At 49.5% G+C, this 65,682-nt stretch overlaps 2 protein-coding genes across 4 annotated transcripts; one reads left to right on the forward strand and one right to left on the reverse strand.

Annotated features, from left to right (window-relative positions):
- Nucleotides 1–1,141: 1,141 nt before the first annotated feature.
- Nucleotides 1,142–6,633, forward strand: LOC104568126 (tumor necrosis factor ligand superfamily member 10). 2 transcript variants are annotated; one of them, XM_088527658.1, is made up of 5 exons: nt 1,142–1,360; nt 4,500–4,646; nt 4,973–5,009; nt 5,557–5,664; nt 5,948–6,633. In XM_088527658.1, exons 1-5 carry the CDS (start codon nt 1,142–1,144, stop codon nt 6,388–6,390), a joined length of 954 nt encoding a protein of 317 aa, XP_088383784.1. In that variant the 3' UTR covers nt 6,391–6,633. The 2 variants fall into 2 exon arrangements, with proteins under 2 accessions (XP_088383784.1, XP_088383785.1); XM_088527659.1 differs by lacking the exon at nt 5,557–5,664 and having other exon boundaries at nt 1,180–1,360.
- Nucleotides 6,634–16,174: 9,541 nt separating this feature from the next.
- On the reverse strand, nt 16,175–41,467 carry LOC104568123 (Cl-/H+ antiporter 5). Of its 2 annotated transcripts, XM_010215010.2 has the most exons (12): nt 41,291–41,467; nt 31,227–31,378; nt 26,663–26,762; nt 25,126–25,310; nt 24,396–24,518; nt 23,820–24,026; nt 23,311–23,391; nt 21,889–22,431; nt 20,913–21,099; nt 19,402–19,800; nt 17,348–17,564; nt 16,175–16,657 (listed from the first exon to the last, which is right to left on the reverse strand). In XM_010215010.2, the coding sequence occupies exons 1-12, from the start codon at nt 41,457–41,459 to the stop codon at nt 16,567–16,569; spliced, it is 2,454 nt and encodes an 817-aa protein (XP_010213312.2). In that variant the 5' UTR covers nt 41,460–41,467; the 3' UTR covers nt 16,175–16,566. The 2 variants fall into 2 exon arrangements, with proteins under 2 accessions (XP_010213312.2, XP_088383729.1); XM_088527603.1 differs by lacking the exon at nt 19,402–19,800.
- Nucleotides 41,468–65,682: the final 24,215 nt, after the last annotated feature.

The raw sequence follows: 65,682 nt of genomic DNA on the forward strand, positions 1-65,682 counted from the left end.
TGAACTCCCGGGAGCTCTCTCTGGAGCTATTTGTGGATTTGGGCTGACGCCAGTCCACAGGTTTCCCACACCCTGCTCTTAGGGGAGAATGAGTGGTTCCAGCAGAGTGAAACATTTGCATGTAACAAGATCTCACTTTCTTTCAGAGCTAAAAACACTTACAGGCCAGGAAAAAAAATCACCTGAGCAGGGAGCAAATTGCAGCTGCCAGGTTTTCTTGCAGCCAGTTTTCTGCTTGCTTTCTAAATAACTCAACATTTCTATTTCAAAGCAACCAGAAAGGTTACTCATTAGAGGGGTGGAGCTTTTAGGGTCAGGAGCGGAACCTCCAAGTACTCCAAAACAACCTGCCTTGCTCCCAGCCCAGTGCTCTCCCCACTAGCACATGGCCCAGGGCAGGTTCTTGCTGGATGGCAGAGCAGACATGGGCCCACCAGGCACAGCCTTCTGGCCCCGGTCAGCAGAAAACCGTCCCTTTCTGCAAACTTTTGTCTCTTCAAGCCTTGGGGTAGCCAGGTGACCTCTTGCCCTGCAGGAATGTGCTGGTCCATCATCTAAATCTGGGTCATACAGTGTCCCCCTTGCCCTAGGACCTTCCCTTCCCAGCCCAGGCAGTCCAGGTTTCTCCCTGCCTACAGCAGCCCTGCATTGCTGGTGCTCACATTGCCCTCGGACGGAGGTGTGACAAGTCACACAGGCTGTCCCGGAGGGCCCATAACCCTATTCCAGTAGACCCTATGCAAATGCAGCTTGACTTCTTCTGCAGATCAGGGACCTGCGGGCCAAAACCTGTTTCCACACTGACTCCCCACCCTTTGGTCTCTGCGTCCTTTCTTGGACCCCATCCTGGTGACCTCCCTCAGTCCCTGTGGCCCTAGGGCAATCCTCGGTCCCTCCTTGTCCCGGGCTCACCCGCGGCTCCCAACCTCGGGGACGCGGCTCCCACCTCCATGCCCGCCCCCGCACGCCGTGTCCCGCGGACGCCCCCTGGCCCCAGCGCCGCGGCAGCGGGGCCGGGCCGGAGTGTGGGGCCGCCCCGTGCCGCCCCGCCGCGCCCCGCCCCGCGGCCGGTCCCTGTGGCCGCGTCTGCTGCGGAGCGCGGGGCAGCGCCGCGCCGGGCCGGGCCGGGCCGGGTCGGGCCATGGCGCCGGAGCAGCGCAGCGCCGGGCAGTACCTGCGCTCGCACAGCGGCGGCTCGGCCGCCCCCATGCTGCCGGCGGCCGGCGGCGGCGGCTCCGACGACCCGCGAGGGCGGCGCTGCGGCCCGCTCTGGGGCAGCGTGGCCGTCATGGCCATCGTGGCCCTGCAGATCGCCTCCACTACCGGCCTCTTCGTCTACTTCACCATGGCCATCTCCAAGGTGAGGCGCCGGGCGCGCTCGGCCCGCCGGAGCCGGTGGAGGGCGGCGGGCCGAGGGCTTTGTCCCGCCGAGCCTCCTTCCCGCCGCCGCCTCCTCCTCCTCCTCCTGCTGCTCCTCCTCCCGGCGCGGGGCGCGGGGCTCGGCGGCAGCCGCGGGGGCAGGGGCAGGGGCCCCGGGCCGGGAGCTGCCGCCCCTCGGGAGCCGCCGCCGGGCTCGCCCCGACCTGGCTGCCCGGGAGCGGCCGCTCCTCGCGCCCCCGGCTGGAGCGGGGAGCTCTTGGGAGGGTCGTTTGGACGCAGGGAAGCCCTGGCTGCAGCCGCTGCCTCGGGCTCTGCCTGGATCCAGCTACGCGGAGACAGAGGCCCTTGGGGGCAGGCTCCATCCGGAGCTCTGCGTCCAGATGCAGGGAGAGGGAGCCTCCCCTGTCTGCCAGCTGGAGCTGGTGAGAGGGACCTTCTGTGGGGAGCTCCATCTTGCCCTGGGCTCCATCCAGAGCCATGGATCCAGATGTGGAGATGAGGCTGCCCGGCCCTCCATCTGAAGCTGTGGATCCGGACATAGGAGAATAATGCCCCTGCTCTGGGCTCTGTCCAGAGATCCAGATCCAGCTCTGGGCTTTGTCCAGATGGCAGGGATGGAGCCACTGTCCCAAGCTCCATCTGGGGCTGCAGGTCCAGATGTGGAAGGAGGGACTGCCTACTCTGGCTCCATCCAGAGCTGCAGCTCCAGAGATGGAGGGTTAGAATCCATCTTAAGCTGTGGATTCAGATTTGATGTGAGGGACCTACATAGGGCTCCACCTGCAACCACAGATGTGTACTGGGCTCCATCTGGAGCTGCAGATCCAGATGCTGAGGGAGGGACCCCCTGCCCTGGACTCCAGACCACTTTTTCTCCTGATTCCTACCCCATCTCCTCCCTGCATGCTGCCTCAACCATTCTCAACCTGCTCATGCTGCAGATCTACTAATTTTTCCTCAACTGCTTTATAAGACTCTGGAAATAGCCTAGGTGGGGAAACCCCTCATCGCCCGGAATTCCCAGGTGCTGGTGTCAGCCTTAATCACAGCAAATAACCATTCCGGCATCCAGAGCCTTGCCCATCTGCTCTCCACATCACTAATGTCAAAAAGTTCCCAACCCTGGCGCCCTGTGGACCAAGTACTATGGCCCAACAGCCAACCTTTCCTGGTCTCAGCAGAGGACCTGCAGCACTACTGTCTCTTAAACACCACCAACCCTAAAACACTGTTCATGTCCTCCTCAGACTAGGCAATGTGGAGATACAGACATTGCTGCAAATACCTGATGCAGGACAGGCCTGAGCCTACTAACAGCTCCACTGATTTGGGTGCTACAGAGGGGAAAACAGCAAACTGGAGGCCTCACTGGTATGAGGAGAGAGAAATTAAGGATAGCCAAGCAGTTTTATGGGCTGTTCCACAAACGGTAGCAGTCCGTCCTGATGATGAAGGCTCCATCAAGAAAAAAGTCCGTGGAGTACCAAGCATTGCGCAAAACCACGCACACACGCACAAAACAAAAACAGAAAACAAAACCCAAAAAAACAAAAGCCCTGCCTGGGAGATCAGAGCTGGCCATACATGTGGGAGGAACAGCCTGCGGCTGCCACCTCTCTGGGCATCTGTCTGAGCAAACTCCAGCCCTTGCTTTGGGGTTCATGTTGATCCCAAGACCCTGTGTAGCGCCCACCATAGGGACTTTGCATGGAAGAAACCACAGAGAGGAGAGGAATGGTTGCAGATGTGCCATAGGGAAGCATGCTGAGAGTATGTTGGCTTCATTACCTGGACCAGTTGGCCAAGGGCAGCTCAGGTTATGCAGGCACATGCCATAGTTGGCACTTGTGGCAGCATAGAGCAGTTGTGTGCTCTGGCTCTACTCAAATACACAAACGTGTCGCCAAGTTGCATGTGAGCGGTCCTCTGATTTAGGAATCCAAGTAGAGCTACAACCTGGTGGGCTGCAGCAAAGCACTCTCAGAGCCACCCTTTCCAGTCTCCCTGTCATCCAGCTGTGGGAGTTGCCATACCCAGGTGTGTGAGCCACTGCTGATACAGCAGCCTAATGTACGGAGATCCTGTAGCCAGATGCATGCCTTGGGGCTGCAGCCAGGTCAGGGCAGAGCCAGGTCTGCCCAGGGACACACTGGGAAGGGGTAGCTCACCACGCAGCAGGCCACATCACGTGAAGGAAGGCTTCACGTCCCAAACCACAAGCTGATACAGACTAGTATGGCCTCGAGGTCTGCCTGGGCTGATGCAGCACTGCGGGCACTAGGGATTTGTTTGCTGGTCAGCGTCACTCAGCAGCTGGGGGAGAAGAACTGGATGAGATTGCATTGAGCTGGATGAAATTGCATTTTGCAATTACAGCTTAGCTCAGCAGTGATAATTAAAGCACCAAGAACATGGGCCAGGCTTCCTGAGAATTTCCAGCCTCAAGTTGCAGCTGTTCCTCTATGCAATTACAGACAGCCCCAGTCCAAGCATTGCAGGGCAACTGCTTCCACAGGCACTGTCAATATCTGGTTCAAAGCTAAGGATGACTGTGCTGATTGAGAAGCCCAAACCCTTCAGGACAGGAACAAAAGAGGTGGAAGGAGATGGGGAAAGGGAAATTTTCATCCTTCTCCTTTGCTTTGTGGCTTTGCAGGAGTCCCTGTCTCACCTCTTCCTCATGCTCAGCACTAGGACTCCACAAAAGAGGTTGCTGCATTTCCCCAGGAGCTAGAACAAACAAGACCTGTTTCTGCCAACTCTTGGGGACTGTGAGAGAATGAGATAAGATTTAACTGTCCCAATCACAAAGTGGATCTGGGATAGTGCTCAGACTCCACCCCAGCCTCCTTCCAGCTAACCCCTTCCCAGTAGCACCAATACAGTCTGTGTCCATTTGGACTGCACCAACCCATTCCACCACCAGCTCTGTGGTCACAGAAGTTCAGGGTTAGTCTCCATTCTGTGGTGCAGCCATGAGAGCTCTTACGCAGGAGGAGCCATGGCAAAGGGGGCTGCTAGGCACAAGTATCCCCACTGCTGCCCCCTCCAGCTAAGCCACACACCCTGCCTTCATCCCCCCCATTTAACGCATATACATGTGGGTATTCCCGTTCCAGCTCAAAGCCCAGTCACAGGGGAGCTCAGAGGAGCTGAGGTGTTTGCAGCTTATCAACCAGCAGCAGGAGGGTTCGGACCTGGAGGAGCTGATCAGCAACCAGTCCTGTCTCAAGCTGGCCAAAACCATCAAAGCCTACGTGACCACGGTGAGCCTAGACCTGCTGGCTGAGGGGAAAAGGGAGAATGGGGCACTCAAAGGGAGAGCTCCCACCTGCTTCATTTGCCTCATCCACCTCACCAGAGGGTGACAGAGGGCAGTGGCAATGCAAACTGCAATGCAAAGAGAGCAGAGAGGCCTGATTTAAGAGGGGCTGCATGCCAGGTCATCTGTGGATCTGCACATCCAAAGGGTCAGTGGAGACCAGAGACAACGTGAAGGTCAAGGGAATGATGAGAAGGGTAGGGGAGCAAGGAATGTTCTTTACATCTTTAAACAATGGGACTGTTTTTCTTCTCTAACGGTTTGGTTTAGGTGACAGAGAAGATCGTCCACAGGAGCACAGTGAAGGGTGAGTACTTTCCAGCCGGCATCTGAAGGTAGGAACTGGGACTCCAGTCCAATTGGAGCTGAAAAGCACTGAGGACTTGTTTGCCTGGGTCCAGGTCACTGTGACAAAGCCCTTCTCTCACGGTGAGATGGTTGGAGCCACAGTTCATGTGTGTAGAGCTCTGTATGCAACTAGGGATGCCAGTGGGCTGCAAGGGGGATGACCCGGGCAGTCCTGGGGCAAGCTCCATCAGGCGCAGTGGCCACCAGCTGGGGCAGGAGGGGAGCAAGGCCTGTCGTGCTGGGCAGGTGAAGGGCATGCATCCCCAGGCATAGCTTGGAGGGACAGCCGTGTATGTCTGGTTGGTGTCTAGGGAATCAGAGAATGTCCAGCAGGGCTCGGTGCTGAAGTGTTAGATAATCATTGATCAGACCAGACCAAGGAACCTCCCTCTTTGGAGGGTCAGTGGGCACTTCCTGCTTGCTTGATAAAGATGTGCTCTGCTGGCACAGAGCTGGGGGTCCCCAAGTGTGCTGACCATGACAGCCATTTCTCCCTTTCCTCACAGAAGCACAGAGGAGCTACTTCAACACCTCGGAGGGACAGGTTCTTCCCAAAACACCCAGCAAGCCCTCTGCACATCTAACCCTCCGTCCTCAGAGCCTGGCCCAGGATGGTGAGTCTGGGTGAGCCCCAGCTGAGCACCAGAGGGTTTCTGAAATGGGAACAGGGAAAAGACCCCTGCTCAGGGGTGGGTGACCAGCATGGGAGAAAGGATTTGGTGACAGTTAGGAACATGTTCCTCCTTTCCACTCTGAGAACACCTCTTCCACACCTCCAAGTTGGGAACCTGAGTCACTGTGGGAAGCAGCTAGAGCCACATCCTCCCTCACCCCCACCCTGATGCCTACTCTCTGGAGGAGCTGCCTCCCTTCCATGATCCTTCTGCCTCTCCCCAGGAAGCTCCAAGCGCTTTGGTAACCTTTCCCAGTCCTGCCGCCATGCCATCGCACGCTGGGAAGACAGCACAATCCACTCGCACCTGCAGAACATCACCTACCGGGATGGCCGGCTGCGGGTCAACCAGGCAGGCAAATACTACGTCTACTCGCAGATCTACTTCCGCTACCCCAGCGATGGGGCCAGTGCCCGCGTCTCTGTCCCTCAGCTTGTGCAGTGCATCAACTGGAAGACTTCCTACAGTCAACCCATCCTCCTGCTCAAAGGAGTTGGCACCAAGTGCTGGGCCCCTGAGGCAAACTATGGCCTCCATGCTCTCTACCAGGGTGGACTGTTTGAGCTCAAAGTTGGCGATGAGCTCTTTGTATCAGTCTCCTCCCTGGCCATTGACTACAATGATGCAGCAGCCAGCTATTTTGGAGCTTTCCGGCTCGACCTGTGACATCTTCCTCATGCTCATGTCCATTCTCTGGCCAAACCTGTTTCTTCCGTAGTGACTCTCCTCTGTGGCCCACGAACAGTCCTCACAGTCCCGTTGCCTTCACCTGTGCAGAATGGCAGCCAAATATCTGGAGTCCAAGCCAGGGGGATGCAGTGCAGTTTAAAGCCCATATTGTCCCTTGGGGCAAGGGACAGAGCCAGGGAAGGGCTCAGAATGGGGCTTAATGGACAAGGAGGGACCAAGTCTTGCCCCAGGGACAACTGCCAGAGCTGGAGTAAGGTTACATGGGGAACACAGTGCAGGACAGGCCTTTGGCAAGAGCCACGCCACCAAGATGCCTTCAAGCATGCAACACACACGCACTTGTCTCCCATCGCCAGCAAGGCTCAAGGGTCACATCCACAGCTGCAATAGAAATCTCTCCGCTGCAGGACAACCCTGTGAAAGCCCTAACACATAACTGGCATTGCTGGACATGGCAAACCAGGCTGCAAGCTGCCAAGGAGTCCAGAGTGGAAGGTACCAAGCCAGAAATGGGGTTTAGCAGAGAGCAGCAGATGGTGAGTGTGGCCACCAGGCTGGACTTCCTCCCCTCTCTCCTGCAGGTATTTGGGAGATCCAGCACTCATGCCAGTTATCAGAAGGGTATGAAGGATTTTCTGTTCAGGGTAGTTAGAGCTTGGAGTGACACCAGCAATCCTTGACTTTGGAGGGTCAAAGAGCAGAGCCCCAAAGCTGGATTACTTACCAGCAGAAGCGGCTGCATCTAAGCATGTGATGGAGACGCACCTTTTTCCTGAGCCAATTTAGCCAGCAAGGCAACATGTGAGCCACAGATATCCCCAGCAACCCTGCCCCAACAGAGGCCAATGCATTGTGCCTCTGCATCAGCATCTCCTTCCTGGCCCCATGCAAACCTGGATGTGTCGTCCTGATGAGGCGGTGCAGTGCTACTACCTTGGGGAGGCTGGTCACAACAGGAAGCCAGGGCAAGCTGGAGACCTGCAAGCTTGAGGCACTCCCAGCCTGGCCATCAGCCCAGGCCCAGAAAGCAGGAGCACCTGCAGATCTCCGAGTGCTTCTTCGTGGTACCTACAAGTCCCTGAAAGCAAGAATGAGTCATTGAACTGCCTGTCCTTCCAACCTCCGGATGCTGGGAGGGAGCCGGTGCATCCCAGTGGGGCAGAGGGCAGCTCAGAGCCACAGGACCACAGAGCCATGGAGCTTCTGACCAAGCCCTGCTGTTCTCTGGGTTTTGTCCCCTGGGGCCACCACCACCACGGCCTGGTTCTCATTGTGTTAACCTTAGGATTTCGGCTCAGGGCCACACAAGTGCCCAAGCAGCTGTGTTTCCCCTAACATACCCCAGCATTGCTGCCACAGTGACACTGGGGCTGCAGGAGCCCAAGCGGTGCCAGCACAACCCCTGGGATGAGGGCAAAGCCCCACGGTCAAGCCACAGGGATACCTCAGGCGCTGAAGATTGGTTCTGCAGGGCAGAACATGCCTAAGTTGGCTTGGTCTGTGGATGCTGCGGTGGACACAGTCCCCTTTTGTAATTACTTGTATATTCTCTCTATTGTACAAAGATTGTCCACGTGTCCAGACTCACGACAGCAGCACTGGCTCCCGCGAAGGATACAAGTAGCCCTCACACTGGCGGGGCTATGGGAGAGCTCAGTGCTGGTTTAATAAACCTTGTACTCTAGTGCTGGCCTCACACCTTTTTGCGTCAGGCGCCCCATGAGACTAGTTGCAGCCCCAGTGAGGTGGGCTGGATGAGCAGTAACGTGAACGTAGTGTCTGGGCTAGCTCAGGTGGGCTCTGCTGTAATACTGTGGAGTGCTTGGGCCCAGTTCAGCGCCATTTGCTGCATAATGGCCTTCACCTGCCCACACCCCGTCTGTCCCTACCCCTAGTCCCAGCAGATAACCCAGCACAGAGATCATGAGCAAGAACTACGAAGGGTCAAAGCAGAGTATCTGTTTGCCCCCTGGTACCTGCAGATCCACCCTAATCCCCGGAAATATCCACACCTGGCAAAAACAAGGTGTCGCCTTCCATTCCCACTGCCTATGCTGGCCCTGCTGCACGCTCAGCTGCATGGACGCAGCGTGCTGGTGGTGCTGGGATGCTGATGGCACCTGCAGAGCAGCTCGGGTACCTTAACCAGAGCTGCCGAGTGCTGGGGTTGCCTCGAGGAACAGCCTTGTGCAGGTTCCCAGGAGTTCCTTCTCCAATGAAGGCTGTGGGTAACAACTGGATCTTGTCTCATCTTGCATCTTCGGTACCTCTAGCAGATCATCAGCCAGGCTGCCTCGCCCAGGGCCCTGCCAAGGCAACTGCCAGCTCTGCTCAACACTCCTGCAAATGTCCAAGGCATTCCCAGGAAGGGGCACTTCCCAGGATGGGGTGCTTCTTGGTCCTGCTTTGGAGTTGCTGCCAGAGCAACCAAGCTATCAAGAGGCTGCTGAGATGGGCGGGTTGCCTTTCACGCTGCAACAGGGGTTGTTTCTTGCTGCTGCTCTCTCCGCTGCAGCTTTCTGGGAGTGTTTGCAGCCTTGGCTAGGGCTAGGAGCCAGTATCAGGCTGAACCAGGTCGCTCCCACAGCTTCCCATACCAGGAATGTGATTTTAACTCCAACTCTAGGAGACATTGCCCCTTTGCCATTCATCAGCCTTCATCTCCTTGATGTGCCAAGTCCAGGATAGAAAGCAGCAGCCTCTCATCACTGCCCTTGATCTATCAAGGCAGAAATGAGAGGGTGCCCAGGGCCATGTTGACCCTGCTCAGCTCCATTGCCTACAGCATCACGCAGAGAAGGGGGAAGCGGCTGCGTTGTCCCTTCCTGCTCTCAGCCAAAGGAGCAAAACAGCTGCTCTGGGAAGGGCTGTGGGCTGCAAAGAGACTGCAGAGTTTTGCTTCACCCCAGACTGTCCCATTCCTTGGCCAAAATCCCATGACCTTGGAGAAGGAGGCGAGTGTTTGTCTCGGACCGTCATGTGTTCCAGTCTCAGCCGACAAACAAACCCCTAAAGTCTGCGGTACAGCTGGCTTACGCATCACATTGCACACATCAAAGACACCCTAACACACCAATCCTGGCTGGGTGCTCAGCCCAGCTCGTGGCTGGTGCTCATAGGGAAACCCTTCCTTGCAGAGGTACCTTTCAGATGGGCCCTTCCTCCTCCACCACCCATTCTTACTCCTGCTTTCTGGGCTCCCCCAGCCCTCAAAACCCATAGCAAGCTGCACTGCAGAGAACCCTCACCTTCAGGAGAGTGCAGGACTTCTCAGGGCTCCCAAGTCCTCAGCTGGAAGGAGGAGACAGCATCCCTCACATCCCTGGTGAGCTACCCAGTTGCGTGATGTGGGAGAATCAGATGCAGTGCCAAGAACACTGAGGGGCTGCTCCAGTTCCCTGGAAGAGAGAAGTTGTGGGTGGATGTAGAAAAGCAACTGCAAGAGCATCAGGCCAAATCGCAGCCTCCCTGATCTGGCAAGAGCCAAGCAGTGCTGGGCAATAAGAGACATGACAGGCTGGAAAATGGAACTAGTTGAAGCAGAGGGATATAGCCTGGCTGAGGTGTGGGAGAAGAGTGCCAAAGTCCCAGCTCTGCAATATCTCTGACAGAGGTGCAGAGTGCTTGGACTCAGTTGTCCCCGCTTGGTTTTGCCCCCGCACCCCGGCGGCTCTGGAGCATCCCTGCTCCTCTGCAGCAAGCTCGGAGAGGCTGGCGGTGCCATCAGAAGAGTAGGGAGCATTTTAAGGGCACTCCATCTGCCCTTCCAAGCACCATAATAATGCAAAATAGAGGCCCAGCAGCAGCAAGAACCCTCAGCCTTGAGAAAGGAGGTTTGTGTCGGCCTGAATCCTGCCTCAGGATTTCATGGGCTGCAGAGACAAGAAGAGCAGAGCTGGCTCCATGAGCAACACAGGAAACACAGCAGGCTCCAGCCAAATCTCCATTAGAGGGATAAACAAAACAGGAAAAAATACATATATGCACACACATATGTATATATAAAAGAGGAAGGACAAAAGCTTGCAAGTGCCAAAGACAGCAGTCCTAGGGAAAGGAGCGGTGCAGGCACCGCTGGCTCCTAGCTAAGCTGGCTGGGCACACGCCAACAGGAGAGCCCCAGCCAGCCAGCTGGCTGCCACCAGGGGTTTCTGAGTGCTCGGCTGTGCCCTTCTCCCATTTCCATGTGAAAACTGAAGCTGGGGGTGGAACAGGGAAAGGGCCCTCCCCAAAGCAGCTGCAGGTGCAACTGGAAGGAGTTTTCAGGATCCCTGTCCAGATTCCTGCAGGGGAGCCCAAGAACTATCATCACCGAGTCCTGACTCCTCATCTCTCCCTTGCTGTGAAATGTCCTCTTTCAAAGTAACCTCACAATTCCTGGCCTTTCTGCATTGTAAGCAGAAGGTTAGAAAATGAGAAGTTGAGAAAAGCAAAACCATCCAGGGATACACCTGGATGCATCTCTGCAGCATCAAATTGAAAGATAATTTTACCTTGTTTCCCATTGCCAGAGACGTAAGCCCAAAGAAACCCTATCAGCGCATATGGCTTCCCCAACTATATCACCCATCTTGGGGTGTATTTTTGGGAGCATGGATAATGCCAGGGAGATACTTTGAGCCACAGAGTAGAAGGGACTTTACACCAAGAAGCTGTGCCAGCCTGTGCACGTGCCCACTGGGCAGTGCCACTTGGCCCCTGCTGCTGCGAGTCGCAGACGAGGCTGGAGGAGCCGAGCGCCCTGGTCTCGCTCTGCCTGTGCTCACAGGCGCGCTCCTGCATGCCGGCGCCGCTGTGCAAAGCACGTGGTTTCAGGGAACAGGAGCACAACAAATCTCTGTGCCAGCAAGCCCGCTGCAAAGCAGCTCCACATGTGAGAAAGCCGTCTCCTTTTCCTTAAAAAAAAAAGGTGTAATTTAACACCGATGCAAAGGCTTCAAGGGGAGCCACTCCTGCTGCCCCACACCCCCCGAATGGGCTGTTTCAGAAAACCTCTGCCCTCGCCTGCTGTGTAATGAGGGCTTGGGCAGACGAGAGCACTTGCAATGGCATTTTCAGACCAACCTGAAGGCGCACGGCTTTGCTGGGTTTATTTGCTCTAAGCTGTTCCTTCCTTGTAGCTGCTGCCAAGGCAGTATCTTATCTCCACCCCTCGAGGCTTTGCTTTCCATTCTTCTGCTGCTGCAAAGGGAGATCAGACAACTCTGCTGGATGGACGGACAGACGGACGGTGGAGGGCATTTACCATGCTAATGCTGCCTTCTTTGTCTCAAAATAAATACATGAGCTGCAATCTCATTTCTATTTGTTATTAACCCATTCCTCTTGACCTCCAGGCCTCCTGGTCACAGCCATTTCCTTCCCAACAGACCTGATTTTACTTTCAAGTCCTGAGAGTGCAGCAAGTTCACAGCGATTAGGAGGAAATCCACATTGCCAACACCCCAGGAAACCTTTTCCCGGAGCAACGTAAACATAGCTGCAAAAGCGAAGGTCCAGACAGACCAGAGGTTGCAACCCTGTTTGCACATAAACACGGAGGTAAGAAGTCCGAGAGCTCGCCCCTCGCGTGGGTGCCCCTGCAGCACCTTTCATGCCACCACACTTCCCTGTGGGCTTTGCTTTGAGGGTAGCACAGAGCTGGTTCATCCCCAAACGTCAGCTAATCTTCAAAGCAGGAAAATAGCTATCAGCAAACCCAGTTCCTGCATCGAGAAGGACCCAAATAGCCATAGGAAGCGAGACGCTAGTTAAATTGGCTCTATCTCCAGGAAAACATTACGGATGCAAGGGAGCAGAGTCCACCCAATGCTGCTGTGAGCAGCAGACCCTTTAGATCCACCAGGCTCACCAGAGTTACATTGCTCCCTAGGCTTTCACCAAACACTTTCAAGCAGGTGCTTGGACCCACTGACCTCACCACTGCACTCGCCGAGTACTGCAGAAAATGTCGCTCTCCCTGGCCCTAAACATACTCTGGAAGCAGTTGAGCTGGACTGATCCAGACCTGTATAGCCCATGTCCTGAAGGAAAGTCTAACCAAACGGCTTCCCCCTCTACTACTGCAAGTGAGGCAAGCCAGAGGTACCAGAACCTCTGTACCCTCCCTAACAGCACAGCAGAAGGCAGGATAAAGTTTGGCTCTGTATCTCCTGAAGGCAAAGCTTGGAGGACAGAGCTTTTCCTCGGCCACAGGCAGTAAAAGGTCAAGGAAGAGAGCAGCTCAGAGCCCACCAATTCCTGGAAGACAACATCACCCTCAAACTGCAACCCACCCTTAAGACCAAAGCTAGCACCAGCATCTGAACTTCCCCCAGAAATGGTCCTGAATAACGTGCTTCATAAATACTGTGACATCCTACCCCCATTTATAGACACACATCTCACACAGTTTCAGCCCCAAGGTTAGGAGATTTCAGCAACAGATGAGAAAATCAACACGAATTATATCTCTGGTTGTTCGACCATGAGCTGCGAACCACTTTTATTGCCTAGCTAGCGAGCTCACAGGCTTGGTTTTATTTTTCATGTTTATGGATTTATACAGCCACAGTCCAGCTCCCTCCCTGGCTTCTTGCTGCAGAGAACACGTACAACAGGCTTCTTGCTGATGAGAAATCCCACAGCTCCTCCTGGAGTCACGCCGAAGGCAATGCACCACAAAAGCAACAGGCGGATGGGTAAGATGCTGCAGGAGCCAGGACAGCCCAGGGCAGCAGAAACTCTTCCCAAGGGGGTTCTATCAACCAGGGCCAATGCAGAAAATGATTGAGTTAAAAATGCATATAAGCATTATTACCAGCTTTCATTTTAAGACAAACAAGTGCAGAGATCTTCTCAGATAAGAGTTAGGTTTCTCCTTCACAGAAGCTTAAAAAGAGCAGTCTTTTACCCTTGCAACGTTTTTTATTTTGCTCATCATCACTCTGGCTTGGCACAGCAAGGCGTCAAAATCCTGTCTGCACCTAGGACTAAGGCTCACTAAAGCCCAGCTCTGCCAGGCTTTCCCCCAAATGCAGGGTTGGGGCTTTCTGACAGCTCTCACCTGCAACGTGACTTTTTCAGGCCAGCCTTTTGAGGACAACTTGCCCGTGCTGCAGAGCTGCCTGATGGGCACACAAACAACTCATTGCCCCAATTCCACAAACTACCACCAGAAAGCCCAGCAGGAACCTTCCAGTACAAGTCCGTCCTCTCCAAGCACCCTGCCAGTTTGACTGTCACTAACCACGAGCGTTGGACCTCGAGCGCCTCCAAAGCAGCACGACTGCCTCTACAGGCTTCCTCTGCACATCTGCTCTCCCTGCCCTGCCGGGTTCTGCTTCTCCACAGATGAGGCACCTGTCAAGTGCAGTGGTCCAGCTTGCTCCTGGGTTTCCCTTCCACCAGCTTGTGCTCTTTTGCTGGCCCCTGCTTTCCTGGGAACAGTCATTCCTTTTCCCCTCTGCGAGACCTATGCATGGCCCATTAACCAGCACTGCCTGGTAAGGGCTGGGGGCTTTCCTGGAGCACAGGTCAAATTAAAGGAGACAGCGAGAGCTGTGGGTTAACGATCCCAAGCTCAAGCCTTTCTGTATATTTTAAGGTAAACAGAGAAGTGCAAAGCAGAAGCTTGGTGTTTTCTGGTGTCACAAGCATGTAAAAAAAAAAAAAAAAAAAAAAAAAAAAAAAAAAAAAAAAACACAGGATGGAGCATGGGACCAGACAAGCATCTGCAAAGATTTTCTCTAAAGGGAGGGACCTGTAGAACATCTACTGATAGGACTAGAGGAAATGGCCGGAAACTGAAACACCAAAAATTCCATAGGAACTTAAGGAAAAATTTCTTAACAGTGAGGGTGACAGAGCCCTGGAACAGGCTGCCCAGAGAGGTTGTGGAGTCTCCTTCTCTGGAGATCTTCAAAACCCGCTTGGATGCAGTCCTGTGCCACGTGCTCTAGGTGACCCTGCGTATGCAGGGGGGTTGGACTAGATGATCTCTAGAGGTCCCTTCCAACCCTAAGCATTCTATGATTCTATGATCTATAGGGACAAGCCTCTAAGAGTAGGACATAAGCTCTTGAACACCAAGTTCCTACTACAACCCTTCAAAGTCTGTTGAAAGCCAGAGCAGAGGGTGAAACAATTCAAGTTGCAAAGCAGCATCACAGTATACACCACAGTACATGTTTCAGTTCTAAAATGACAGTGTGAGAGAGCTCCTGCTGCACAAAAACAGTACAGGTAAAGTCAAGGCATTTATTTTCTTAGAAGATATCTGATCCAGTGGTAATTTTGCTCTGAGCTCCCTTTCACCCATACAAGAATTCAAATGGCAAACATCTTAGAGCAGTGACAACAGATATCTTTTGCTGGATGGCTTTGAAAAAGTAAACAAGCTGGCTCCTGCTCAGAGGAGCTTTACTTCTATACAAGAATTTTCAAGACTGGCAGAATTTCCTGCCGCCTCCAGCCGCTCATCCGCAGCACAGGGGTCCCTGGCTGGGCAGCAGTCGCAGGGTGACACCGTAGTGCGAGGTGCGACACCTCAGCGAGGCGGCCCGGGCGGCCTGTTTGCGCAAAGCGCAGCTCGCGGCCCGCAGGCCGAGGCCCGTCCAGCAGGAGGTGCGTTTAAAGCCCCTGTGTTGCTTCTCCATCTCTTCAGCTCCTGGTCACGGCTCAGCGAGAGCTCAGCTCCTTCCATGTGGATGGTCGGCTCAGGGCTCCCCCAAGGCCAAGCCAAAAATTAGGGGAACCTCCATTTCCAGTAACAACCCTCAACCACAGAGGGTACAATAAAACCTGCTCTAGCTTAGAGCCACAGTGAGCAACGCTGGCCTCCAGTTGCAGTTGCATACTTTCAAAATTTCAGTTTTTGTTAACAGAAAAAAAAAAAGCCCGAAAAACAAACAAAAAAACAACTTAGGATAGAGATCGGAGAAGCACAGGGGAAGGGACCAACTGAGGAATGAGTCCTTTTGCTGCCAGTGGTCAGAAAGGGGTGTTATTGCATAGTTGTTGCTAGAAGGAGACACCGTGTGGTGAACATAAAGTGGCAGTGTTCTCAATCCTGGAGCCAGGATTGAAGCCTGAGCTGGGTGCAAGAGCGGGGAGGGGGGCAGGGGACAGAATATGCGTTCATGTAAACGTCTTGGGGACAGGCACCTCCATCAAGACGTCCTGAATGTCAGACACTGCTGATTAAGGAAGAAGTCAGCTGTGCAGTATCTAATGGGATCAGGGATTGACTGGAAGTGCAGTAAAACCAGGGTAATAACTTAGGACACAGCCTTTGCCGTTCCAGTTGCCAGCCAGAGGATAAATCCTTAGGCAGATATCTAAAGAAAACAAAGAAAAACCAAAAAACAAGGCATATTCCTAAGGAGAACAAGAATAGAATCCTTGACTCCTGCCTCCTCCTTCATATTCTCCTAGCAGGCAAGTGAAATTAAATACATTCACAAAAGAGTAATCAAAATAAGCTTCTTCCCAATCAGAAACAGAGTCCAGTTTTAAGCAGATCTGCTCTTTGGGCGATTTGTTTGTCCGTTTTCCTTCTTTCACCAGAATGTCCTCAGCTAGCTGATACTGATAACTAAGGAGCTGAGGTCAGTTATATGGGGTCAGATACAAAGTTGTCTTACAATTTGGTACATGCTTTTCTCTTTTCTTCTCTCTCTTCCAGCCTGGTTATCGAAGGACTAAGAGGCAAACCAGGAACACACTGCCCCTGAGTTACAAGTGCATCTTTCTGTCACCACCTGAACATGCTGCACGCAAAAAACATCCTTCTCCTTCAAAGCTTCTGAAGACACAGAGCTGGGTACTTGTCCTTCCCTCCCCACATTAGGTACAAGAATTCAAATAAAATAAAAAGAGAGATAATTCTGTAGCATTTTGCTTTTACTCCTTCATGGAATTTTTCCAATGCAACTTCACGAAAGCAATGTAAATAAAGTCCTTTTTCTTCTAAAGAGAAGATTAATTTCCACAGATTATGTAGTGCAATTGGTTATCCTGTAGAAAAAAAAAAAATATATATATCTTCTTCAGCTCCACAGAAGGGAATGTCAAAAACAGTCTCAAGGTCTCTGTAAAAATAGGAAAGAACATCCAGGATCTTTATTATAAAGTTTCTTCTGTGCAGAACACACGATACCTATCAGTCTGCTTTTAATTGAACAGTATAGAATCTGGGTCCTGGTTAGCCAGCTGTGCAATATGCTTTAATACATCCTTTTTGGTAATGATCCCAAGTAACTTCCTAAAAAACAAACATAAAAACATCATCAGTGCATCAGTTCCCAGAATCTGAATTTCTAGAACTGCATTTTAAGTCCTGATAGTCTCAGCAGCTTTTATTTTTTATGTGGTTTTATCACAGCCATACCAAAATACATTAATGCAGGGGCTAATTAAACAAATCTACTGCTGTAAACTGTTGGTTAACAATGTTATTTCTTGCAAGAAGCAGAATAGTTCAACTAGACCAAGTGCATCACTAACATGCCTGGTAACACAAACAACAACTCCTTCCATAGCATAACACTTCAGGGAACAGATTTAAATCACACTATCATTAGTTTTAATTCTTTGTCCTCATTCCTACCTCAACACAGAACTTTCAAACTGACACTAAAGTGAATTCAAATCATTACACAAGGTGCATGACCAAACGTGAGATGGAAGAGGTCACGAGCCCTTTCCATCTGCATTAGGGATGTCATACCCATCCCTGTATGGATCTGCATTACCATTTCACTAGCCGTGCACTATTCTCATTAATGCCTCAACCAGCAGCAGCTCAGGGCTTCCACAATTGCTTGTTTACAGTTGCTCTGGTTGGCTAGAGACATTCACTTCTCTGAAGGTCAGTGGGTCCTGACTTGGATTTAACTAATTGGTCTTTATCCCAGGGGATGCCAGGTGCACAGCCCGCCAGCAGCATTCTCACCCGTTGTGAGTGACCAGGCACTGGCGCAATCCGAGCTTGCGGAATATATCCACAACGATTTCCATGGGTGTTTGGTCTGTCACTGTGAAGGGACTGAGGTCCAGGATGCTCCTGAGTTTGAGCATGGATGGAGAGCTTGGAGGCAGTGGAGGAGAGTGGTCAGTGAAATAAATAATTGAAGTGCTCACAATCCCATCCTGCTTCTTCCGGGCATTTTCTGGAAAAAGGAAATATTTGATTAAATATCACCTCTCCTTTCCTTTTCTGACTAGAACACATGCTTTTCTCTGACCACACTGGCCCGACCTTAACAAAGGTGCACTGCTTCACTTCACTCATGTGCTTTCATAAAGCATGTCCCTAATGACCCGAGTGCAGCTGTTTCCATCCTATCTTTTAATAAGTGTATCATTACCCCGAGGACTCCAAGTACTTGCCACTACTGAGATATTTACGCTACTGCATTACACCTCTCTCCCTAGGCAAGCGATTTAGATGCCGGCTGTATCATAGCTTTGATTTGATATTTACATTACTAGACTTACTGGAAAGAAAGTCTAGAAAGAAAAGTCTAAAAGAAAACAAAACACACATGTTGAAAACTCTCACAGCAGGCTACCAAACCCTCAACCTCATTCTGTAACCCACGACAATGCCTTACTGTGCTTATCTTGGGAATGAGGTTCCTCTAAATGGGCCCCTGGAGATCCCCACATCACAAAAGCAAGAAATCATGGTCGTACTGTGAAGCAGCCCAATGGAAGGAAATGCCCACAATTACAATACAGCAGTTTGCTTTCGCTACATTTGCTGCCATATCATCAAAATATTTAGCTCAATATTGATCAAGAGAACTCAAGAGCAGTATCACAGAATCACAGAATGGTTAAGGTATGGAAGGGACTTCTAGAGATCTAGTCCAACCCCCTGCTCAAGCAGGGACACCTAGACAATATCTGCATGCTCCAAAAGACTGTGCTTCCTGTGTCCTAAAACTGTCCCTGAAAACCTACCTTAAAACAGAGGGGGAAGAGCCAGAGCTGATTCACAGCTGCAGACAACTTAATTATTCAGGCTACTCTGGTACTGCCATGGAATTAAGTTAGCTCAGGAGCAGAAGGTCATGTTGATCCTACAGAAAGTTCTCAAACTTGAACTGAGATAGTGCATTCAATCATGTGCTGGAGAACACACCGCAGACTTCATATGCATGTTTAATACATTGAGATTCGGCTGTTCAGCAATCACATTTCTGCTTTTCCCTCCCTGCAAGGTAGCTGCCACCCTCATCTCACCTGCTCCTTTGCACCAGTGTTCATGTGGTCCCAAACAGAGCTGGAGCAGTGAACAGATCTGCAGGGTGCTAACCCTAACGAGGAAGAATGCAGTTAGCTAACCCTAGCGAGGAGGAATGCTGCATCTCTTCTCCTGTCAGCTCACCACGAGGCTTGCCTGAACCCTACCTGGTGGCTGCACAAGGTAGTGCTGACCAAGGTTACCACAGATGCTTGAGCCTGAGCTCCTGCTGGATACAATCAACAAGGACTAAACAGGCAGGGTGTGTGGGGCTCAGTGTCCATAATTATGACCAATCCCTATCTTCATTTCAGCACAGGCACAACTTTTAAAAGACTAAAATGCCCTTCAACCCTAACATGCTCAAACGTTTCCTGACTTATCAGCAAAACAAGTATCGCCCTACATAAGTCAGCAAAAACCACGATGACCAGAAGCAGTACTTGAGCTTCTGATGTTCGGAAGCTCAGTTCTCGCTAAGCTCTCGAGCTTAGTTCTTGCTGGCAAGGAGTCTTATTCTTCACATTGGTGCATTAAGGTTTATGAATTCAACAGAGCTGCACTAATTGCATTGAGCAAGTTGCACTGTCCTTTGCTCTCAATGCTTGCAAGCCCCACACTGCTTGGCAACAGGGATGCTGACTTCAGTAAGAATATTCACCATCACTGCGAGGTGTTTGAATTGGTAAGTTACAGCCAATGCCATTTAGGGCCTCTAAATGTACGGTTCAACTACAAAATATCCTGTCTTCACTTACCGATTGAAATGATGAGATCTCTCCTGAGGACAAACCCAACGAGCCTTTGGGATTCTCGTGACACCACCACTGGGTAGCCACTGTACGTTGTTTCATTGATTATGGCCTCAACATCTTCTACTGTCATGCTGTCCTGAGTGATGACAGTCAGAGGAGGATCATTCCTCCGTGGTCTCATTACATCCATCGCAAGTGTCTTGTGTGAGAACTCCTCCTTGGCTTCCAAGAAGGGATAGCCGTTGAGACGGATGTGGGCGTCGTAAATGCCCTCCCGCCCAATGGCATCTGCCACCCACTTGCTGGTCATGGCTGCTGCCATCAGAGGAACTATGTACTCCAGTCCACCAGTGAGCTCAAACATGATGACCACCAGTGAAACAGTCATTCGGGTCACCCCACCTACAAAGAGGACACAGGAAGATAGAGCACATTTGTAGGGATCTGTAAGGACTTCCAGCCAGCAGAGTTGTTCTTGAGGTTTGCTAGAGCTGTCCTCTGCCAAACCATCAGGACAAACTCTCAGATTAGAAAATGGTTGTCCCATTGAACTCCTACTTAGGAAACAGGCACTATATTCAGCCCTGGAAACCAAACATGAACAGAACGTGGTTTTAAAACCAACTGTCCTTTCTAGTATATTATGTCATGTGCTGGCTTCAGGGTCCCTCCTGCTGCATTGTTTTTGATGAATCCTTCTCAGAACTCAGCATCCTTCAAAGACTACATGAATTTCAATCAGGTAATGGGACACCCTAGCAGCACATGTCCTTTGAAAACAGATCTTCTGATCCACAAACCATGTGCTATGTCGGTTCAAAACTTTCTACTTAGCATTATATAATGGCAATGCCAATCTGCTAGAAACGCTATCTTATTACTTAATATGAGAGAAAATTAACTCCAAAATTAGCTTCAAAAAGAGCTTGGTCATCCTTTAAAAGGGTCTCCATTAACATATTCATGAGCTTCGACTACTCCTTAACTGAAAATTTCCCCTAATACTGTAAAGGAGTACCTTAAAGAGATTAATATGCTATTCTGTGAAGGAGAGGATTGGGAGCTGCAGTGAAAGTCAAGTTCAGTCATTCAATTTCTCAGCAGGAACTTCTGCCAAGCAGGAGTGCTGTTACCATACACAAAAACAAGGAAATCAAAGCCCGCATCAAACAGTGCTTGAAAGAAGAGATGCATTGTAAGATTAATGGGTAGAACAAGCAGTAAAAAGACTTGAAAACCTACAGGAAAAACCTAAAGTCCCTTGCTGGGTTCTTTTTTCTGATTTGTGGATTCAGGAGATTCCCCACGGAAACCCATCACAACCCAGGACAACTTCATGCTGACAAAAGAAGGCAGAAAGACAAGTAACACATTACGAAGTCTCCTGCTCTTGACAGGAAGTCAGTTATTCCAGACTGTAAGAATAGCAGCATCACAGTCTTTTCTACACTTCTTTACCCTAGCCAACCAAGTCCAAAGCTAGCACCTTGGATTTCAAAATGCACTGTGCTTACCTAGACATGCTGCAGCCCCAACCATTGCATAGAGGCCAGGAGTGATACAGTCAGCCCCTGGGCTGCACCAGCCACTGAAGATGACCCAGTCATGGTGATAAAATGCCAGCTGCTCCATTCCTACTCCTAGCAATCTGCCTGCAATAGCACCAACCGCCATACTGGGGATGAAGAGACCTGAAGGCACCTATAAAAACAGAAAAAAAAAAAAAAAAAAAAAAAAACCACCACCACAGTACCCACATCAGTAAACATGGCATTTTGCAGAAAGACAGCATTAAAAGCTCAAAACATGACTGTATTAGAGGCTATACTAAAGCTAAAACTGGTAAGATGGCCTTGCTTCAACATCTCTTCCCTTCCTGCACTAAAAAGGTGGTGGCAGAGTAGCACCTCGTGTCCTCGAGCCAACAAAGGAAAGCACTGGGCTTGCCATTGTCCTTAACGAAACAAGCCATGCTCTAACATCTCTGTTTGAATTCACTTGTTCTCAGCAGCTGAAACAGCCAGGCAGACCAGGTCAGTGCAGAACAGAAAAGAGTTTCTTTTTTTTTTTTTAAAAAAAAAAAAAAAAAGAAAAAGAAAAAAGAAAAAAGGTTATCTACTATGAAAGCACACCAAAGCTTCCCCTGCACACCACCAGCACTTTCCCTTTCTTTTCAACAATATTACTTGCTGACTGCATGCGCAGTATTTTCCAGCTGTGCTGGTTTCACCTACTGAATGTGGAATCATCCTTTTTCCCTTTCAAATTTCACCCTGAAATTCAGAAAACTGTCCGTGAAACCTGGCCATACCAACTTAGTAGTTATTTCATCTGATAGTCAAACTCAGAGTAAGAGGCTCCACTGCACTCAGAGCAACCATGCTTTATTATCCCCTCAGAGCAGACTTTTCCCTCTTTTTTAGCAGAGTTTGGGGAGAAAAACATGCATATTATGGAGCAACTTAAAGCTCCTCTACAGGCAATTCTCACCTTCATGCCGAAGGTGAAGATGGTGATGAAGACTTTCATTATAAGGGCCAAAGCCAGCTGCCACATGGCTGTGTAAACTCCTGGGCCAGCAGCTCTGTCTGGGAGGTCATCCCCTTTGGTGCTATTGAAGTCATTCACATACTCGCAGAGCTTGGAAGAGTCCAAAATCCCACAGTCATTGAAGAGCTCAGAAATGAGCTCGCTGGTGCTCATTCTGGTGTATTCGTTGGGGAAGGCCAGGATCGCTGTGATCGCAGTCACCACGAACACCTCCAGCACGGGGTATTTGCCAAGCTTGGTCGTCTTGCGGCGCCTGCACCAGGCGATGTTGCTGCGAATGAAAAAAGCTCCCCAAAGCCCACCAAATATCCCCAAGAGGATGAAGGGGATAAGCTCCAGCAGATGCCACGGCATGTGAAACTCCACGTAGAAGAGAACCAGGCGGCTATTCCCAAAGGGGTTGATGGAGCGCAGAGTAAACGCAGCTACCAGAGCAGCAAAGAAAGAGCGCCACAGTGTCTTAAGAGGAAAGTAATAACTGACCTACAAAGGAAGGAAAAAGCAGATTCAGTCACTTCAGATCTTGTCACTGCATTGATTGCTGTCCCATCGCAAAACCACCACTGTGCAAGCTATAAACAATATAGATCAATGTCTACAGGTTTTGCACCCTCCTTTTTAGGCACGGCCCCAGACTTCATTTTGAACTTCGTGCTTCATAGCCTGCCCCAAGCCATATACTTTCAATGCAACAAATGCCTTTAATGACCCCTGCAGTGGGGGTGCCTTACCCACACAACACAAGGTTTTGCAGGTTAGCTATGGGCTGCATCCAGAGAACTCTTTGCCTGGCACGTTCTGCAAGGCGCAGGAGTGCCAGAGAGCAGCACTTACTACAAGCTGGGCAAACTATTGATCAGCTGAGCAAAACTGTCCTATTCCTTCTCCTCTCAGTTAATCCTGAAACAAGCAGCAATGACCTATTTTGTATCTGTGGCAAAACAAATGGAATTGTAAGTTTCTTTGGAAGAAAATAGGCTTAATAAGCAATATAGAAACTCATTTTGAAGTATAGTGGGGACAGAGCTGTAATGGAGACAAGACACGTAGACAACATAGTAGAGCCTGTGAATGTGAGCAGTCAATGCTGAAGAGAACAGGCAGAGTGCAGGAAGACAGATTTATTGCCAAACTACAGATTTACATCCTCTGAAATAAGTTCTCCAGGGCTCCTAAGAGTTAACCGAAGCCCCGGTCAGCTTTTAGGTTGCTTAAGTTGCCCTGTAAATCTATCAAGCAGCATTGAACTGTCTCTCCCTTTCATACCCAAGTCGTGATGAGTGGGCTATATTTCAGAGCCAGCCAGACCACTTCTTGCAATAAAACAGCTTGCCAAGAGCTAATAAAAAATGCTCATGTTACCTCTTCCAGGCTAAAAAGCACTCCTCCAATTGGCGCACCAAAAGCTACAGACACACCGGCAGCGGCAGCTGCTGATAAAACCTAAAAGAGAAATCCAAGTCATTCTTGGTTTGCCAGGAGATAACTTGCTCAATGGCATACTATGCATCCCGCAATATTTGTTCTGCAGTGACTTGTCATGGGGAAAAATCCTTCAAACATTGTGAGGAAAAGTGAGCTTCACGCAAGATGGAAGCTTTGGTCTTGCACTGTATCCGTCATGACTGAAGTATGTCCTCATAAGCAAGGGCCTCAGTCTGTTCATATAGCCGAGGTCGAGCCCCGCAGACACTCTTAAGAGTTAAGGGAAATGTTAGTGCATGCACTAACAAGCCCTGCAGAACTGGGCAAGTTGTCACAAATGAACGCTTTCATTACAAACCAGGTACCTACCTACCCCAGGGGCACCAAGCCCCCAGTTTCCCACCCCACAACCTCAACAGTGGGATGGCATCACAGTCTTATTTTACCTCTCTGCGCTTGGCTTCGTTTTTCCTGTACTTGGTGAAGAGGTGACACAGGATGTTCCCACAGCAGCAGGCAACATGCACCAGGGGGCCCTCTTTTCCCAAGCTCAGGCCAGAGGACACAGCCAACACCAGAGTGATGGTTTTGATGATCAGCGTCCACTTGCCCAGGTAGCCTCTAATGATGAAACCACTTAAGATAGTTTTGATCTGGAAGTCAAGCACATAAAGCTCTACAGGCTTTCATTCAAGTCCTGGTCACTGGGCTCTCACGTTGTTATGTATTCCCAACCCCTACCCTTCAACATTCTCCTACAGCTTTCCTTCATGAACTTTTCTGCTATGTACTTTTCTTGTACCTCCTAATTGCTTATACTTTTTTTTTTTTTAAGAGCATACATTAAACCAGTGCACATCTCTAGAGTACAAGAGAGTGTTATTCCATACCCACACACGAGTAACCACAAGGAGACAACTTCTGCATGTCTATCCGTCCCAATATCAACTAATCACAAGTAATCTTTGGATGATGGATCTCTACCCCAAATTAAAGAAACACTTTTGCTCAATCTCACTCACCTCTGGAATTCCTGAGCCGCAGGCATAAGGAGCAAACCCCTTCACGAGTAACACAGCAAGAAGGGAGAACAACAAGGCCCAGATAACATACATGAAGTAGTTGAGAATATATGCAAATGCCCCCTAAAAAGCAGAGAAAGTGCCCCAGTTCAGACAGGTATTTTCAGCGAAGATCACATCAACCCTGTGCAATGAAGGAAGTGCCATCAACACAGAAATAGCAAGGAATTTCCACAACAGCTGAAACCACCAGCAGCTGTGACTTCAAGGCCAAGGTAGTTTGTTGTGTCAGGGGTATAAACTAATCAGGGGGTATAAACTAATCAGATCTCCAGACATCATTATATAAAACAGTAAACAAAGTATATCAACATTGTCCTGGTTGAGCAAGCTTTCCACCAGGCAGCACTGCCAGAAACACAGGACTTAAGTTAGTTTTGTACTGCTCTAAGGCTGTTCAGGGGCAAAATGTTCTCCAAGCAGTAAGTCTCAAACCCAGGAGCAAACCAATGCTTTTTAAATGCATCAAGCTTTTGCCTCCCCACAGAGAACCACATGGAAGGAACTTGTTTGAGCTTATTTACACCCTTGGAAGACCTCAGCAACAGATGTCAAATCACTGAGAAATTTAAGAGTTTCACCTATGGCATATATACACAGATCACTACTAAGAGGCAATGCAGGGCAGGGGAAACAAGCAGGTTCAGCAGCAAAACTAGGCACACCTCACCTCCCCATGGCCAAGAATAAGCTGTGACCAGCTCTTCCACTCTGGACACTTGTCTCTGTCTGTAAACGTTGTGTTAGATTTCCAACAGCAGTGCTCATGGTTAAACCAGAAGCCTGCCAGACAAACTCCTTCTTTCAGATCTGTCATCCAGTGGGCAGAGATGTCTATCAGACCAGCCAAGGAACCTGAGAGAGACGGAAGAATGAAAAAGAAGATTAAAAATAAATAACCATATATCTAAACGCCACAGTTAGCTCTAAACATTTTTGATTCACCTACCAACAAATAGGGCAGTTGGGCTATTTTTGCCTACAATTTGCTTTTATCCTTTAGAGAACTTGAGAGAAGGCTTATGCCAGTATATATGGAAAAAAAAAAAGTTAATACACCTAATAATATTTCAAATACTGACCCTCACAAATTGCATTAAAACCCATCCTAAGTCCCTAGAAAAGTCCTTCCCCATCACACTGCAAGGTCATTTATTAAATACAACGTGGCAAATAATCTGAGAAGCAGGAAGGGATTTGCACGTCAGGGGGACATGGTCAGTCTACATTACTGTCTCCTGTCTCCAGCACAAAAGCATTAATCCACCCGATGAACTGACACCACAGAGTCAGTGATGGGAATAACACTGAAGTTTGGGAAACATTTCCAATCCCCCCCCCCAAAAAAAAACAAACAGAAAACAAACAAAACAAAACAAACAAAAAAAAACCCACCACACCCAACTTCAAGTGAAGTCACAATCCTCCACAGAAAACACTGTGCTCAACTGCACTCTACTAAAATGCAAAGTCAACACAACAGAGTTCAGGCTTGGTGCCTCCTCAGCTGCAGAAGCAAGAGGTAATGCAGAACTCCAGAGGTAACATTTAACATCTAGCGAATCTCTTGGTTAATGGAAAACTGCCTTGAAGCTTTTCCTCCGTAAATATTAACAGAGGACTTAATTTCATCCCTCCTGATGAATGTTTAGCTGCTTTCCTCTTTCCTTCAAGACTTATCTGCAGCTCACTGATTGACTTATGCAGTGCTAGGTCTAAAGTTTGCTTCTGAAGTTACTTAGGTCTTGGTTGGCCTCTATAAGAAGCTTCCAAGAGACAGGGGAAATTTCAAGGCTTCCCGAGACCTTTCACCTAAGTTTAGTTTAAAACAAAACAAAAAAAATTTCTAAGCAGGGCTTGGCATCAGCCTTTCCAGGGCCAAGGAAAAGCTTGCTGTAAGGATCCTTGACTGCAGGACACCTCCCTCTGGCCAGCATTTGTTCAGCTGCGACTTGCCTAGATTTGATTTTCTGATTTCAGAGCTCTGTAACCAACAGCAGATATAAAATTCTATACAGGACAAAAAAAAAAAAAAAACCCACAAATGGCAAAGCAGTATCAGAGCCTCAAAGTATCAGTAGAGGTCCTCACCCAGACTAATTTTCTGGGACAAAACTCTCCTGTTCTGATGACAAAGGTCTGTGCTAGGAATCAATCCTGATATTGCAACACAGAGTTAGATCTTAGTTTTAAATTTTTACTCTTACCTGCTAACAACCCTATGAGGAGCATCAACAGCCAGCCAGAAAAAGCATCACTCACACTGTGTATCAGGGCCCATGTTGACTCTTTACTTCTGCTGGTAATCTAGAAAAACAAAACAAAACCAATCAAACAAAACCCCAGCACCACAACCATTGCTTTGATAGCTGCTGTTGCAAGTGGAGCACCGAATGGGACATGTACAAGGGGATATCAAGGACATTTCCATTCTTCCTAATCAGAAATCTAATAATTACTGCTAACAACTCTTGATGGCACAAGCTGATGTGAATGTTGGAGAAACCCTCGGAGCACTTTGTCCTCAGCAAGTTAGCAGGGCCATATATGTGGGTGTTGATACCGTAGCAACTGTGAGAGCATCTCTTGCTCTCCAGCTCCTCCCTCGAGAGCTGTGTTGCACCCCAGGCATTGCTTCGACCAGAAGAGATTCTGCCCATCACCTTACAGTGCCTTCCTCAGCTAGATCTGAACGGTCTAGCAGAGGCAATACCACTATGACTGCAAAATGACCTAGGAGGGCTTTGGGCTGACAGCACTCCAAGCCGGGACTCCAACCTGCTGGGGACGTGTCCTGACAGAGATGTTCTTCAGAGCCCCTGGCTCCTGTTTGCCCCTTCCATATGAAGGTTTCAAGCCTGTCAGCCTCATTGCTCTTGACAAGCACATAAAAGGATGAAAGAATGGCTATTGTGGGCCTCGGTTACCAGGCCTGCTTGGAAACCTTCCAGTACATGCTCATTATTCCCAGATAAAAGACACATTGACCAAAAAAAAAAAAAAAAAAAAAGACAAAAACAACAACAACAAAACAAACAAAAAACTCACAAACGAGCAAATACTCACTAAGCTAGGAATAAATAAGGCAAGGATCCTTTCTGCCTGAATGAATTATTTTAATCACCACCTTCCTCTAGATTTCATCAACAGGTACACGGTTCATGTAACTGCTATTAAATGAGAGCATTTGTGGGGGGTGAAGGAGAACAGCTAGAATCATCGTCTTTATTTCTTTTTATTAACTCATACCTAGCACGTCTTTGGGGTGGTGAGGGGGCAAGACAGGGTGGCCAAGGGCAAGAAATCTTTGGGAATTGTTCCCATCATCCACAGAGTAGAACAATTTACTAGGGAGGAGGTACTGGCTACAGGAACCTTTGGTTAGGTCTGCCCTTGCTCATTTGTGGCGTTATACCACAGGTCATATACTGGAAAGGGAAAAATAATACATGGATACTAAAGCCAAGTTGTTTTGCTAGACTCCAAAAAAAATACACAAATAAATAAATTGGAGAATATTTTGGCAGGCAAATAGCCCAGCTTACTCAGTCAACACCTTACTAGAGTTCTGCCAGCACGTGTTTCTCATGAAGGAGCATGTTAGGGACACACATACTTTATATAAAGCATCTCTAATTCTCTCTCTGCAGTTTTAATTGCACTGGATGGGAAAGCCCTGGGAACGAAGCCTGAAAGAACAGCCCTTCAGATCTCAAACATACAGCACAGCTTCCAGGAGGATGAGCATGACTCACAAGCAGAACCGCATGATGGAAAAATTACTCGGGCTTCTTTATGAATAAGCACTGTGTGGAACAAATGCTTATATTCTTTATAGTCCACATAATAAGGATGCATCTGAGCTCAGACTGAACCAAAGGTTCTGCTATGCTTCAGAATCCATTAAGTTTAACATGGCATAAGGAAAGGAGTGATTAAAGCAGCCAGGAGGTACCTCAGAAATACACTGGAGCCTTTTTTAATCAATCCCTGAGCAGGGAAGAGTGGATCAGTTATGACACATCACATTTTGTGTTCTTCTGTGGTATTCTGAAGAGCAGAGCAAACTGCATGAAACCGCTGAAGTCACGAAGTATGGCATGCTGGGCAAGCCAGCTAGGAGCCCAGATGCAGAGAGAACCCTGAGCCTGGGTGTTTCAGTGAACCCCCGTCTCCTCCAGCCTGCGTCCTTGCGACGGGACCAAACTGGTTCACTCCCATCCAGGAAAGCCACCCACTCGGCAGACCCTGGACACGAGCCCAGCTCCGAGAGGAGCAGGTTGAGGATTCAGGACTGAGAGCTGCAGGAAGTCTCAGACGACGACTGGTGCCTCAGCATGCACCAGCCTTGGGCTTGCTCGCTCGTCAGAGGAATCCACAGTGTGGAGAGCAGAACCTGGTACACATCTCGGAGATGGAGGGTAGGGCTAGCAGCTACTGCTGAACAACCTTCCCCTCGGGAAATCTCCAAACTGGAGGCCACCTAAAGAATGCTGCTCTGCAGAGACATAAAAAGGAGGTTCCAAGTGACTATCCTTCAGGATGCCTCCTGGGCTGTGTGGACATGACTATTTGTCACAAGAGCAATTGAATGAGCAGTATCTGGAGCTGAGACAGGAATTGGGGGCTCCATTTGCCTTTATCTGCACTAACCCCCAGGAGATGATTGTGAAGTTCCCCATCAAAGGCAAATCCCAGATCTGGAAACTGGGTTCCAAGATCCACCACGGAGCAAAGAAGGGGGTAACAAAGCAGAAAGCCACGGTGGGACACAACTCTCCCACCCGTCAGCCCAGGCCCTGTTGCTGCTGCGCTCACTGGGATGCCAGAGGTACAGGGACATCACTAGCCTATATACGGGAGAAACTAGAAAGGCCACAGTTCAGACTGAACTCAATCTGGCCACCACTGTAAAAGACAACAAAAAATGTTCTACAAATACATTAACAAGAAGAGGAGGGCCAAGGAGAATCTCCATCCTTTATTGGATGCAGTGGGGAACATTGTGACCAAGGATGAGGCTGAAGTACTTAATGCCTTCTTTACCTCAGTCCTTAACACTCACATCAGTTATCCTCAAGGTACTTGACCCCCAGGTTGCAAGACATCTATGGAGAGCAGAAGAAACTCCACATAAGTCAGGGGGAAGCAGTCAGTAACCTTCTACTCCCCTTGGACACTCACAAGTCTATGGAGCCAGATGGAATCCACCTGACGGTTATGAAGGAGCTGGCAGACGTGCTTGTCAAACCTCTCTCCATCATCTGTCAGCAGTGCTAGTCCACAGGGGAGCTACCAGATGACTGGAGGTTGGCCAATGTGATGCCTATCTACAAGAAGGGTCAGATGGAGGACCCAGGAAACTATCGGCCTGTCAGCCTGACCTTGGCATTGAGGAAAGTTATGGAGCAGAACATCTTGAGGGCGATCACACAGTATGTGTTTGACAACCAGGGGATCAGGCCCAGCCAAAATGGGTTCATGAAAAGCAGGCCCTACCTCACCAATCTGATCTCCTTTTACGACCAGATGACCAGTGAGAGAAAGGCTGTGGACATGCTCCACTTAGACTGCAGGAAGGCCGTTGGCACAGTCTCCCACTGCCTTCTCCTGGAAGCTGGCAGCTCATGGCTTAGACAGGTGGATTCTTTGCTGGGTGAAGAACTGGCTGGATGGCCGGGCCCAGAGGGTGGTGGTGAATGGAGTTAAATCCAGCTGGTGACCAGTCACGAGCGGTGTTCCTCAGGGGCCAGTGTTGCGACCCATCCTCTTTAATGTCTTTATCGATGATCTGGATGAGGGGATTGAGCGCACCCTCAATAAATTTGCAGACGACACCAAGCTGGGAGGAAGTGCTGATCTGCTCGAGGGTAGGAAGGCTCTGCAGAGGGATCTGGACAGGCTGGATCAATGGGCAGAGACCAACTGTGTGAGGTTCAACAAGGCCAAGGGCCGGGTCCTGCACTGCGGTCACAACAGCCCCAAGCAGTGCTGTAGGCTGGGGCAGAGCAGCTGCAGAGCTTATGACAGAAAAAGATCTGGGTGGCTGGTCAGGGCGGCTGAACAGGAGCCACCAGTGAGCCCAGGTGCTCCACGCGGCTGAGGCCTCCCCTCGAATCCTGTGTTCAGCTATGGGTCCTTTGCTGCGAGAAGGACACGGAGGTGCTGGAGTGTGTCCAAAGGAGGACAGCGAAGCTGGTGCAGGGCTGGAGCACAGAGCTCCTGAGGAGCGGCTGAGGGAGCCGGGGTTCTTTAGCCTGGAGAGGAGGCGGCGGCTCAGGGGAGGCCTTCCCGCCCTCTACAGCCACCTGAGAGGAGGCTGTAGCCAGGCAGGGGTCGGTCTGTTCTCCAGAAAAACGGCAGACAGAACAAGGGGAAATGGCCTCAAGTTTCACCAGGGGAGGTTCCGGTTAGATATTAGGAAGAATTTCTACACGGAAAGAGGAGTCAAGCATTGGAAGAGGATGCCCAGGGAAGTGGTGGAGTCACCATTCCTGGCAGTGTTCAAAAAATGTCTAGATGAGACACTTAGGGACATGGTATATCAGGATGGTGTTGAAGGACTTTACAGTTCGACTCAATGATCTCAAAGTTTTTGTCCAACTATAATGATTCTATGATTCTTTCACAAACTATATAGAAGCTCTCAATTCCTATCCTGGGAGCAATTCCTCCATACTAGATATTTCTCCTATAGGTGCTGCCAAAGTGATGAAGACTGGCAAGTTGTTCTGCCTTCTGTGCCATCAAAGAAAAAATCAGAAAAATTACCTCTCTGTGCCTGTCCCGGTCCCTGGACTTCTCTCGCACCCAATCAATAGTGTTAAAATCTTCATAGGTCCCCACACCAGGAAGAGGCTCCTCCAGGAAATCCATCATTTTGCTTGTGCCATTCATCCCTCCTCCATTATATGAGGAAAACCCTGGGGGAGAGAGGGGTGGAAATTAAGCATTGCTTAGTTTTCCTTTTTTTTTTTTTTTTTTTTTTTTTTGAAAACACACAAACGCAAAAAAAACCCGAAAAACAAAAAACCAACAGAGATCTAAGGCAAAGCAAACAGTGACGGAACAGTTCTTTGAGCTCAATATAGCAAGCAAGCCCTTTCCCCAGCTCTAGCAGGCCATCTAGAGATGGGTTGGCTGCTAGAAACATCTGCTCAGAAACCAAACTCCCCTACACATTTAGATTTAACTTTTCCACAAACCCAGGAGTTGAAGCGAGTCCCAGGTGATCTGGTCAAAGATTAAAGCACCAAAATGAGGGTGAGAGATGGAAGCAGTGAGACAGTGGAAAGCAAAGCCATCTAAAGACCATCTGCCATTACTTGTGAGTTAGGAGCACTCTAAAAGTAGAGACAAAAAACACCAAAGCAGGCCTGGAGGTGTGTGTCTGTCTGTATTATCTGAAGGGCTGACAGTCTTCATTAAGTTGAAAACAACAAACAAACAAAAAACAGACTATTGCCAAATCACTTGACCTTTTCTGTAATCTGTTCCACACCACAGAAGACAATCTTTAGGTTTTCAAGATGGAGCTGCCCAAAGTTTTTTTCACTGGACAGTCCTTCCACAGCTGGGAGCAGATCAGGGGCGAACAGGACAGGTAAAGTGAGGGGCTACCAAAACTACTGATCTACAGCATCATCTACGAGTTTTGGCCACGTCCATCAGAAGATGATACTCAAAGGCTTCGCACGGCACAAGCCATGCTTTACAACAAAGTTTCCTACTCATCATTCCCTCAAATTCTACCATCCTCTCCCCAGGAAATCAAACAACCAATAGCAGACACCATCATAAAAAAAAGGGGCTAAATCCAGTGGGTCGGATTGCCTCAGCATGTTCCCAGGTGAGAGTGCTGGGCATCTACTTCCTTACCTCCTCACACCTGGGCATGAGGGTTCACCTACAACACTGTGGAGGCTACGACCAACCCCTTTTGACCACCCTTTGCTCTATCTGCTTGCCCTAGGCCTTAACTGTCCCAAGGGTGGAGGTCTCCCAAGCACAGAGGGTAGAAACAGTTTCAGCAAGGTGAACAGCAAACGCCTCATCATCGCTGACGCTGGTGCTGGCCAAGAGGCTTTCCTGGCAACCACAAAGGAAATTTTTTGCGAGGAGGAGACAGGCTCTCAGCAACACCAGCAACAGCCCCCTGATTAAATAGCAGGTAAGGAAGAATGCAGAGAAGTCAGCTGAAAGATTAACCTGAATCACAGTGCAAGGCCTTGGCTGACAGCAGACCTTTGCTCTGCTCAAAGCTGTAATGATAAACTACGAGATGTGACCCAAAGTCCGCAATCTACAAGAGTCAGGACTGGGAACGAGCGGACGAAAAACATGAAGGAGAAGAGGGAGGAGGCAAATCGTGAAGCCCCGTGCAACGCTCTGGCCACAGGAGCGGATCTCCTCAGCAGGAGGGAGCCTGCCCTTACAGTTTCCAGGGGAGAGGCTCGGGACCTGAGTGGTTTTTAACTGCACTGGAAAAAAAATGCACTGCCTTTTTTCCACCTGGAAAATATTCGTGAAGCTGCTCCTGCTTTCATTTGCTTCAAAAGCAGAACAACAACAGCACCTTTAATTGGAAAAAACCTTTTAAAAGCCATTAACATAAAAACATGTTTCTTAAAGGTCCTTTTAAGCAGCTCTAAGAAGGTGTTGAAAGATATTGGGGAAAACTAAAGCAAGAGTCTTTGAAACTTTATCCAAAGAAATCACGCAGTTTTCTCGACAAATTAATTGACACGGATCAAGTTCTTCTGTAATTCAATTCAAAGCTCCTTCCTTTACTTATGCAAGCACTGAGGCCTCTCTTCCAAGTCAGTCCCGACAGAATCCTTCAGCAGTTACTCCATCTATTTTCTTTCAAAGCTAGCAGGTAGTGCAGGTAGTGCAGGCAGAACTGCCTAGATGCTGCAAGAAACTTCCTGCTGGCTTTCAGTGGAGAGGGCAGGTAACCTGCAGTCCAGCATCCGCTGCGGAGAAGCGTGGATACAAACTGCTTTAGCCACTGCTAAAGCCACTGCTTTACCCGCTCAGCCCTAGTTTGGAAATTCCTTCAGGAAACCTTTCATGCTTTCATCCTCACACTCTCTACAACAATCTTAAATGCAGAGAGCTGAAGTGTAACCTGCCTTGTTGCTTTTTCCCATTTCTAAGAACTTACAGGCATGCCGTTGGGATGCTCAGAACCGCCGCTGACAAGTCCGTCATTTGTAGGACACTGGTTCTCCTGAATAGCAGGCACCACTCATGTTGTTGACAGTTGGGACCCAAACCACGCTCGAGTGAAAAATACCATTTCTGTTGTTGTAAGAAAGCTGCAAACAGCAGTGAACTCTGCACTGGGCCCACATGACTATGAAGACACCTGCAGGAGGTAACATCTACCTACCAACTCGCACAGGAATCTTTGGCATCTACCAGACTGTCTGCCATGCATCACCTTTGTCAAAAGGAAGTCTCCCTTAATACATTTAAGAAATGTAGGAAGAATGGTGGCAAGTGATGCACAGAAGAGAGGATACAGTTGTCAGCCTCTCTTGCACCTACAACTTGCCTCTCTCCTCCTCGTGCCGCACGCAGTGTGTAGGGAGATGCGCTCAGCGCCTTCCAGCTGCAGCGGGATCTACAGGAAGCCGGCGCTTGGGACGTGGATAGCAGAGTAAACCTGCACACAGCTCTACAAGTAACCTCAACCACTGACAGCTGTCCAGAAAAGGGGAGGGAAGATGAAAACCAAACTCCTATCAATGTGAAAGGTAGAGGAGAACAGAAAGTATTAGAAGTCCTATAAAAAAGGATAAAATAGGATTTAGAATGTTTGGCATTTTAGACACCACCACAGCAAAACTCTGTGAGCTGGGAGGAAAGACGGAAAAAATAGTCAGCTCTCTACAACATCATTCAAAAGAAAGATAAAGGAAGACGGAACTCTGACATCTTCCCAAAACTTCCCCCATCTTCCTAGACTCATGGCTTCCCAAACTCACTTTCCACAGATTTGATGAATCACACATAGCTGACAAGTTCTGCAAAATAACCTTAACTTCAGCACACATGGCCCAGATGAACCTGCAACTCCCCTCACAAATGTGCCTACCCGCATCAGCCCGTGCTGCAGAGCGCTTTGCTGCAGCCTCTCCAGGAAACCACCTCCTCTGGAGGCAGACATTTGATACTGGTTACAAGATATGGCATCTTGCCAGTCAACAACAGCTCAAACTGGTCAACAGCTCCAGTTCAGAACTGCTATTGCCAGGAGGCAATAGCAGAAATAAGGACTGTGGAAGCAACACTCACCCACCCTTTTGTTTTTGCCCTGGGTGGCAAATAAAGGAACCACCAGTGCAACATGATTGTTTTTATTTGAACCTGAAGCTGTTCCAAGATTACTTTAGCAGTGACACCTTTGAGGTTTCAGTAGGTATGGGTGGTGGGATGCAGAAAACACCACTCACTTTACCTGGGAAAGAGATGACTGATGAGCTCTCCAAACTAGCCCTTCCAAACCCAACCAGCTCGACCGAGTTAGTTGAGCTAACGATAGCTCAACTATCGTAGCGATCAGCCCTCCTGGAAGTGCCACAGTCACTCACATCTCCTTGCTGCAGATGGCTTATTTGCCCTCTCTGTTCTGTTTTATTTTGGGAGATCCACTGCAGCCTTTCCCAGAGATGCGGCCCACTTTAAAAAGTTACAGGAAGGAAGTATCAATGCAGTGGTGCTAAGCCTAGTGAACAGAAGCAATTTTCTATTTTGAGAAACATTTACTGCAAAAAGATGCATTCAGAGTCATTCCTTGTTTCCTGTGCTGAAATAATCGCCCAGACCAGCAGGTTTCAGCTGTCTCAGGCACCCACTGCCCGCTCAGAGCTACCGTGAGCAACGTGGATGAGACCCCAATGGCCAAGCACAGCCCTAGCTGGGAACACAAGCGGCCCCGCGGGTCATCTCAGCATCAGGTCGCATCTGTTATCAGTGCTTTAAGCCACCCAGAAATCAGCCTGGATCATTCCAGCAATAGCAGCGGGATATATCTCTGCTAAGAGTCCCAGTGCAGAAGGGACAATCTGACTCAATTTTCACTCTCAGAAGCGGCTTGCCAGGTATTTCATACCACGGTTTTGAAGACTGACCCTGTTTTACATGCACCAATTTCATCCCGCCCAGGCGATCTTTAAAGTATCCGTTTCTTCCGTCACAAAACCAGAATCCAGGAGTCGTCAGCAATACCTTGCTGTGAAAAGGTCATGCAGGTGACAGTCCAGGAGACACAACACAGCAAGAGTGCCCGCATATTTTCAGGGTAATACCGAACTATAAAATGGCTGACACATAAATATTTACTAAGATTCTGTTTCTTGCCTCGGCTTGTTGCAAACTGAGAAACCTGGGATAACCAGATAGGAATAAAGGATGAAAATGAGCTCGGTAATGCTGCGTCAAGATACAACCAAGGCCTTCCTGATTCCTCACGCATGCATCTAGAGTCAGTACTTGGTGGCTAGAGATGGCAAAGGAAACACAGCCCTGTTAGAGCACAGCACATACTTCAGAGATTTTTTTAGCATTTTGGATCACTTTGCCTCCCTCCAAATGGGTTAATGCTCCATTTTAAAAGCTTCTTCCTTGAAATTACAAAAACAAACAAAACAAAAAACAACAAAAAAGAAAACAAAAAAACACAAAAAACACAAAAAACTCAACCCCCCCAAAAAATCCAAAACACACACCAAAAAAAAAAAAAAAAAAAAAAAAACCCACCACCCCAAACATCAGTGGCTGTTAAAGGTCCAGGCATCCGTCACCTGCAGAAGGCAAGGCTCCAGGGCTTTTTACCCGTCGGCTCCCCTAGCACAGCAAACGCAGCAGCACCACCAGAGAGAGGTCCCCTCTCTGCGCCGCAAATCGAGCGGGAAGGATTTTGCAGGCAGAAGGAAGAAAGGCTCTAAACAACCACTGTATCCCACAGCAATGCGGCACCCCGCTCCGGCCAGTCACCCTCTGCAGCCCCTCTTTGTACGGGTGGGGAAAAGCCCAGCAGCTTCGGAGCCCCGCGCAGCAGCTTCTTGCTGCCTGCCCACCTCCGCGCCACGCACGTACGGACACGCTCCGCTCTCAGACCGGCCTCCTGCTGCCTCCTTACCCTCCCTCAGCCGTCCCTTTCCCAGTGGAAGCGCCTTGGCGAGTGCCTCTCATGGCTGCTGCGGCCCGGGGGGAGAGGAGCAGCTAGCTCTGCCGCAGCAGCGCCGGCTGCATCTCATCCTTCGCACGGGGCTGACGCGGAGCCCGGAGCCGCGCCGAGTGCTCCCGGCGCCCCGAGCGTGTCGTCACCGGTGGCCGTCACATGAGCCAGCCCTTACACCTCCCTGCGAGGGGCAGGGTTGGAACAGCACAGGGAGCGGCTCACGCCACAGGAGCTCTCTTCCTTAACACAGGCAGGCAAAACATAACGGACAGAGGAAGCTGGTTACATCCAGGGATTGTGATTCTTGATATGCAGAAAGAGAGGTCTCTTCCCAGCACTGCAAGAAAAGCTCCTCTGCATTCAGGACATTGCCTGGCAGAAAACGTTTCCCCAGGTCTGAAGGCAGCCTCTGCGCTGCACAGACTCAGCACTGCAGGGGGAAGGCTCCAAGACAGAAACGAGCTGCTGCTCAAGCTTGTGGCTCTCAGGAGTGCTCGGAGTCAAACGGGTTATAGCTGCATGTGCAGGAGCCCCTTCAGCCACCGGTCCCATTCACAGAGACCTGACAAAACTCTGCCCATTGCTGTCCTTAACGTGCAGTCTTACCCGCTGTTTCACAAGCCCTGACAGCTGAACACAAAAGCTCTTCATGGAGCTTTCTGGATCAGATCAGAGGCGCTGATGTTCCTGGTATGGTAGCCAGGACATCCCTTGCTCTTCTGGACCCAAATGTTTTCAAAGCTTGTGGTCCAAATCTGACTTCTGCAAGAAACAGGTGCACTTATTAATGGCATTATTCCAATTTAGCAGTCACTCTGCTTGCTAAGAGGGGCTGGGGGCAGTGCTTCTTGCTTGCTATCTTCAAGCAGGCAGATACAGATACAGAGTTTATCTTTTGTCCTCTCTTGATAAGCAATCCTTGGGGGCTGCCCGCTGCAGGGCCTCACTAGCGCTCTTTATCCTGCCACGCGAGGCACAGAGTTGCTGAAACAGGCTGGCAAGGAAGCCTTTTCTGGCTCCAATTTGCTAGCAATAGCTTGTCATTTAAGCCTTGCCTTCTGCCTCTGAAACACGACACCCAAATGCTACCTTTGGTCTCGTGGGATAACATGCTGGTTAGAGGCCTTTTTCTTCCCCTCTTTGGATGTCGAGGTGAAGGGCAGTTTAGAGAAAACGTCAAGTTGAAAAAGCCACTGTCATTTGAACCGATACTGAAGGCAACCTCTCAACTGGGGACTCTGCATCTAGCAAATCCAGCTGCAGAGGGCCAACAATATCACCACCACTAGATGTTTTTCCTTCCTCTGTATTCAAGGTTATAGTTACCTGCTGGCAGACTGAGATGTGTGGCGCCTCTTACGGACCTCCATATTAGCTTAAGCCACTAGCAAAGAGCCTATGTTGGGACATCAGCACAACCTGGCCGTGTTGCTTAAACAGCTTTGGGAGAGGAGGATTTCCAGAAATAGGCTGGGCTCCATCTGACCCAGACCTTCAAAACAGCATTGGCAGCTTAAGCAGCAACACGAAGACTCCTAGAAACGGTGGCAGTAACTAGCTCTTATCTTTAGAGACCTCAACAGGCAAACAGCAGCAACATTGCACAAATGCCCTGTTATTTATTCAGTTGCTGGAGGAGGACCATGCTCTGTGCAGTCATATTGGGAGGTGAAGCACTGGTTTGAGGACATTCACAGCTCTAGGTCTTTGGTGAGGATCAAAGCAAACACAGGATTCAAAGACACAAACTCTCCCAGCTCTCTTGCAAGCTACTGATCCTCCTCTTCCTCCCACAGAGCCTTGCCCAAATTGTGCTCTTCCCCTAAGAGTCCCTGACGCTCTTGGGACAGAGCAATTGCTCTTGCAATTCTCAATTTCTGATTTTAGAGCCCAAAGGAAAAAAAAAACCCTAAATCCAACATGAAAAGACTTTTTAGTCTTCAAACATAAAGCCTTTCTCAGGAAAAAAAAAAAAAAGTGTAGAGCAATCTTATTTCCATGCTTTACATGGATGGAGGGTAAAGTGAAGAGTAAAGTACATACAGCGAAACATATAGAGAGGCTACTGTAACACCCAAGCATGTCCTTGTTCTGCTGCCAAGGAGAGCGCGTCTGTCTCCCCACTGCAGTGGGCTCAGAAACAGGCACTAGAGTAACAGAGAGGAAGTTGGCATCCTTGCCCAGCTGATGGACCAAACCATAACGTTCTCATGTCATTCATAATAGTCTGGAAAAGGTGTATTAAGGAATCAGAAATCAGCACGACCCACCATCACAGTGAACAACTTGACATGACTTCATCCAGGAGGCAAGGCACTTGATAAGAGGATAGTTTCAACATAGATTTTGTAAAAGGGCCTCAGAATTCTGCAGCTCTTGGAAAAAAACAGCAGGGCTGCAGATACAACAACTGTCTGACAACGTCTGGGCACTTACGAACCTTGCAACAAAATCTCCTGAGCTGTCAGGGGCTAACAGGGAAAAAACCTCCAACAGACTAGAAACTCACTGAGAACACAGGACGATAAAGGCAACTCTCACTGCTTTTTTTCCCTCCCCAAAAAACAAAGGCACTGTGGAATTTCATGTCTTCTACTTGTGCTGGGCTATTCAACACTTCAGTAACCTGGGAATGTGGTGTCAAAGCTTGTGCTGGGTAACCAACATCTCTTCAGTTTTCATTGAAGGACTTCATACCGACTACATGAGCGGAGAAAAGCCTCAATGTGAGCAGAAAAAGCAAGGCATTCAGGAAACAGAACTGTCAGCAACGACCTGCTCTAAGCCAGCACGTCAGACTTAGAAACCTGAGCGTCTGCAGATAAATCTCTGCAAATAACTGCGCAATGCTCAAGAACAGGCAACATGGAAATAGTTTGTTCTTGATCCCTGCAAATAAGGAGCATAAAACATTTTCCTGCTGTACAAAAGCACCTTGAGGACCACATGTGTGGAGGAAAGAAGCCTGTGGGTGCTGATATGTAAGTGCCACCTGCTAGCTGAGCACGGCTGCTGAGGTGCCAACACCAAAGCCAAATCACAGCTACGATTCACTTGCCGCATGGCATGAGAAACACTATCACTGTTGTAAAGATAACATAATGGGAGGGGAGGAAAAAAAAAAAAAAAAAAGATGTTTGCTTCTAAAGCACAGGTTTACAGCCTGGAAAAGCAAAGAACATCTCATCTGCTTCCTTTTACTGCTCAAATAAATACTGAAGTCCAAAACAGAGAAGATAAGAGTGATAGAAACTGCTACTTAAACCAAGTTGCTTTGCAAAATTACTCTTCATGTTCAATACTGTGCTATTTGTAACTGCTGCCTACTTTAAAACCTCTTAACTAAAACAAGCCTGAAGCACTTGGGCTGTAACTTAAACCAGGCTCTTTCAAAACCCAAGTCTTTGAGATGTAGGTGCGTTCATGTAAATACTTCTGTTTGGAACAAAGGCTCATCTGCAGCATGACTTCCAGCTGGAGATATTTCCCAATACAAGCACTCTTTGCTCTGGGCAGCATGCAAGGCTGACCATTTCCACCTGTGATCTAGCCCAGGGAGAAAATCCTGCTGCTCCTTAGCCCATGGCTCTTAAGGCAAGTATGAAAGATGCAAAATGCAATCTCAATTTGCAAATCTATCAGCAAACATGTGATGCTTCTCCCTCAAGCCACTTGACTGCACCTGGAGCTTGGAGCCCGCCATTCTGAGGGTGATGGAGCATTGTAACGGGTTGCCCAGAGAGGTTGTGGAGTCTCCACCGTTGGAGATATTCAAGCGCCATCTGGACGCAATCCTGAACAATGTGCCCTGGAGGATCCTGCTTGAGCAGAGGGTTGGATTAGATGATCTCCAGAGGTTCCTTCGAACCTCAACCATTGTGGGAACTCGAGCTGCCAGAACTAATCTGCAGAAGGAGAGTTTCTGAGATCCTGACTGTGTTGGAAAACAAACTAAAAAAAGAATTTGACTGTGACTTCAAACAGCACCATCAACAAAAACTCCAGGCAGCCAGCGCATCAGGAACACTGTCTGCAAACAGAAGCTCACAGGAGTCTCCACCACAACGATTAAGCTCCACCAAAGGATGCGGCCAACATTGCATCTGCTGAAGACAGATTATACACCTAGAGCCCAAATGCTTGTCACCACTGAAACAAGTGATTCTCAATTTCAGTAGAAGTTATAAAGAGAACTGAAACAAACACTTAGGCAGGCAACTATTTCCCCACTTACATTTCCTCTTTCCCTGCTAAGTCAGAAAGCTCCCATGATTTAACCTTATTGTCAGAGTGCCTTTTTTTACCCATAAGAGGTCAGCTCATTCTAGAAGGAGGAGAAAACATCTGAAATTGTGCCTATTTGTTTCTCTCAGCAGTCAAGTTTTCTGAAGTCCAAAGGATGAGCTAAATAACTTATGGGATTCAATAGCTAAGTTGGTCACCTCTTGAAATGCCAACACCGTTTTTATTCCAAGCCACACATTTTGGTGGGCAGAGTATCTCAGCCCCAAAGACTGCTATGCTGTAGCTAGTTGTGTTAGTCTTTCACCCAATGCAGAAGCCAGAGAGATCTGTAAAGAAAGCAACATAAAATTCTACTGAAATCTGTTATGAAGAGAAGAAAACTGAAAAACACGAGCATTACCTCCAATCTCTTGGTCAAGTGGAGGGTCATCATCTGTCATGGAGAAGTCCAGAGATGTTCCTGCTATTTCTACCATATCTTCATCACTAGTGCTGCTTTGGTAACTTCCTCGACGATAACCTTTCTGATCCATGGCTAGAGTACCCAAACCTGGAGTAAAAGGAAACATTTTAGAGCACAAGAACAGAGATTCATCTTCTAGGCTGAGTGGGCTAATAACGACTCCCAAATGACTTCTAACAATGCATTTAATATTGCCACATGCCAAAAACAAAATGCAAGGTCAGAAGATACACATAAACTTGCTTGCAAAAACACAGAAACCTACCAGTATTAGGACACCCATGTTTTTAAAAAGAAAACAGTTTTTTTTATGCCCACGCCAAGACACAGAAAGGGGATTGCACGCATGCATCCTTTACTAGGCTGGAAAAAAACCAAGGGGTCCTCAGCCCTTGGCCTGCAGTTGTGAACTATTAACAAGCTGAAGGGTTCATGCCTCCTAAAGCAGTGCAGTCCAGAGGCTGTACGACCCAGGTTTTGCAAGATTTCATCTCCTGCCCTTCCTGCTAGCGGGATCACAAACCTCCTGCAATGACACCCCGCTGGATTGAAAATAGCTGTGCTTGAAATAGGCCTAAAACGGATTTTGAATCAAAGTCACCCGCCATACAAGACAGGTTTAAACAAAGCAATAAGCACAGCAGGCAAAAGCAGCTCCCAAATAAACAGACAAGCAATATTGCAGGTGTCCACAGCTAGCATGCCCTGTGCCATGTTACTTGCCACTATTTTAAGAACCTCCATTCCTCCAACTCCAAGCACCAGAGACATCAATGTGATCATTTTGTAAATCATCATACAAAGTTCAAGGTCTGATTACAACATAAGTCTCCAGATATATTCCCGAAGACAGAAATGGCCCCAATTCCCCACATAATGTTCTCCGCTATAGGAAAACAATGGTATTTCTAACTTCTTGGACCAAATGGCCTCTCAAGGTACGACAGCTTTCTTTCCCTGTGCTCTCAAAAGGCTTGCAAACAGCTTTTCTGTCTATTTTACTTTCTACACTAGATTTGTATGTATTGTAGGACTGTCAGGAATCTTGACAGAAGCGCAAAGCGCAGATGCAGAGATGGCCATGTGGCCCCCTCCACACACACCCAAACAAGCAGTAACAACCCAAATCAGGAAAATTTGGGTCTCAGCCTCAAACCTAGCTCTTGCAGCCCCAAAATGGGCTTCTTTTCACCTTAATGAGAGGTCTTTTTCTTCCATCTCTTGCAAGCCTGACCTTATTTTCCAAGAGAATTACAAAGGAACTAGATAGGCAGTTCAGCCTCATTTCTGGAAGGGAAGGAGGATGGGGTGGGGGTTTAAAGAAGAAGAAAAAAAAAAAGAAAAAAAAAAGAAAGAGACAGCATTTGCAGTGTGAATTACGGTCTGCAGAAAGCACTTCCTATTACAAGAAGAAAACCCCACACTGTGCAAAAAATCTTGGCATTGTTCAGCAAAGTGACACACTGAGCTCTTCACGCAGAATTGCTCTTTGGAACACAGTGTTGCTCAACTTTTAAATTCTGTTTTCTCATTAACTCCTGCAGGACAGCAAGGCCAACTTGAACTCAACACACAGAAGACTAGGAAGAGGAAGAGGGCAAGCGTTAAAAGAACTCAATCCCCAAGCGCAGCGTGATTCGTCGCCCGCGCCCGTTTCACCTGCAGCCTAACGCAGGTTGAGAGATGTTTTCCAGCGTATTTGTGCGCATATATATGGGGGCGTATAGAAGCGTTCTGTACTCGTATATTCTCTTTGCATTACCAGTATAAACTCACAGCCTGGTGAGGGGTCAGCTCCTTGCTGGCAGCAAGGGGTACAGCAAGAGGTACAGCAACCCCACGCACGAAGAGCGAAGTGAAAACGGACTAGTTCCTGCTCCCACCCTCGCTGAGCCCGAGTCCCTTAACACTTAAGCCCGAGTTCCAACATTTAAAAATAATAATGATTTTGGTAAATAAGCACATATCACATCTTCAAATCCCAGCATGCAGCAGGCAGCATCTAGCACGTTTGCAGGAGAAAAAGCACATGGAAGCAAGTTGCCAAATTATCACTTTCCTCCAGAAATCCTGAGGTTGTCACTAGAGATCTAAGCTTAAGTCACCTGTTCACAGATGAACCCTCCCTCTGCGGGGCAGCAACATCTCTTCAAGCGCAAGCCCCGCGCGCTGAAATGCCGGCCGTGTCCTCACGTGTGGCTGCCGGGTTGGCCCAGGGCCCCCCGCGGCTCCCGGCCCCGGCCCAGCGGGGCTCCCCGTGGCCGTACGTACCGCGAGGCGCCTGCTGGAGCCAGCGCCGCAGCGGGGCAGCCGCCATCCTCCCCGCGCGGCCTCTTCCTCCTCGCTCGGAGCGCCTCTGTTTGCCCTCTCAGCCGAGCAGAGGGAAGTGATGGGGTAAAAACTGAAGTGCTCAGTCCCACGGTGCCTGGAAGTGACTCAGAGCACTGCGCTAGCAGACGGGAAGCCCTGTGTACCCCGAGGCCGCGCCGAGCGAGCGAACCCACTGCGGGGCACCGTCCCCACAATGTCATCCCTCCGGCCAATTTAGCCCTGCTCTTCCCTGCAGGTAGGAAGCTCTGGCCCCACCAGTGGTACACAGCTACAATGCCAGGAACACAAACGTGGCCCTAAAAAAGCGGAGTACTCCTGATCAGCTGCTTTCCGGAGTTGCTTTTCCCGTGCCTGAGGAGGGGGAAGGAGCAGGCTCCCCACCTAGTGGCTGCTTTAACTCGAAAGCCCAAAGGCCAGAGCAGAAAACTTCCCAAATGCATCTACTGCCCAGGTTGTGTTTACACAGATTTACTGCCCCACACGGTTATCTTCAAAAAATCTTCATTTCAGAGCAAAGCAGCTTCCTCCAGACACAAGGAATTTCCATGTACTGGCAGACTATGAAAGCTGTTTTGGACCCTCTTCATATCACAGACCCCAAAACACACAACCCAGGCAATCCCAGGTCTTTAAATGAAAAGGAGCAAGGGAGGGAGGCAGTGGGGGTGACCCACAAAGTCTCTGAGAGAGATAAACTATTGATTAGTCCCCAAAAGAGCTCCGAGGCCGTGCGATATTGGGCCCCACAGTTGCACGGATACTGAATCAGCCTTTTGGTGTCTGGTGCTTCTCCAGGCGCAGGGAGAAGCAGCCCATTGTGGATTAGTGAGAGATGGAACGAAGCCCAACACCTGGTTCTGCCCCAGCGGCGAGGCTGAGGGCAACCCCCAGCCAAGCCCAGCTTCTGCTCTTGGCGCCCACGACGGGGTTGTCACAGCCCTTGCCCAGCTTCAAAGCGCCGAGGTCCCGAGTGCAAGAAGGACTCTCTGCTTTACAATTCGGGGCAGCAGACGCTGCATCCCTTGAGGCCCAAAATACATCGGAGATCACACGCTCGCGCTACACCCGAAAGAAGCACCTTGCAGTTTTTAAGCAGAGGCCACACTATTTTGCAAAACCATTTCTTCCTCCACTTTTTCATGCTGTCCAAAGTGACTAAAATCAAATTTCCTTTATGTATAGATGAAACCAGACCAATGGATGAGCTGAAAATTCAGAGGATTTTATCCAATTAGTGTTTTAGTTTTCTTTGAGTGCAGCAGGTGACATACCAAGCTCTTCAGAGAAAACGCTCTCTCAATACATTAAAAGTTGATGTCAGTAATGATTTATTTTCACAAACAGAGCCTAAACCATCTTGTACAAGGGTGTAATAACTCGAAGATTATCCAAAAAGCCTTTTGTTATTGTGTATTAAAACATTTATTTGCATATATCCACTTCTCACTCACTCTCTGGCACTTATAAGGAACATTGAGGAAAAGCTTACTGGGTTTAGTTTGTATCTTTGTTTTCTCAAGAAAAAGAACAACTCCTGGAGACCACTTGTGGTGTTTTCCATACAATCGAGATGAAACTGTTCATCACCTACAACACAAGAAGCTTTAAGAGCTCTCAATTATTCAGGTGTTAGGTCCGAAGATATCACTACTGCTTCTAGAAGACCACACAAAGGGTGTCTTGCAGCAATACAACCTCGTTATTCAGACGACTATCAAGAAAATCCAAGAAGGCTCCAAAGTGGCTCCATGGCAGCTTCTACAGAAATACCCTAATCTGCACTGCAAACACTGATCTGGTATACTGTGAGAAAACTTATTTGCCACTATTTTTCTTTTCCCCACCAATACCTGAAAAGTACCTACCTCGATAAAGGCACTGTGCATCTTTGCCATCATTTTCTTAAGAGAAGCTTTGACAGTCTTCAGACACAAGCACCACATGTGCAGCTCCTAATCTCCATGTGTGAACACATTTAACTGAAGAAAATCAAGTGGGAATGCAGTCTTCAAGTGTTCCAAGGGGAATAAAAAAAGGCAACAGGCAGGGCATGATGGGAACTGTGGCAACATCTGCCTTTCAGATGGCAGGAGAAAGGAGAAGGATGAAAGCAAAGGGCCCACGCTTGCCAGTGCCAATAGAGAACAGCAGCGAATCTAGCCACCCACTTCCACATACCAGGAGGTGGAATCTTCTTGCTCCTACCCTTTGTTTTCATTACAGCTCTGGGGAAGATATCACCAATTCTCTGAAAACTGTCTTTTGGAACTTATCAGGCAAAAAGACATGGAAAAAAAACAGCGCAGATGGGGCAGGCAGAGTTTTGACTAGGAGCCCAGAACTGTAGGATGATATTCCCTGCCTCATGAAACAACTTTGCAGCATTATCTAAACCATAGCAGCTGCTTCAATGTCTCCATCCACAAAAAGGGGCAAACGTTTATTTCCTTTCTGCCAGGAAGAAGCTGGTTTTGTGAACATCAATCAGGGCATCCACACTAACCTTGGGGTTACTCTCCACAGAAGCGATTTACCAACACCAGTGGGGAAAGGGCAGTGCTTAGTGTCTCGCCCGTCCCAAAAACGCACAGAGTAGCTACGGCTGCACCAAAACAGGGTTCTGATGGAGACAAGCCTCAGCTTGGCAGTGTGATACATCAGTTTTCAGGAAAGGAAAGACAAAAATCTTCACATCTAACTCAAAGCTTCAGAGCTGATGTTAGTTGTGCCAAAGGGATTTGCTAGAAGGAACACTGCTGAGCACAAACTCAGATTGGCTGTTACCTGCTGCATCAAACTGGCTTATCCAGGAAACCCTGTTCGTTCTCCCTCCTTCCTGCCCAGGCTCGAGTTCTTTGGAATATTATTTGTGCCAGCTACAGTTTTAGGGGATTGCGTTAATGAGAAGGCATGTTTAATAGTCAGAGAACATGACTATATTTAAAGCCTTACTGGAATTGCCAACAGGTTGCTAAATCACCTCTGGTAAACCAAGCTGTGCATTAGCCAGTTGCAGATTCCCGTTAAAAAATCCTTAAGACAGTAGAATGTGGTGGCTGGCGAGTTCTTGCATTGCTCAGCAAGCTTCCTCGCACGCAGAAAAGAGAGGACACAGCAAGGGCTGTGCAAGCACCCAACTTCAGCCACCAACCTGTCTTCGGTGCTCAGCTTCCCCACAGGAGCAGCAGGAATAACCCCTCCTGAGCTTCCCTACCTTCAGGGGTTTCCTCTGTTATCTGAAGTTGGAAGTTACCTGGGGGCAACGTGGGAGCAGAGCCAGCCCTGCAACCACCTGCGTGTTGAAAACACATTTGCAACGCACAACATCTCTGCACCACCATCCTCTGTCTCTGCAAAGCTGAGAAACACCTCCTGAGTAACTCCTCATAGGCAACCCCAGCACTTGGCATCCACCAGAATGTAGCCGGTTTCCATTTTGACATTCACTGATGTTTGTCACGATTTTTTTCCACAGTTAATACTGCAATAAGTTGGGCCCAAATACGCTATGATCGCCAGAGGCGCCAGTGAATTGGAACACCTGTGAGTGAGACAGGAGAGAGGCGCTCAGTGCACTGGAGATGCGCAGCAAGGCCGGCTTCCCCTCACCTCTACACGTGCCTGAGGAAGAGCAGCACGGGATAAACACCACAAAAACACCCCTCCAATTCCACTCGGAACAGCCCGGCTTCTCTTCTGAGCGGTTTTGACTTTTTTCCCCTTATTTTTACCAGGGGTATCCAAACACAAGAGCTTGAAGACAGTTGTTTCAAGATACAGGCTCAGACTCCACCTTCACCCCGTCTTGAACTTTAGCTTCCCAATAGGCACTTCTGTTCCCAAAGTCACATGCCCCTTATTTTTCCTCCTGGACCAGACAGCTCTGCTTCCAACCCACTGAAACACATCTCCATTCCAATCCGTTCGGCCTCCCGGGCAGGAAGTGATTCAGGAGAGAAGAACCACAGCAAAGCGAGGCTAGGCCCTGTGCACTTGCCATGCACACTGCCAGGAGTCATTACGATCTGTTCCTGCCTTGTGATGTTAATCACGGACTTCTGACAGCTTTTGGGTCCAGGTGCACTTCCTGTTTAGTCATTCTCTATATAATAAGGTTTGTGTTTTTCAATCCACTTGCATAGCATTACTGCTATCTTTGCTTGAGGGTGGCTTCTCTTCCCCATCCTCGTTATAGGAAAGCCATATAAGAACATCCACAGTCCTCAACACAGATAAGGAATCTTCAGGGATTGTATCAGGAAATGGACCCCCAAACAGAATCCTGTTTTTCTTGGCTATCTCATCAGAAGGATTGAAGAAGTCATCATACAGACATGGATTCAAATCAAAGCACCCCATACTTCTCATTGGCACAGCTATCCTATACATTGCTGTATATTTACCAACATAACTACCAGACACCAGGGAAGCAGTTTGCAGCCCGCCGTGTATGCCAAGAGCTCCCTGCCCTCACTACCCGCAGCATCTGCTGCAAGTAGTGTTGCATTTTACCAAGCTATGGCCTAAAACACTGTTCGTATTCCAAGTCGCACCCCAGTTCTGAGATGAAGCTTCAGCTTTCAACTCCAAATAAAGATCTTCTGCTCTCCACCAGAGAGAACAAGATGCATCAAGGCATTTACACATGTATGAGAGATCCTGGTGCCTAAAGTAGAGCTTCCCTTTCCCTTGCAATAACTAAGAACACTTCTTGCTTCTGCTGAATGAAGAGACCCTGGATCTTCAAGAGCATCTGATCCTCAAGAGCAAGTAAAACATATTTAAAGTTTCCCCACCAGAATGAGGCACCTGACATACCAACACTAGATCACATTTCGCAGCTCTGATTATGGCCGCCTGTAGAAATAAGGCCAAAAGAGGAAGGAAGACAGAAAGTTGGAGGATTTTCATGCTTGAGCACAGCTTCCAGCTCTCCAAAGAGTGAAAGGTGCGTTTCCCTCATCTAAAATTACAAGCGTATCTGAGAAGTCCTTTTGTAGCACTAATCACCTTCAGGAAGCTTTCAGCATGTGAGTTTCTAAGTGTAAATGCAAAAGGGAGTTAAACCAGCCCCAAACCACAATTTCCTGAAGCTTCAGCGTTACCGCAGAGGCCCGAGGAGGAAACTAAGTACGCGGCTATGCGTCATGATCCAGCATTATGCTGTGTTTTCAAACTCTCTCCCATGCTACACTCAAAGCTACAGGCTTCCTTCCCCAAGGAGAGTTCCTAGAGCTGCCGACGGACACCGGTAAAGGGAAATCACCCCGTTACTCCAGACACAGGAGACCTGCCTACCAATTAAAGGACTTTAAAGCATCTAGAGGCCAGCTGCAGGCTCACCAATTCAAGAGCATGCAGCAGGTTTCCTTGAATTCACCTGGCTGAAAGGAACTGGCCAACACCAGGCAGCCCAGCCAGATAAACTGAGCTACACCCAGGAGCGAGGAGGCAAGCGGCTGCTCAAAGGTGCACATTCCTGTCCGTCACCAAGTCAAACAGTTGGCTGCAGCACAGACCCTGTAACCCCCTACCAACCGACCGCAGCAGCAGCAACGAGTCAAGTTTTGGGCCCTGGCACCTTCTCTCTCCAGTTACCTCCAGCTCAGACACTCCTCTTCGCTGCACTGAAGCCCAGGGCAGCACCTCGAGATCCAACTAAACACAAGGATCATGTGAAAAAGGATTATTCTGGCAAGAGGATAAACCCTTTCCCTTATTTGCAAAATACACGGCTGCCCCTTAAAAACAGAAGGGCTTCCCAAAACCAACCTGGCACTCATGGCAGCTATAGCCCAGCTATACCACCAGTACTCTAGAAGAATATTAAGCAGAGCTTTGCACTTACATCCAGATACTAAGCACCCATGGTTTCACGCCAAAGGAACTACAACTCGCTAGGCAGCAGTATTAAGTAATTATCCTTTATATATTGCCATATAGGAGGCAAATAGAAAATTAATATATTAATAAATAATAATAAAATATGATAATTTTCCACTTCACAGCTAAGACTACCGCAACCACAGAAGGAATATTTTGTTAGCACTTATTTCTACTTTTCAGGTTAAACACATACCCCTTCCACAGTCTCACAGCATTCATACTAGAAACACTATTACAGATGATCTTTCCTTTTGGATTACACAACGTAGAACAAATTAATAATCCTATTATTTCTGTAATGCATTTGCTACATTTAGTTCTTTTACTGGAACTAGAAAAGGACAAGATTTTGGCAGTAAGGTGCTGAAGTCCTTAAGATCCAATGGAGTTTACACCCAGAAGTCTGTCAGACAGGAAAATTCAAAAGCACTAATGAAATATCTCTTTTTGTAAGCACTGTCTTATTCCTTTTTTTTTTGGAGGAGTGGCAGGGAAGAGGAGGAGAAGGAAAAGGGACTTTACGACTACAGCTGCCAGACTTCTACAGATATTTCTATGACGCTTCACAACCCAGTTTGGTTTCGCACTTACAAAATTTCATACAGAATGCAGATATTTCATATCTTTGTTAACTACAAGTACTCTATCTCTTCCAGCAAAATATCTTATCCCTTTTTATATCATGCTTTTCAGCAAGTCCTCAAGCTGCATAGAGCGCTCTTGGGCAAGAAATTTATTTGGGGGATGCTACAACTTGCTTCTTGCTTGGCAACATTGAAAACACCTGCATTTGTTATTGAAATACAGGCTAAAACAGGCTTAAGAGGGGATTTTCAGAGGCACAAGGAGAACTAAAAACACCCAGCTCTCACAAAACTTCCAGTGGGAACAGAATGCTTGATCTCCCTTTGCAAGTGTAAGGAGGTTACGGGAGGAGAACCAGAGTGTTGGCAAGGCCTCCTGTACATGAGCTGAATCTCCCCGGGGAGGTGGTTGTTAATGATTCAAAGAGAAGCTGCCAAATTGCAGTGGAAATTACACTGGCATGCCCTGAATGCAGCTGGGTGCCAAGCGTTGTGTGCACGAGTTACCTTCCAAACACCTCCCTCTCCACAAAACCCTTCCAAGCTTCCTAGGAACAGCCCACAGTGCAGCTGGTTTTATACAGCTCTGCCAAAGCAACGAATTTCATTCTGCTGGCATATACTGCCTCAAACTGCCTGGCTATTCAATCCAAATGGCACAAACTCCTTTCTTGCACAGTTACTTCATGTCTCAAGAAACTGGAAGCTCCTGAAAGAGGGTGGTGGAGAAGGAAGGAATTTTTGAAATAACCCATTGCAGCTCAATAGTTCTGAACCCAGTACATTGAACCAGGATAAAGTGGCACAGCAACCAGAGAGCCAGGGGCTTAACTCACTGACTGAAATGCATAAGCAGCTCTCAGGACTCACTGAAGGACTCATCGAGGGGGTGATCCTGCCCCTCTACTCAGCCCTGGTGAGGCCGCATCTGGAGTATTGTGTCCAGTTCTGGGCCCCACAGCACAAGAGGGATGTGGAGCTGCTGGAGAGAGTCCAGCGCAGGGCTACAAGGATGATGAGGGGCCTGGAACATCTGCCCTATGAGGAGAGGCTGAGGGAGCTGGGCCTGTTCAGCTGAAGAAGAGAAGGCTGAGAGGGGATCTAATCAGTGTATATAAGTACCTCAAGGGAGGCAGTGAGGAGGATGGGGCTGGCGTCTTTTCACTGGTGGCCACTGACAGAACTAGAGGAAATGGCCACAAACTGATACACCAGAAGTTCCATAGGAACTTAAGGAAAAATTTCTTAACAGTGAGGGTGCCAGAGCACTGGAACAGGCTGCTCAGAGAGGTTGTGGAGTCTCCTCTGGAGATCTTCCAAACCCGCTTAGACGCAGTCCTGTGCCACGTGCTCTAGGTGACCCTGCGTGTGTAGGGGGGTTGGACTAGATGACCTCTAGAGGTCCCTTCCAACCTTAAGCATTCTATGATTCTATGAATTAACAGAGTTGCTGCAGTCTGTTACAAATTGAGTGTGTGTCTCCAGTCTGTCATTATCCACCCTCTCAGCCACCAGAAGGCAGCTGTCAGTAGCACGAGGAGTTGCAATAACTGCAGTGTATAAATGCTTTGTAGCAATCCAGAATTTCAGCTCACTCTTCACCTCCCTCCAGGGAAGACTTTCTTCTAAAGAATAAAGCACCTGGCAAAAGTAACCTTCCTTTCCACTTGATCTCCTGCAAATTTCTCAGGAGCTGCATGTGTAACAGTCTATCCCTTCCTAGAATTAGTTTAGCATTGAATATTGTCTTGATCCATAAGAGGTAGCACTGTCAACACTACATGTCTTTCAGATCCTCTTTTAACATTTAATGGACATCTTCCACGCTGTCTCAAATTGAAAACCCTACCCAAACTTCTGCAACTTAACAGTAATTGGCATATGACACTACAGAAGTCATGCACTGTAGAAATTCATCAAATTAGTCACAAATACACGTATCTCAGGTTACCTTAACTGAAGTGCTGTGTCTAGCCTCTATCATGCAGCAGGGCCCTGCGGAAGCTGCCTCATGTGCTCTGCCTTTGCACGCTGTCCCAAACTACATTTAAGAGCGGGATGGTCTCCGGGGACTTCCATTCTCAAGGGGCTCATTCAGAAAAGGATCTTCCAGAACCAGGGCTTGCAGGACTTCAGAAACAAGTGCGCATGAAGCTACGCTGCATAAGCAAAGAGGACGTCGTTATTTCAGCGAGAATAATTAGAAGGCTGATGCAAAACACCTAAGCATCCAAGCACACAGACCCCGTGTTGAATTCTGCATTTAGACACTAAGGCCTAAAATTTAAGACCTAATACTTATGACTAAGAAACCAACAGCAAAACTCCTGGTAAATTTATCCCCAAAACATACCACTGCTTGACTCCAATAACCTCAAGCCACCACCCCTCGTCCCGCATGCATTAACTTCCAATATTGCCAAGATGTTTGTTCCATCACTTCCCTCCTTGCTTGCACTGCACCATGCGCTGTGGAGCGGGTGATTTGGGATATGCTGTGCGACCAATCACCTCCTAGACGGAGCTTTCACATTTGCCTTCAATTATTATCAGGCAACAGCTTTGCTGGGAGGTGTCAAGGGAGAGACAAACCAGCTGGATTAGTTTAAAACCAGCCTGATGGCAACCTCTGCCACCAGAAACCTTTTCCTTGAGAGGCGACGTGCGAGGACAGAGCACAGCCTCCTGCCCACCCACTTCCTCCTTCCTTGAACCTCACTCCTTCCAAGTCCTCCCAGGGCTTCGAAGCAAAGCTGCCCACAAACATCAGGAAAGGGAAACACTGGGTATATCAGGGTTTTGTCATATTAGATGCATTAATTAGATCCCTATTAAAGAAAGTTGAAGACATGGAAATCTCTGAGGCAGGTTTGATGCCTTCTGTTAGGCACTGGATCCAGCCAGAAGCATTGCTGGGGCCTCCTTCCTTACAACTCCAGCACCACGGATTCAATAAGAAAATTAGAAAGTGAGAGAGGAGAAAAAAATAGCAAGGGTTTTAGGGTTGGGCAAGTCTGGGAGGGGAAACAGGAGAAAACAGACCAAGAAATAGGTCTTGAGAGCCCAGGCAGCTGAAGAAAGCTCCTTAAACCAGAGGGAAGACCAGAACCACCACCACTATCTGGATAGTCTTTGAAAAGGGCCAGTCCTTTACACGACTACTCCTACATTAAAAAAGGCATATATCCCACCTCACACCTAGCATTCCCGTACTTGAGCTACCCCGTCACAGCACAGACCTGCCCTTTCAGAGCTGCTGTCTGGTAAGGGCTAAGGTCCCAGCCCAACGCAGCCCCACAAACGCTGGTGTCAAGTCCAAGTCTCCAAGCTCTAAATCACTCTCTGAAATCCTGCCTCTGACCGTGCCACTTGAACTGCCACTAACCTCCAAAGCACGCTCGGTGATTCAGCCCATCAAACCAGTTGTTCATGAAGAGCAGCTGTGTCTCCAGAAGGATATTCAGTTTCCTAATTGCAGACTGTCACACAGCCCGTACATGACTGGCTCTTGGTCCTACCAGCACGTCCCAGGCCAAAGTCACAATGTGCTGTTAGCGAGACTGCTTCACAGCCAGAACGCTTCCTGAAATATCTGTGTTGCAGCTAACTTTTTACTGACTGGCTTGTAATTAAAAATAAAAATAATACAAAAGCAGCTCTCCATCTTCCTCAAGCAGCAGCAGAACCAGACGAAACCTTCGAACCACACAAGCGGTGCTGGAAAAAAATATCTGGGTGAAAGAAAAACCTTGCCCCCTGGCTCCAGGAAGTAGCTGATCATCCCAAGCTTTAAAATGCAATAGAGCTCACAAGATCTTGTGGTGGTAGCAGGAAGAGTAAGCCCTGCTGTGAGAGGAGAGATGGCGGGGGGGGGGGAGGGGGGGGGAAAGCCCATCAGTGCAGCAGAGCTTTCCAGTAACTAGTGGCCTACAAAACACAGCAAAGAACAGACACGAGGTCTGGTGTTTTAGGGCCAGGATGTTTTTCTTTCTACCTTCTGCTTTCTAGTAGACTTAGATCATCCCTTCCTCCCAGAAAGGAAGTGAAGAATGTTTCTTACATGGTTTTCAAGTGCGTGCCATAGATGAGGGACACGGAAGGGACAGGTAAAGCATAACTCCATGGAAATACGTTAATAGCCATGTGCTCTTTCAGGTGCATTTTGGTATTTTGAAGTTATGAGAGCTACTACTAGTAGCAACTCTGCAAGATCATGGGAGAGGAAGGGGTAAGTGTTTGCTGGGAAGTCCATATGACAGCAAGCTGCCTGATTCAAAGTTATTCCAGTGCTTCTGCTCTGAGCACGAGCACTTATCCACAGAAGAGGTTAAAAAAAAGAAAAAAGGAACATTTACCATCAAATTGCTTCAATATCTCAGTTACTCCTTCCTTTGCTCCGATGCCTCTGGCAACTGTAAGCAAGAAAAGCAGCAACTTGCACTGCAGACAGGGCACGAGGCCTTCATCACGAGGCAATCAAGAGTCAGCAGGAAACGTCAGTCTTAACATTCTGAATTCCTCCAGGAAGGTCCTTTAGAAACTGAGGTAGTGTCAAATTTCCTCAAGAGCATCACTGCACCCACAAAGGGGATTCAGAAGTTCTCCCCTTCCATGTTTCCCTTCAATTTTCTTCCTGCCTGTTTTTATGATTGCTCCTGCCTCCTAATAGCAACACAGGATAGCAAAGATCACAACACTGGAACACTACAGACCAGTGAAGGTCAGTTTTAACTGACATAAGCCCTAAACCTCCATTGGAAAGAGAGGGGCAAGGATCCTAACTTGGATCATAAGACCTCATATCTCAGTGCACTAACAGCCCCACTCCCAAATAATCATTGTAAAGGAGAGGAGGGAGGGAAGCATCTCTGTTATCAGCCCATTGCCAACACAATTTGAAGTACAGAGCTTGGGCGGGAAAGAAAGATCTCCCCTGCATTTATGGCCTGCCTGGTTATTTAAAGAAAATCTACCCACTTCAGAGCACAGACGGACACGTTAGGTCACCCCAGACAACACTGGGCTAATAGATTCCTTCTTTATCGTTGCTGATAAGACCAACACTTTGAACAACATGCACCTTTTAGAGCACACATTCAACCAGTTTGACTTCCCAGTGGATTAAAAAAAAAAAACACTGAAAAATAACCCTAAAACAGTCTCCCCCCTCGTCTCTGTGTACTAAGCTCACAGTCCAGGCACTGGCCCTGCGAGAGGCCTGCTCCCAGGGCGCCTGGCCGAGCACCGCGCTGCGCCCTCGTTATTTACAAGCTGTTTATCCCAGTGTCAGGGATAGGACTAGTCCTCTTCCTGCCCTCATGAACCACTTCACCTTGTCAAAACAAGCAGTAAAAGAGATGCAGAATGAGGTTACGCATTTCGCACTGAACTGTCCTTCCTGAATCTCCAGTGAGTGTTTGGAGACTAAACACTGAGGGGCTTCCCTGGGCAAGCTTCAGAGAAAACTCTACAGGACATCCCGATGAGCAAAGCACTGTGGCTTCCAGGCAGCAATTCCCTGCACTGCCCAACCTGCAGCATTTCCATGCACAAGTGCCAACATTCACAGACGAGAGCCTGCAGCTTCAGAACACGGCTGCTTTACAGCATAAATTTCTCTGACTGTGAAACATTGCTGTTTGAAGCTCTGGTAGCACATGAACTTGGCTGCGCTTCGCTATGGCCATGGTCTAGCCGGAGAGGCAGGACAAGCAAATACTCCCTTGCTTCAGGGCCATACTCAAGCCTGCAGCAACGCTGCCCTCGGACAGCTCTGCTACACGCGGTCCCGAGCGGGGCAGCGGAGCTCTCCTCTCCCACAGGCCCCGACTGCTGCAGAGCAGCTACCAACTCAGCGGTAACTTCAGGCACGCAGGAAGAGCACCCATCCGCACCAAGGATACGAGCAGACAGATTCAGTCAGAGCTGCCCATCCGCGGGGCTGCCACGCGGCTCGTGCACCACTGCCCAGGCCACGTGGAGCGAGAGATGAATCTAAACCTCCTGCGCTGCTCTGTGCTACCTGCTGGAGCAGAGTCACCCGGAGCAAGCAGCTTAAAACCTAAGCTCCCGTCTTCACCCCGACGAGGATGCAGATGCAGCAAGACTCAGACCATGCAGACTTTGCAATCCGGTGCAAATACAAGGGACAGAAACACGACGACTCCAAAGGGTTCCCGCTGGAACTGTGAGCTTCCCCAGGAGTTTAGCCTGCTCCAAATATACCAGCTCCATGCTTCGGTTCCTCTACTGACTCCCCAGCTGCTTCAAAAGTATTAAAAATGACCTCCAAGGATGGCTGCGTTAGAACCCATAACTCCTCTATAAAAGCAGCAAAATGGCAACAGTCCTGGGGACACAGGAGAATGAAAAAGCCAACTCAAAGGACATGCCAGTAGAATGATCTCCTAGAGGAAAGCAAATAAAACTGAAGTCTGATCTTAACAAAGCATCACAAAGCCTTACGTGGGAAAGCCCTCCACCAAAACTAGGGCTGTATTCATGGCTATCTCCTCACTTTAAGCCCCAAAGGAAGCCAAGCAAGCAAAGCCACAACCACAAGGACACAGCCCTCTGAGAGCCAGACTGCAAACGTGCTGCAGCTCCAGGGCCTCCCATCAGCACGTCTCACCTGAAGGGCTGGTGGGCACACAAGCAACACCGTGACCACACTCACAGCACCTCGAGTGCTCTAAAAACCTCTATCAACAACACTAGACCTCCCTGCAAAACACACGTCAAGGGCGCACGGTTTCATTCCCCCAGCTCTGTCAATAGGAAACCCAGGAAACCACCTACTTTTACACGTTACGCCACCAGACTCCATTCCTGCCCTACTTAGGCTGACTCAGTTCTTACAATTTACAGCACCCAGACACTGGCTGTCGACTTCTAACAGTAAATTATTCTGTACACTTGAGTAAAAAAAAAAAAATCTTTTCAGTTTTAAGATGAAGGCTTTCGGGCTTTCAAAGGTACCAAGTTCTTGTTAGTTCTTCTTTAGCAGCGACCTGCAGCTCCTTGCCCGCCCGCCCGCGGCCACAGGCCCCCGCGCCGCCCTGCTGCCAGCCCCCGAACCGCGAGGCCGGGCAGGCCGCTCCCCGCTGCGACCCCGTGGAGCGGCGAGCGGGCTGGCAGGACACGGAGCCAGGACGCGCCGGGCCCGCTGCCACCAACCGCCCCGCTGGCGCGGAAGCTTCCTGCTCCCCAGCACAGGCCGGGGCGGCCACCCCGAGCCCGCAGCCCTGCCGCAGAACCCGGCCCTTCTCCGGGCACCCCGGAGCCCGCCCCGCACGCTGCAGCCCCGTCCCTGCCCGCAGCCCCTCTCCTCCCCGCCGCAGCCACCCGCCCCCGGCCGCCCCGCACCTGCGCGGCGCCATACGCGGCGGGGCGAGGAAGGGCGCCCACGTGACGCCGCGCCGCGCCGCGCCCCGCGCCCCGCCCCCTCCTGCGCGTCTCCCCTATTGGCCCGCCCGCTGGCCGAGAGGGGCTAGTGCGCAAGCGCACGGCGCGGCTCTGAGGCAGGGGCGAGGTCCGCGAGCGCCATCTTGAGTGTGGGCGCCGGGCTCCTGCCAGACAGGGCTCCCGAGCAGGAGAAGGGCGGGGCGGGGCGGGCGCCCCAGCGGGACCGCCCCCGCGCACGGAGGGGAGGGGAGGGGAGGGGAGGGGAGGGGAGGGGCGGGGAGGGGAGGGGAGGGGCGGGGAGGGGCGGGGAGGCCCGGCCGTGGCAGGCCTGGAGGCCATCGCCTCGCGCACGAGACCATGAGCTCGACTCCTCTTCCCTTGTGGAAATTCCTCCTGATGTCTAACCTTGAACCGCCCCTGGTGCAACTTGAGGCCATTTCCCCTTGTTCTGTCTGCCGTTTTTCTGGAGAACAGACCGACCCCTGCCTGGCTACAACCTCCTCTCAGGTCACTGTAGAGGGTGGGAAGGTCTCCCCTGAGCCCCCTCCTCTCCAGGCTAAAGAACCCCAGCTCCCTCAGCCGCTCCTCAGGAGCTCTGTGCTCCAGCCCTGCACCAGCTTCGCTGCCCTCCTTTGGACACGCTCCAGCACCTCCGTGTCCTTCTCGCAGCAAAGGACCCATAGCTGAGCACAGGATTCGAGGGGAGGCCTCAGCCACGTGGAGCACAGGGGGACGATCCCTTCCCCGCTCCTGCTGGCTGTTCCTTGGCCACCTGGACTCACTGGTGGCTCCTGTTCAGCCGCCCTGACCAGCCACCCAGATCTTTTTCTGTCATAAGCTCTGCAGCTGCTCTGCCCCAGCCTGCAGCGCTGCTTGGGGCTGTTGTGACCGCAGTGCAGGACCCAGCCCTTGGCCTTGTTGAACCTCATACAGTTGGTCTCTGCCCATTGATCCAGCCTGTCCAGATACCTTGTACCTGCTCTTAAAGCCTCTTGGTGGCAGCAGAGTCCCCTCTCCCACCTTCTCTTTGCCTCATGTGTTGCACCCCTTCATGGGGACATGGAGGAGATTCTTTCCTAAAGAACCCAAGGTAATGGCTTTCTCCAACAGCGGGAGAAAAATGTGGGTAATTTTCCATCCCACCTTCCCAAGAAACGCCTGAGCGTGCCTGGAAGGTCAGAAGCTTGAGAGATGCCTGGAGGAAAATGCTCCCTGACAGGAAAATTTCCAATTCCAGGAATTGCTTTCCCTATTAAGCCCCTAACTATGGAGAGGAGATATTAGCACCTGCTGTTTCCAGCGCACCCACAGACAACTCGTGTCTTGTGGAAGACACAAGCATGGAACAGCCTGATAGCAAGCAGAGCTGGACAGGGTATCCCAGCTGTGGGCCGTGGTCTCTTGCTAAGTGTCAAGACAGCATTGATAAATCATCTTCTTTTATTACAGCATTGAAATTAAACCTGCCAGAACTCAAGGAAGGTGTGCCTGGGGAGAAAATATATACCATGGAAGAAGGGTGAGTTTAGGACAAGAGGTCTGGACGCCACCAAGCTGTTTCACAGGATGAGAAGGGGAACGTCCGGAGTGCTGGGAAAGTGCTGAGGCTTTGAGATGCCTGGAGTAAACAAGAGAAAGGCCCTCACAGTAAGATGAAGTGCCCTAGGCCAGACTTCAGTAAGCAGATGCAGTTGGAGTTTAGCGCTTGTGTCGTCACCCCTTGGGTTTGAAGCAGTCGCTCATGACAGATTGATATGGCAGCTGCTTTACCACCCACCTGAGCTGAATGCCCCTGCTCTCATGAGCTCTGCCGCTACCTGCTGCGACCCCAGCACTGCCCTGCTGCCCCCGCCGAGCTGCTGCCTGTGTCAGGCTGGGTCCCTGGAGGCAGGGAGCAGCCTGAGGCCAGGGCTGGCTGTGGGGAGGGCAAGGATGGCAAGTTCGGGCTCCTTCGGGTCTTCTGCCAAGGATGGGGCCTGCAGGCCCAGTGTTCTCACAGGCGAGTGGAGCAAACCACTCTCCCTGCCACAGCCCTGAGCTGTTTGTGACCCAGGGCAGGATGGAGAGCAGCAGTGCCGCAGTTTCTTCTCCCCACCTGCCAGGGCAGGCTGAGCAGTAGGTGTAGGGGCGGCTGCAGGACAAAGAGCTGCAGCAGCTTCTGCAGAGATTTGCTCCTAAGCCTCTTGTTTCCACCCTCAGCGCACAGCATCTTTAACACCCCAAGCTCTTGGAACAGCAGTTGGGGTTGGTTACACATTGCGCACCCTCTACCTATTACAAGCCATTCCTGGCCAGGGTGTCTGGACTCTTATGTGATACAGACTCGTAACAGCCTTCCCTGAGGCAGTGCAGCAGTTTCTTACTACCAGAGTCCCCATCTCAGTGCATTACTGGTAATACCGGTCTGCCTGGGGCGGGCACCAGTGTGCATTCTGGCAGCACTAGAGGGCAGCAATGGTGCGGATATGAGCTGTCCAGCTCGGTGGGGACTGTGAATGGCAGCAAGCGCCTTACTTGAACTCCCCATTATCCCCACTGGGAAGCTTGTAATTCTGGCTTGCTGCTGCCCACTCCAGAAGTCACATCCTGTTGCATAACTCACTTGGAGCATAGGATGGTCAGAAAACTGCAGGTCACTGTCCCTGGATGCTTCTTTTCTTTCTTCCATAGAAACTGACTGAACACCCAGAATATTTCTTCTCCATTCTTGGAAAAGTGACTGGTCTCTGCTGGGAGACGTCACAGAATGACACAAGGCTGTGACCAGAACACAGCAGGTGTCAGCACTGGAAGTGGAGCAAAACCCGGTGTCGCTGTCGGCATGGGGCTGACCCCTGCAGCAGGCACCTCTCAGGCCTTGCGGCCATGGGGACCAGCAGTCAGGATCATTGTCCTCTCCCTGGCGCAGAGATCCACTTTGCTGGGGAGTCTCTTTCATTTCCTCAGGGTGAGCCCAGCCGTGTCACAGGATAGAGCGCAGTTCCCTTACTGTGTAGATGTGTCTGCTTCCCCAAAGGACATCTTCTCCCATGACTCCTGAAACGCCTTAAAGCTCTGAATAGAAAAAACTCCCACCCAGTGCCCAAAGTCTTGCTATCCTGGGCTTCCCAATCACACCAGGAGGGAGCAAAGAGATTGAATGTCATGGTAGGGCTGGCAATGCTTCCATTTCAGGGCTGTAGGAGAAGACACACTCTGGTTTTAGCATTTAGAAGGTATCTTAAAAGGTGACACCTACATCTCTCTGTGTCAGTTAATATTGTTTTGAAGAGGAAGGCCCTGCCTCTGGATTTATCTGATCTTCTCTGTGATTATGCAGGTTGGCGAGGTTCCCCTGTAAGGGGAGGAAGGCTGGGTGATTAGTGCCAAACAAGCACCAGCTCCTCTGGCCTTAGCCCCACAACATCCTTGCACTATGCACCTCATATGTGACATGGCAGATGGATCGGTTCCTCCTGGGGTATGTGCAGAGCTGATGGGTGCTCTTGCTGCCCTCTCCCCACTGCCTGCTTCCCTGGGAGCAGGAGCTGCTGGATTGAGCCTTCCTCCATCGTCATTCAGGACAGCAGGTCCCTCGCTGTGGATGGCTTGGTTGGAGAGGGTGGCAGTACCTGTGTGCTGCCCAGAGCCCTAGCACAAGCAACAGTGAGGAGGTCTCCCCTGCCCTGGCTGCTGCTTTGGTCCTCTCCTCATTGTCTGAGTTACTGCCCCCAGGTCTGTGGACATCCCAGGAGCCTCACAGAGGAGGTCCTTGCCATCAACACTCTTGAGAGCAGCCCTCTGTGTTCCTTACAGGAACGATGGCCCTCATATGTGGCACCCTGCGCTCCTCCCGTTGCCAAATGCCCAAAGCAGGACTTCATGAAAAATGTGAACATGGAGCCACACAAGGCCTTTGTACTCTGTGTAACAGCATGGATCCTCTCCAGAATTTAAGGAGTTCATCCCGTACTGCAGTCCCAGCCTCCCCCCTTTGACAGACCAATGGGTGTTCAGCCATCGTGGCGATGTTCAGACAGCCCCTTCCCAAACCACTCAGTGGGGAGATACCTTGCACTCTTGGCCACATCTCCCAGCGTGTTGCCGGCTTCCCCCTTTAGAAAACTGCTGCCCATGGCTCAGGAGAACATCTCTGGCCATCTTCCAAGAGGCTCCATGACATCCAGTCTGGGCGGCAGGTATCCTGAGGTAGGCGAAAATCTCCATTTCATTTCCTGGTGAGAAGAGGGTTTTCCATTAAATTAACATCTTTCTCTCCCTTTTCACTCCTCTTCCTTCTTCTTCTTCTTACATTTATTTCTCTTTTTCTTTTCCTTTTTCTCTTGGAAACCAGTGTTTCCCCAAATGCAGACTTTATTTTCTCATTTGTGTAGCTCACAAAAAAAGGCAAGCAGAGACAAATGGGACAGGAAGAAACCTAAGCAGGAAATAGACTTCCTGCACAGCAACAATCACTGAGAGGAACAGGTATGTGGAGCCTGGGAGGAGAGGAAAGAGAGGGGTCTGCTCCAGCACACCCCTGTCCTGCTCATTACAGCAGGGACAAGGACTTCAGCGCTGGCAGCACTGTGGGGGAATTGCAATAACAGAAATGCAGCCCTCCAGCCCAGAGATACACGAGCACGTATGCAGAAGCCAGGGGAGGTGAAGGCAGACTCCTTCACCCTGCTTTCCTGTCCATTGTTTTCTATGTTGATTGACCAAGATCTTCACTGCAGGAAAAATAAAAAAAATCCCCTGACTGAATGTGAAAGTCACGTGCGGGTGGTGACAGCCCCACAGTCGCCTGCTTCGTCCCCAGTGTGCTGGGAAGCTGCTTGCTTGAGGGAAATAGGAAACCCTGAAATAGCAGAAGCTGGAAACACATGGTTCCCTGGGACAGAAAGGGAGGCAGGGAGCAGAGCTGGGAGCATGCAGCTCCCGCCACCCCGCTGTGGGCGGTTCGCCCCACTTGCAGAGCACATCCAGAGAGACGTCTCTGTGACGGGCACAGCTTGTGCCTGCCGAGGCACGGCCTTGCCCCGTTGTCTGCTGGAGAGCTCCGCACCAGGCTCCCAGCATGGGGGTGGACGGAGGTGATCCTCAAAAAGTAAACGAGCAGCTGTCTGTCCCCACAGGGAGTGTGGTGGCAGAGCTGCTGGCCAGTGTGGTGAGCACACGGAGAAAGGAGGAGTCTGCCCTCAGGGGCAAGCTAACCGTGCAGAGGGGCTCATCTCCTGCTGCCTTGTCCACCTCATATTGGTGTGCAGTGTCTATAAGCAGTTTGACCATCAGCAACTGCATAGCTGGGAGGCAAGAGAGTTCAAGAACAAATCCCAGAAAAGCAAGTTTTACAACAGACTGTGAGGAGAATTGCACTTTAAAATCTAAAAAGGCCCTACAGTGAGTACAAAAAAAAAAAAAGCAATAGAAGCAGGACACAAAACCTTGATACAGCAAGAAAAGATGGTCCTTTAAACCATAAAAACATAAAAAGTGCAAGGAGAAAAGGTACTTCAAGTCCAATAGTCACTGTAGAGGCTGCTACACTCTGAGTGCAGAAAAATCTTAAGTGATTATGTTGAAAACCTCATCCAGGAAGGCCTGGAGTATTTGCAGGCTTAGTCGCCTTCTTGAATGCCAGTGCTTGGTGCCAGAGGAATGGTGACATGGTGCCGGACTCTCCTGGTATTAGTTTAATCAGTTTAATTTTAAGATTAATGCCAGCTAAACCATCAGGGAGCCCCAGCCAGGACCAACTCTGTCTGTTCTTTGTCAGTCTTGGCCTAAACTGGGCTTGCTGTAATCCCTATCAGCCCAAGGACTTTGCCTAGGATGGAAATGAAGGCTCCTGTCCTGTGCTTGAGGGCTGGCTGACGTCTTTGGCTGGGATTGCAGGAGGACGGCCCTTAAAGAAGTAGAGGGAAAGGTGAGAGGAGGAGGAGGAGAAGGCCAGGAGGGACAGGATGATCTTTCCCTGCTGTTGTCCCTTGCCCCAGACGTGCTCTGCCTTTGAACATAATTCCACCAGCTGAGAGCGACGCTGTGTGTCCGTCCCCAGGGACAGCAAACAGCCAGCCTTTGTCCTAGCAGGGCAGAACAATCCAGGGAAATGACCCAGTGAGATGAAGAGACAGGATGCCGTGCTGGCCGCAGCCGCCTGCATTGTGTTTTTGGATACCTTGGTGATGATGTCAGACGCAGGCTGCTATGGAGGAACATGGGACAGGGGCTGCAAGCGGAACAGCTGCCAGGAGAGAGAAGCACAAAATCCCCATGACTGCAGGCAGTCAGCTACCTTTCCCTCTGGATATGCTGGCTGAAACCTCAGCAAGGCCCAGGAGAAGTTCGTCTTCTCTTGTTCAGGGATGCTTATATCCTACGGAGGAAACACACTCACATCGCACTCTCAGTTACAGCTTATCTGACACTGTGGTGATCACCAGTCCTCTGGGTAACATGGGAAAAATCACTCCATGAGGACTTTTTCAGGGGCACAAGAGCAGGTCCACCACGGCTGGAGAAGTGCCCCAACATTGTGCTGGAATCTAAGAGTGATGGTACAAGGTTCCAGGGCATTCCATACAAACCTGGCCTGCCTTGGTAGCTCTTAAGATACCATGTACTGCATGGAAGTCTACTGTCGACTTTTCCAGCACTCTTCTCAAGGCACTTGGAGGTGAGGAGAGTCCTTGGGGTTTCCTGGAGGTACTGGTGATGGAAATCAGGGCTGGGCATGTAAACGAGGAGCAAAATTTCAAGCTGTAGCTGATATCGGTAATTTTCAGTCTGGACACCTCAGCATTACAGCAAATCCTCCATGTAGGTGAATTTGGGCGCTCAAGGAGTTCACATGCCCTAAAGCATCCTCGCAAAGGAAGATGGTCTAGGAGAGACCCCTTGCCCATTGGCCAACATCTTGATGAGATCTGGTAGAATCTGGGGAGTCTTCTGTGAGCCCTAAAGGCTGCCCTGGGAGGTCACTGTGACATGTTCAGTCTGGCTTTCTGAACACCCTGTGTGTAGTGAAGACTCTCCTCCTCCTGCAGCTGCCCGTTCCAGCTTTGCTAGCCTCATCCTTGCACAACTCTTCCTCGCAGGTAGGCTGAACGCACCATGGCAGCTGAAGCTTCTGATTTCTTGCCTTGCCCATGACGGACTCAAAGCCATGTTCTTTTCATTTCTAACCTGATCTGAGAATGCTCATCCTGAACTGCAGCTTCCTGTGCAGATCTGCAGTAACCAACCAGCCTCTGTCCTGTGAGCCTTTCTTACAGAATAGCTGGGAGTCCCCAGCACAGAGTGTCTTGTGAAATCTCAAATCTTCTATGTCCCTGCTGAATCTCTCCATGGTTTCACATCCCTCCATGGTACCATTTTCACATCAGCACTGCTGAGATCTGCTGTCTCGATGGCAGAAGCTGTGGTTGAGGACTGCAAGGGGGTGATGGGACTGCAGTTTCCAGGCTACATCATCCCCTTTCAGTTCTGCGGAGGACGTCTCTTTCTGAGGAATAGTTTCAACATATAGAAGCAGTCAAAGTCTGTTCTCATTTCCCCACTTGCCTAAGCACAGGTTTCCCTTGGAGGAAGCTACGCAAAACTCTACTCATCCAGCACAACCGGATGTCTCCAGTCCATGGTTCAAAAATATTAGGGCTCTTGTTTCAGGAGCTGAGGATAGTTGGATTCTTTACATCTGGAGACAGACAGGGTCAACATCCATCCTCCACTGATCTCCCAACAACACGTGTCCTGGGGTCTGGTTCTGATGGCATTGAAGAGATAATGAAAGACAGCTAAGGGAACTGTCCATGTCCCCCCAATATGGGGGAATGCCCCATGTTTGGGGCATTGGAGATCTGCATTCCCTGCTAAAACATCTAGATGTCTGCAAACGGGCAGGAGCCAGGAGGCAGCTGAGAGCTAGAAGCAGCAAGTACAAGCCTTCCTCTGCCAAGGCAAAGCAGTTGACAAGTCTCTGTTCTCTTGCCAGGCCTTGGCATCTCAGCAGAGACCACCAGGGAAAGGGTCATCATCAGGCAGGGATTCACACATTGCTAGTAACAACCAGATTCAGCCAGGAGTCCAGTTCATCAGGCAAGCTCATAGAGAAAAGGCAGGCCCAAAGTTGGGCCAAGAAGT

The sequence above is a fragment of the Tinamus guttatus genome, unplaced genomic scaffold (assembly GCF_059628265.1).
Source record: "Tinamus guttatus ecotype Peru unplaced genomic scaffold, ASM5962826v1 Tinamus_guttatus_pri_ptg000287l, whole genome shotgun sequence".
Lineage (NCBI taxonomy): Eukaryota > Metazoa > Chordata > Aves > Tinamiformes > Tinamidae > Tinamus > Tinamus guttatus.

What these genes read in the sequence shown, in the direction of transcription:
- LOC104568126 (XM_088527658.1), top strand. Translation starts at nt 1,142, where the DNA reads ATGGCGCCGGAGCAGCGCAGCGCCGGGCAGTACCTGCGCTCGCACAGC. An exon ending in TCACCATGGCCATCTCCAAG is followed by an intron (nt 1,361 to 4,499) that starts GTGAGGCGCCGG and finishes TTCCCGTTCCAG; the next exon opens with CTCAAAGCCCAGTCACAGGG. An exon ending in TCAAAGCCTACGTGACCACG is followed by an intron (nt 4,647 to 4,972) that starts GTGAGCCTAGAC and finishes GGTTTGGTTTAG; the next exon opens with GTGACAGAGAAGATCGTCCA.
- LOC104568123 (XM_010215010.2), bottom strand. Translation starts at nt 41,459, where the DNA reads ATGTTTCCTTTTACTCCAGGTTTGGGTACTCTAGCCATGGATCAGAAA. An exon ending in ACTTGACCAAGAGATTGGAG is followed by an intron (nt 31,379 to 41,290) that starts GTAATGCTCGTG and finishes TCTCTCCCCCAG; the next exon opens with GGTTTTCCTCATATAATGGA. An exon ending in GCGGCTCAGGAATTCCAGAG is followed by an intron (nt 24,027 to 24,395) that starts GTGAGTGAGATT and finishes CTTGACTTCCAG; the next exon opens with ATCAAAACTATCTTAAGTGG.